The sequence below is a fragment of the Rhinatrema bivittatum genome, chromosome 19 (assembly GCF_901001135.1).
Source record: "Rhinatrema bivittatum chromosome 19, aRhiBiv1.1, whole genome shotgun sequence".
Taxonomy (NCBI): Eukaryota; Metazoa; Chordata; class Amphibia; order Gymnophiona; family Rhinatrematidae; genus Rhinatrema; species Rhinatrema bivittatum.
In genome coordinates, this window is record NC_042633.1 from 26,163,470 (window position 1) to 26,234,618 (window position 71,149).

General features: G+C 49.3%; 2 protein-coding genes across 3 annotated transcripts in view; one reads left to right on the plus strand and one right to left on the minus strand.

The window, feature by feature from the left end:
- The first annotated feature begins 13,975 nt into the window (after positions 1 to 13,975).
- On the plus strand, positions 13,976 to 30,164 carry SYT3 (synaptotagmin 3). The gene is made up of 7 exons (XM_029585391.1): positions 13,976 to 14,129; positions 17,193 to 17,562; positions 18,696 to 19,245; positions 27,603 to 27,723; positions 28,207 to 28,378; positions 28,936 to 29,065; positions 30,078 to 30,164. Exons 1-7 carry the CDS (start codon positions 13,976 to 13,978, stop codon positions 30,162 to 30,164), a joined length of 1,584 nt encoding a protein of 527 aa, XP_029441251.1.
- A 28,195-nt stretch (positions 30,165 to 58,359) lies between these two features.
- FAM71E1 (family with sequence similarity 71 member E1) overlaps positions 58,360 to 71,149 on the minus strand; it is a 22,702-nt gene continuing 9,912 nt past the window's right edge. For both annotated transcript variants that reach the window (XM_029585341.1, XM_029585342.1), the window contains 4 exons: positions 69,455 to 69,692; positions 62,831 to 62,931; positions 59,657 to 59,859; positions 58,360 to 58,616 (listed from right to left, as the gene is read on the minus strand). In XM_029585341.1, coding sequence (XP_029441201.1) covers positions 58,495 to 58,616; positions 59,657 to 59,859; positions 62,831 to 62,931; positions 69,455 to 69,692 — 664 coding nt within the window. In that variant the 3' untranslated portion in view covers positions 58,360 to 58,494. The remainder of the gene's footprint in view (positions 58,617 to 59,656; positions 59,860 to 62,830; positions 62,932 to 69,454; positions 69,693 to 71,149) is intronic.

The following is a 71,149-nucleotide window of genomic DNA, read 5'->3' on the forward strand; positions in this document are numbered from 1 at the left end:
TTTTTTTTATTTAGGAGTAAAAGACTTCAGATGCCAAATCTGTGAGATCTCACAGACTTAGTGACTAGGCAAACTCATGAGTCAGAAAATCCTCCTTTTTTATTTTTCTGTGATAGCCACTAACAAATTAATGTAATTTTTTTATTTTTACCAAAAATGTTTCTTAAAAATGAGTTAATGAACCCAGAAGCAATTGGAGTAATCCAAAAAATGCCATCACTAATATTTAATCATTTCAAAGTTCACAAATGTTATTGAAGCTCAAAATAATTAGCTCATGTACGATAAGAAGGCTTGTAAATATATAGATGTTTTTCTTAGTTTCGAACAGTTAATATTTTAAACCCTCCAGCCTGGCCAGTGTTTTGCCTCAAATGGCTGCATCAGGGAATTAACTTTCTGCTTCCATAGTTTCGATTTAACGATGTATAATAAAATGAGTGGCAGCTCTTACATATGAGGTGATCGTATGTAAGAGATTCCACTCATTTTATTAATGCACTTCAGGCCATACCGAAAGTTGACCCCCATGGTTGTTAGTGACTGCGGCTATACCATCGTTGTACATGAATATCCTGCAGGATGGCACTTTGGATATTATTCAACAATCCCTTCAAACTTTAGGTGTGCCGCATAAACAGGGAAATTTCATTATGCAGTTGGCTAATGTAACTATTACACAAAGCTATTTTACATTTCAGTCGGTATTTTACCATCAAGTAAAAGTTATTCCTATGGGGTCCCCTTTAGCACCTTCTGTAGCCTGCTTGTACGTAGCCTCTTTTGAGAGAAATGTTATCTATTCATTTGTGTTTTCTGGTGACATGTTTTGGAAGCGATATATCGATGACCTCTCTTTGTTTTGGTCTCAAGGGGTTGAGAGGTGGTCTGCATTCAAAGAATGGATTAACACATTGTATTTAAATTTAAGAGTTTACAATTCAGTATCATGAATCGTGTTTACCATTTTTGGACATCATGGTCTACCAGGTTGGCACATCCGGGTATAGAAAGCCCTCAGATAAAAACATTATTGCATTTTGATAGTTTATATCCCTGCAGGTTAAAAGAAAACCTCCCAAGCAGGCAATTTCTGCGATATCATCGTTTTATGTTCTTCTATGGCTGAATATAACTATAGAGCGGGTGAACTTGACGTCTAAATGTATTGATCGTGGTTATTCTAGGCGATGTGTGAAACATGCATGCAAGAGGGGGTTATAGACTAATAGGCAGAATTTATTAGTGAAAACAGATCGTGCACCCATCTCCCGTGTAATATGTACCATACCTTATTCAACCAGAATGATCCATATTGAGCAAGTTGTTCTGAAGCACTAGCGATTATGCTCGCCTTCCTTTTTCCGAGAATCCTATATTTGTGGTAAAGAGAGGTCGAAATGTAACGATGGGTTTGTCAGATAGGACTCCTCAATCTTTTAGAGGGGAGTAAGATTGATTGTGTCCAGGGCGTTCGGCCTGTGCCAATGCCATGTCATTACAGTGTTTTCCCCATACTCATTTGGATCGTCCCTATATCTTACTGGGATGTTACACCTGTAGAACAGCGCGTATTATTTATGCAATTGTGCGTCCATGTGATTGTATAGACATTGCTCAGATAAAGTGAGAAGTGCGATTGAGAATTACTGAACACAATAGCCGCTTACGCTTAGAAAAGACCAATACTCCATTAGTAGCACACAGGAAGGCACTGTCCCACACTATGGAGGATGTCAAAAATTTGGTTATTAAGCATTTTGCACATGGCCAAGGTGGTGCTTTATTGCACAAGTTACAACAATGTGAACAGAGGTTCATTTTTTCTTGGAATACGCTGACATCTAATGGTTTAAATAATGACTTGGAGTGGTCTGCGTTTTTATAATAGTGTTTGTGTTGTGGTTGGATGGGAGTGTTTTTCCATTGGTTAAGTGGTATTCTTTGCCTTTCTGATTGAGTGATTACATTGGGTATTTAAATTTGTGGTTTCAAAAGTACATACAACCGTTTGCGTCGACGTGCCATGAGTGCAGCGTGTGAGTTGTAGTGCATTGAATGTGTGCAGCAGCTTAGAAGGTCAGTAGAGCGTGTTTAAGCTTAGACTGGCATATCCGCCAATGTTAAAATGTTTGCATTAGGAATTTACTGAATAATGTAGTTAATAATTTGCGGGGTTAGCTTTTTGAATTACCGGTATGTTCATACATTTACAGAACTGCTGCAGCTGGAGGTAAAAGCAGGCTCATGGTTGCCGAAAGCATCCCGATCATTCTGTTTTGGAACTCTGTATAATGGGCATCCAACTAGTTAGATAGGTGGCTAAGGATATATGACTAATCTAGTGACCTTTATTTTTGGATGAGTATCGATGGTATTTTATCATTTGCAGGATTTGGCAAGTAATTCCCCCTAAAGAAGCCCATTTTGGGGGTGAAACGAGGGACCTTTTGTTGGAATATTCAATTGAAAAGTGCCACATTTTGGAGAGGTTTGGGGTATTTATCCAGATGGTGTGATAGTCTGGTGTCAAGTATTGAAGACATTGGGAAGTGTGAGGGTAAGCACAGACGTATACTTTGAATGGTTAAACAGTGCATACATTTGCTGCGTATCATACTGTATGTATAAGTCAAATAGAAGAGTGGTTTTAATAGTTTAAGTGGAGTGCAGTGGTATAAGAATGGTTAGCCTGTGAGAATGTGGTTTGTATGGAGTGACGTTTTAATTAATGGTGTTTAAGGGTATTTAAAAATGTCTGTGGGTATTAAACATATTTGTGTGCCAAAACAAGTTAGAGAAGAACTATATCTGTGAAAGTATAGAAAACTAAACTAAATACCCAACTTCTAGTTTTTCAAAACAGTTTAAAAAAAAAACAAAAACCAAAAAACTGAACACCGTATCAGAAGAAATGCGCAAAGGTTTAATCTACTGCCCTCCCACCACTGAATGGGCCCCAAGCAGTATCAGGCAGCAGCGCTGTTGCTCAATCATTTACCAGTTCAGTTATCTAATATTTTTCAATTGTATTTAATAATTTTATGCAAAAACAATTTTCACGAAAACCCACATCTTCCAAAGAAAATGTTTTACTTATCTTATTTGTACTGTAGTTCCTCTATAAACTACCTACTTTCTCCTATAGTGCTCCTAGCCTGAACGCCCCATGCAATACTTATAACTCATGCACCCCTGACAATGGCCAATGTTTTGGCGACCTCCTGTCACCTGTTTCACTGGTTGCACACTCTTAAAAAAAAATAATAAATAAATAATAAGAATAGGTACAAAGACCATGCAAACAGTGTAAAAACAATATAAAATCATAAAAAGAATCAGCTAGAAGGCTCCCGTCTCCAACAGACGTTAGCCTGGTCTCAGTATGGTGCAAACCCTCAAACAAGGACAAAACAAACATATGACAGAGTAGCGTTGCAGGGGTACATAATGGAGTGTGACAGATTAGGGTTGCAGTGTTTTATACTGGATAGTGACAGTGTAGGTTTGCAGTGGTATATACTCCAGGGTTGCAGGAGCTGCAGCAGTGTGTACTGGAGCATGACAGATTAGGGTTGCAGACATATATACAGGAGCATGACAGAGTGGTGTATACTGGAGCGTTACAGAGTAGGATTGCAGGAGCTGCAGCAGTGTATACTGGAGCATGACTGAGTAGGGTTGCACTGGTATATACTCGGGGGTTACAGTGTAGGGCTGCAGTGGTATATACTGGAGGGTGACCGTAGGATTCAGGAGGTGTGGTGGTGTGTACTGGAGTGTGACAGAGTAGGATGTCAATGGGATATGCTGGAGCGTGATATAGTAGGATTGCAGGAGGTGCAGCAGTGTGTACTTTGGGGGTTAAGTCAGGGGGATGAGCCCCCAGTGTGCTCCTGCTGGAATCAGGAACCAGAACTTGTTGCAGGAACTGGAGTCTGCTCTGGAACGTGGTGCTGAACTTGGAATAGGAGATGGAGTTTGAAGATGGTACACGGAGCGAGAACTGGAACTCAGAGCTGCAGTCAGAAGCTTGAATGTGAAGATGAATCTGGGATTTGGAGCCACAAGCATGGACTGGAACTGGGAGTTCAGAGGAGGCCTTGGGGACTTGGCACAGGAGCTGGACTCACTGGTACAGAAAACCGGAGCTGCAGCCTGGCACTTGACGGGCTGGAGCTTCAAGCATGAGGTAGAGTTTCGCTGTGAAGGTCTTGACCTTATTAGAGAGCTTGGGTAGCCGCCTGATTGCTGTGAACAGCTTCCTGTTCCCAGCAGCCTTCTTTAACCTGGGGTTGGTCAAGTTGGTTCCCCAGAGAGAGCAGAAATCTAGTCTCTTCTTGGCTTCTAGCCCTGCTTACTTCCAGTTCCTTGCTTGATTCTGTTGGTAGGGATCTGGACTTTCATCTCCCAGCTGCTGCTGTTTGCAACTCCACCGGTGTCATCCCCTGACAGACTGTCTGTGCCGGTGTGTGACAGAGTAGGGATCACAGAAGCTGCAGTGGTGTGTACCGGTGTGACAGAACAGGGTTGCAGGAGTTGCCATGCTCTGTGCCTGTGTGTGACAGAGTAGGGATCACAGAAGCTGCAGTGGTATGTACCGGTGTGACAGAACAGGGTTGCAGGAGTTGCCACGCTCTGTGCCTGTGTGTGACAGAGTAGGGATCACAGAAGCTGCAGTAGTGTGTACTGGTGTGACAGAATAGGGTTGCAGGAGTTGCCATGCTCTGTGCCTGTGTGTGATAGAGTAGGGATCAGAGAAATGGTGGCTGTATGATGCACATACCGTGCCCTAGAGCTCGGATTAACTTAACAGCTTGTTCTCCCTCCTGTTAGGGGGAATGGGGAGGGCTTTCAGGAGTTTACCCTTGCTTTTTTCCACACGTCATATATTTGTTTTATTTTAGCATCATTTTAGGTTATGGACTACATTTTCAGCAGGCCGCGCCTATGCTATGTCTGAATATCGAGCTGCTATACATCTCGCACGTCCCCTGGCATGTTTAAGTCCTCTGTGTTCACAGTGTGCTTGCCTCGCACGTATTTTGTTTTGAAACATTAAAAGGTGGATTTTCAAAGGCCGGTGCCTGCCAAAGCTGCGCAGTACACACAGATTTTAAAAGGCACCCACGTACACACGTACTTCCCAGTATGCCCACAAACCTTTGTTTTCCAAAAAAGGGGCGGGCATGGGCATGGTCTGTGTGGGGTATGGGCATTCCTGGATTTATGAATGAAACCAGCGTGTAAATATTTACGCGCACAAGAGCACGCCGGGGTCCCCAACCACGTAACTTTACTTCTGCAATGGATGGCGTGTAAATCCGAAAACAAAACAAGAAACCTAAAGAGGTGAGCGGGGTTTTAAGGGTCGGGGTTAACCGGGTAAAAGGAAGGCTAATTAATGGGGGAGGGGGGGTTAGGAAGTCTGAGCCCTTAATTGGGCGAACTGGGAAAATGGCCAATTGCATTGGCGTGCACATATTTTAAAATCCCCCCCCCCCCCCCTTATGCGGTGGAGGCGACATTTGGACGCGCACGTGCACGTCCACATAAAATTGTGCGCACGTAAACATGCATGCGGCCTATTTTATACCATGTGCACCTATACTTGCGTATGTTATATATTGGCTGCGTCTCTGGGCACGAGCCGACATAGGTGTGTACATGCGTTTCAAATTATCCTCTAAGTGCCCAGTTTCATAACAGCGGGGAAGTCCGCTTTGAAGTGGCAGACATGGGCGCACATTGGCATCTACTTGGGACCTCATACGCTTTCAAAAATCAAAACTACACTTGTAAATGATCTTGACTCCCCCCCCCCCATCACCCCAGGGGACTCATCTTTCAAGGCCACGCACAATCGTTTCCGCACGGCCCTCAAGATCATTTCTGCTTTCAAAAGGTCCACGTGTGGCTTCCAAAGGCCTCTCCTGAAATGCAGCCAACGGCAGCACGGGCGTCCTAGCAAAGTGCCCGCGCATGGCCGCCTACCGCTCTCTTCACGCACACGAAGGGCATCCTTCCAAAATGTCTGCATGCGAACCTTTTCGGGCTGGGCTGCCGCTATGCAGGAGAGAGTACAGGATTTTGCATGGATTAGCCGTCATTAGCACATCACGTCGCTAATTGCAAAACAGCCCCTTGCTGGTGAACTTCTAAGCAGAGAATTGGCAGAGCTACTGGATTCTTTGGATGAAGAGAAATTAAGTTTGCCTTTTGCTAATGAGGCTTTAGATGAAGGAGAAATTAAAGAAAAAAGAAAAACGCCGAGCAACGGCAGGCTGAAGGGGAGGGAGTCGATGGGAACAGCGAGCCCATGGGGTTCTCTTCAGGCGGGACCCGGGTGCTTCTTGATTTCTCTTCCTTGATGACTGTCAGATTCCAGGACAGTACAAGAAGGCAACCCGGGGATGCACGTGTTGAGGGAGCCTTCCCGTATCATGCTTGCGTAGACAGCTAGGGGTCGGAAATTCCAGTAAAAGTGGCTTTCTTGGAACTTGATGGGCATTTCTGTTCTTACAAGAGTGGCAAAGAGCCACTCTGTGTGTGTGTTCTGCAAGCGCAGAGTCCTGAGGCATGGCCAGGACAGAACCCCAGGTGTATTCTAACAGGCGGGAACTGCAAGACTGAATTCTAGAAGAGCAGACAGCTCTCAGAAGAAGGCAGGACCTGGCCACATGCAACAGGAAATGAGAAATAAGACAAAGGTGATCCAAAAAGTAGATCCATTCCAGAAGAGCCTGCGTTGTAGAGAGACAGCTAAGGAAGATGTCATATAGATGCAGTGCTTGAGACATTCTTGAACCCAAACATGGTGTATGTCGTAAGGACAAACAAATGACACATACAAACAAAGCCGGCAGGCATGCTGTAGAAGAAGGGCTGATGATCTATGCTTTTGATGTTAGGAACAACAGATGTTTAGCCTGCGTCCTAGGACCACACTGACAGATGTTTTCTGGAAGAGCCGATGAGCGGGATTTGGTCTGCAAGAGACACAGGAAGAGCATGCGTGATGTTCCGTGGGGATGCATGCGGCGTGGTCGACATGAAAAACAGCCACTCGGTTGCTGCTGGAGTTGATTTCTTGGCAACACACATGGCCTGAAAGCTTTCTGAAAGGAATATAACCGAACGAACAATTACCACTCCATTAGATTTCCAGTGATCAAACACGTTGAAACTAATGTGAAGGGCTGCCTTTTCACAGAAGGCTCAGGGGTCGATGAAAGAATTACACAGTAAAATCTGATTTTTAAGGGGTTTAAAATCCTCTCCACCTCCCTTCCCCCACTCTCAGACTAAATCTGTGTACACAATATTGCTGTGCATACAGATCTCACCTGGGGCAGGGTTTTTATATTTAGCCAATTAGCATGACATTCAGTGCAAACCGGTTAAATTTGTCCGCCTAAGGGCATCTGCACACATTTCATGCTGCCAGATTTATTCTGTTACACAAAAGTGGCTGTTTACGAGTGGCTGTATTTTAGCAGGTGTGGAAAACAAGTATGAATCGCAAGTCAAGTGATGTTAATTAAAATTGTTGTAAAACCGGTTATACTCCCATGGCTCCACAGCCTCGGACTCTTCTGTTTTCCACCCCTCACTAAACCTTAACCTGCCTAAACAAAGAAACAGGCTGACGTGGTGAATGACTGGATGGACATCCAGGCCCCGTCACCTCTTCTGTCCTCCCACGTCTTTTTACTGTATACTTTCTATTTACAGATGTAAAAATAAATGCTTCTGTGTCTCCATGTATCCTCCTTATCTTATTCTGCACCAGTCCAAAAGCTCCTCACAGATGTATTAACTTAGTCATCTAAAAACGTCTCACCTAAAGCTTCTCCACTGACCTTCATTTCCACCTGTCCACATGGACTAACGTGGCCTGCACGTGACTTTATTTAGTTACTTTAGGGAAAGTGATGCTCATGTAGCTGCGTGCTCCTCAGCTTAGTTGGGATGGTGCAGTGGGTGCTATCCAAAGAGGCCACAATCAGGAACCTGTGAGGTTGGATTAATGTGGGACCTTGGGGAGGGGCACTGAGTGCAATTTAGAAAGGGGGATCTTGCCTGCTCAGCTACCCAGGAGGGAGGAGCAGACCTGTTTGCATAAGGAGGGATATCTTACAGGTGATCACACCGTAGGGCTGGCAGCTGGAATATATTCTTGGCAGTGTAGATGCACTCACTGGAGAGACTGGATGAACAGCCACCTGGGCGTTTTCTGCCATCCTGTGCCGTGTTGCCATGTGACCTAGCATGGGTTGCACAGAGCGTCAGAGATAGAAGAGAGGCTGGCTTATGTCCCAAGACTCGGCTAAGAGAAGATCACACAGCCCTTGCTCTCGCTGTTCCGTTGGAGAGTCTGAGCTTAGTTGGTGGAACTGGAAGAGATACAGAATGTGAGTGTTTGTTGACTAGCTAAAAGCCTCATCCCGGTTCCGTCCACTGCGGTGATTATCGTACTGTTGCCAATTTGGCTAAGATCCTGGAAAGGATGGTGAGGATTCAATTAGCCTTATCTAGATGAATTTAATCTGCACAAGGGCCGGGGGCTCCAAGTGGGGAACAGAACTGAAGCAGCTATGCTGTCGGTGCAGATGAGCTCTTATGAGTGATGGATGGGGAGTGGCTTTCTTAGTGATTTTTATTGGATATGTCAGCCGTCTTCAATCTGGTAGATTACACCATTTGACTGAAAAGCCGCTAGTCTCTGTAGATAGGAGAACCGGCCTTGAGTTGGCTTGCTTCCGTTCTGTCAGGGAAACGAATGTTGGTGTATGTAAATGGGACAATGTCAGACTCCTGTGTTATGGGATGTGGGGGTTCCCGAGGGAGCTTCTCTCGCTTGTACTATTCAGCATCCTCGTGCACTCTCTTGGGGAAACTGGCACAGGATCATGGTTATTCATGTTTTTGATATATGCGGGTGATGTACAGTTGACGTTTCCATTGGGTACGGATTGGAGGGGATCTTTAATCATCTTCAATCCCTTAACATCTGCTAGTGGAGTGGCTTGAGGATAATTCATTAGTCCTGAATGGGAATAAAACGGAGGATTGTTGGGTGGGAGTGATTTCTGCTGGTGTACGGCTTCCAGGGATTTACCTTAATTTTGCTAATATTGTTCCATCTCGTCGGGTTAAATCCTTCGGGGGCAGGCTCGACTCTTGGTTATCTTTGGATGACCAGATTACCTCTCTGATCTAATCTGTTTCTTTTAGACTGCATCTGCTGGATAAGAAAGCTTTTCCAGTGGAAGCGCAAGCCGTGGATTATTCATCTTTGTGGCACTCGAGTGGTCAGTGGTGTGGTTACAGCCAGCGGACAGCACACAGAAACTCTGGCTGCGCTTAAAGGGCTTTTTTATTTACGGTAATCTTAAAGACACACAAGTGGCAGCAGACAGCAGAACAGACGCCTTGAACTCAGGCAGTCTCTGAGCTTTAAGTACAAGCAGTTTACCAACCTTACAGATAAGTCCTCAGTAGGCTGGGACTCCGTCAGCTCCCCGGGTCCCATCTAATCTGTCTAGGCCCTCAGGTTTTATGCTCAGGGGTTGGACTCCTCCCTCCTCCCAGGATACCTTGGGGAGCCCAAGCTTAAGGAGGACTGGGTGGGATATCTGAGCCCGGTTCTTTAAGGTAGATTGAGGGAGATGCCTATACACTCCCTCACATAACCCCCCTCCCCTCCTCAGCTCAGCCTTGCCAGGATGAGCGTCCTTCTGTACAAGGGAGACTTCCCTTACCAAAGAATCAGCTGCGGAGTACTGCCTCTCGCATGGCATTAGCTTCCGACCAATGTAGGCCAGTAGATGTCTTTGTCCAACTTTCTTATGGGCTATTACGGCCTTTTCCAGTTCTGAGATCTTCTCTGGCATCCTTTTCAGTCGTAGCCTTGTGAGCGGTTCGGTCTCCCTTTGCAGGAGCGGCACCTGGGTGATGATCTCATTCCTCCAGGCCTGTGGACGGACCTTACTCTTCCCCGAGGTTTTATTTGTCCTGATGGCATTGCCGCCGGGGCTTATGAGGTTTAGCGTCTTTATGAATGAGGTCCGGGTCCTCCCTTGGAAAGGGCTCTTGAACTGCTGGCTCTTCGGGGACATGGCTAGGTGAACTCGTTGTATGCTGATCCGAAAGGATTTTGAAACTTGGGCAATCCTGCCCAATAATCACGGGGTAGGGTAACCATGGAAGTACTCCGACCTCCATCATCGCTTGACTGACCAGGGTCTTCAGGTGTTACCCGGTTGGGGGGATATTGTTGATGGTCCCCATGAACGCATTCCAATGTCACTACTCTTCCAACTTCAAAATGGATCTGATTCAGCAAATCGCTCCGCACCAGCCTTCTTACACTACCAGAGTCCATTAGCACTTGGGTGGGGATCCCAGTCATCTCTACTGGTATCACACATGTAGAGGCTCCCTGGCTGGAGACATCTACTAAGTTGCAACAGTAAGACGTTATCACGTTAGTGTCCATTGCCTCCAGTTCCCTGCGGGAACAGTCTCTCACAAAGTGTCCTTGCTCCCCACAGTGGAAGCATGTCAACCCGACTGAAGGTTGCTGCTGGGGTGACTGGTTCAGTTGGGCCTGTCCCGGAGGCTCCGGGCTCCATCATTCCCTCTCCGTGTTACGGGTTTTCTCTCAACAGGATGGTGGTGCGGACATGGTCGGGCCTGGTGGTATGTCTCTGCTGCCTCCAGTGCTTTTCCCATCGCTAGGTCCGGATGCCGGTGAACCCACTGCCACACGGGCGGACTGAAACTGTTCTAGAGCTGCTTCAGCAAAATGGCTTTGGCGACCTCCTCCCCAGTTTTCACGTGCAGGCACAGCAACTTCCAGGGAGCATCTTTGAGGTGGTGGAGCAAGTTTCCTAGGATTCTTTCTAGCCCGCAAAACTCCCCCTCGAACCCGCTGCCGGTACGCTTCTGTGGCGATTCCTGCTCTTCGTAGGATTGTGGCCGTCCCCTCTAGATTGGCTGTTTTGTAAGTACATTTCCCAGGTGGATAAGCCCACTTATCTTCAGGCCAGCTCAAAGTTCTTCAAGAACCCCTCCGGATCCTCCGCCCGGGGTCATCTTGAGGAGGGTTTGCACCGCCTGGGCTATCTGTATAAGCGCGGCCTGTTGCTGCGTCACCTTCACTTGTAACACTTTCTGCTGGGTAGGGCACTCTGCAGCTGTTGTTGGCCAGTGGCAAGAATTCTGATTACTTGCTCCATTTTAAATGATTTTCTGGGTGTAGAAGAACAAACTAAACAAAAAAAAAACCTGCTGGCCTCTCCGGCCCTTACTTACTGCTTGACCCCTCTCTAACCAGGTGGGGATAGCCCCCTTGGCCTGCACACACACACTGGGTTAGAACCGGAAGGACCCCAGGAAAAGAGAGAGAGGAAAAAAACCTGCAAGTTATTTATTTATTTTTAGTGCTCAGCAGGGCCACACTCTCTTTGTTTAGCTGCCAAGAAGCAGCAGAAGAAACAAACCGCTCCTCCTCACTGTCCTCCCTACAGGCTGGTTTTTCCCTCTGTGCCCTGCTTAGAGGGATCCCACCGCTAACACCATCTGTGGCGCTCGAGTGGTCGGTGGCATGGTTACAGCCAGAGGAACGTGCACGGAAACTCTGGCGGTGCTTAAAGTGCTCTGTATGTTCTGCACGGCTGATTTGTGGGAACTCCATCTTCCCCCCAGTTCTCCCGCCTTTATGTTGGCTGCCATTTACAAATTTAGATTTTGCAATGTATTGCGTGGAACTGGGCTAGTGAGGGCGGGATGTTGTCTGTAGGCACCTGTGAGGCTGTCAGGAGGTGCAGGATCTTCTCTGTCACCACGCCAGTGCTCTGGAGAAACTTCCTGGGGACATCGGGTTGGAATCTAAGTGCCTGATGTTAACACCTGGTTCTGTTCATCTTTGGCTGGTGTGTGAAGAGGCAGTATCTTTGTATTCTCACGTAAATGCTGGTAGGAGTGCGTGGATGTGTGTTAGGATTCATTTGTATGGTTGGTGTTTTGGGGTTTTTTTGCATGTCACCTTGCATGGTCATTTTTCGGGATCAGGAAGGTGTGTAAAATGCTTTTAAATAAATAAAGCCAGGGATCCTACCTTATCCAGTTCATTGTCTGAGGACATATGGTGCAAAGGTTAAGGACCTGTGTTTGCAATGTTTTCTTCTGTTTTCCCCAGCAAATGAGATAAGCAGGACTCTCTCAGGCTCGCTGGATGTTTCTATTGTCGCTCTAATGGCTGAGAAATGGAGAATGTTGGGGTGAGCAGAGGGAGGGAGAGATGATTTAACAGAACAATCCTGACACTTTCCCCCCCTTCCTGACAGATCACTGAAGAGCGGGGAGCCTTGGAGCCAGTGGATGGGATCGGGGGCTTCCCCCGCACCGCCGGCAGCCAGGGCAGCTGAGAGACGTGCGCTGCAGCCGGCATCGCTTTCTGGCAAACGCCTGCTGGGGGAGAAGTGCAACGCGGAGCATGCAACGCAGCTACAGGTGAGGTGGGTGGGGGAGCAACGGGATGAAGCAGAGAGAGCGAGCAGACTGAGCCACAGCGAGGGGAGGGTGAGAGAGAGAGAGCGAGCTGGACCCTTAAATAATGAGCGCGAGCCCTGCGTGGCAGGTTAGTAGAGTGGGGACATAAGATCAGTGGCCAGTTAGGTAGCCACCCGGGCCGCCCGCCCACGGAGAGACCAGCTGGCGGTTCCTCCTGGGAAGCGAATCCCCCTCGTGGCCATTCACACCCGCTTCCTTCCTGCTCCTCACCGCCTAGCGGTTGTAGGCTGAAGGGAGATTCCCACGCGTCGGACTGGGCCTTGGTCCGCTTGTCTATGCAGTGAGGTCTTCACTCCTGCCAAAGGTGCAGCACTGTGTGTGTGTGTGTGAGTGAGTGTGTGTGTGTATGTGTATACAAACACATACACACACACACTCACTCACACACCCTCCTGTAGGGGCTAAACCCCGCTGTCTCAGACACAACATTATACCCTCTCTCTATCATACACACAGACACACCCCCTTCTCTGGCATACCTAGGACTCCATTGCACTATTGTTTGGGGAATGGGAGTGCACTGGATTTGCTGTGTTTGGGTTTGTTCTTATGTGTAAATCCCTTCCTCCTCTCACTCTTCTTCTAGGAAACCTTCCTAGCGAGCTGCCAGAGTGCTAGGGGACGGAAGCTGTAGCAGACTGGCTGTGCTGAGTAAGTAATGCAGAAATGATTCTCTCTCTCTCTCTCTCTCTCTCGTGGTTACTCTCTTTGCCTGGCAGTCTGAATGTGTGGGGCTGCATGCATGTGTAAGTTTCATCTGTGTTTCCTGGGTCGTTTGCTCTTTTCACTTGGTTTTGGGGGTCAAAAGCACTGAATATTTTCCCCATAGACACAAAATGGAAACAAAATTACTTGATGTGTTTTAGGCCCTATAGATATCTGTGCGCGCGTGTATGTGTGTGTGTGTATATGTGTGTGTGTGTGTGAGAGAGTGTGTGTGTGTGAGAGAGTGTGTGTGTGTGAGAGAGAGTAGTGTGTGTGTGTGTGTGTGTATGTGTGTGTGTGTGAGAGAGAGAGTGTGTGTGTGTGTATGTGTGTGTGTGTGTGTGTGTGTGTGTGTGAGAGAGTGTGTGTGTGTGTATGTGTGTGTGTGTGTGTGTGTGAGAGAGAGAGTGTGTGTGTGTGTGTGTGTGTGTGTGTGTGTGTGTGTGTGTGAGAGAGAGTGTGTGTGTGTATATGTATGTGAATGTTTGTAGTAATGCGCTGGCAGGGTGAGATTCTCTGTCCACATTCACAATCGGGATTTACCTGCTGCAAAGGTCAAATGGCCTGTGTCCTTTAGTGATAATGCTGTGGGATGACCCTGCACACGGGCAGCTGTGTCCCTGCCAGCTGCTGCAGTGCACTTATTGTGCGTCTTTCTCTTCTCGGGCCCTCTGAGAGATGGTTGTGAGCAATGTCCGGGGACTACGAGGACAGCATTTGCCAGAGCGCCCTCATCCTGATGAAGGAGATCTGCTTCCATGGGCACGGCTTCAAAGACCACAACAAGTGCCTGGAGTTCTCTGACCTGCTGCGCAAAGGAGGCCGGCCCCTGCCCACGGACTCAGGTAATGCCCTGTAAGCATGGCGCTCGTGGCAGGAGGGGCGGTGACCAGGTCTGGAGGGACCACACCATGCCCATGGTCTCAGGTAATGCCCTGTAAGCATGGCGACCGTAGTTGAAGGGGCTGTGACAAGCTTTCTGCCCTTGATCTAAACGCCTCTGCCTGGGGATATCTCTTTTTACCCCTCCCCCTCTCCACTGCTATGAGTGCTCACAGAGGAGGGCTACGTTCAGACCGGTCACATTATCTGGGTGAATGGCTGTGGTAATTGCTCTCTGAGTGGAGGGACGTCAACATCGGTTGCCGAACTGTTTTCAAACGACGAGGGGGGGGAGAGGTGCTGAGAAGAAGCTGAGAGCTGGTTAGGATGCAGAGGCTGGGGAGGGAGGGATTGGAAGGCTGTGGTGACGTCAGTCCAGCACAGATAAACTATCAATGGGCGGGCGCTGATCCTCTTGTAGGAAAGAAAGCAGGAGAAAGCCACTCAGACACACTCAGGTCTGGAGACGGGCACAGACAGACACGCAAATCAAAGCTAGACAGATGGATGGCACACACGTATATACGAAGAGAAAGAGAGACACGAGATACTGTGCTGGGGGTCCCAGATTTCACTACTTCTTCCTTCTCCCGACCGGAGCATCCTCGGGACTTCGGTGGGGGGGATGATGAAAAAGGAAGGCTTAGAATCTGCTTGGGCGAGGTGAACCTGCCAAGCTCTGGAGAAGCTCGAGATTTGGGCTGGAAAGGGCAGTGCAGTGGTTGCTGGACCCGGAGAAGGAAGCTGAGCATTCCTTTTGCTCTGCAGCCGTCATTGGGCCTTCAGGTCTCAAGGAGAGCTCAAGGACATTGGCCAGGCTGCTAGCCGGAAAGCTCAGCGAGCTCGGATCATGTAGAACAGACTCTGCAGGCGAGTGTAATTACACACACAGGCGCTGGGAATCCATACATTTCCTGGGGGGGCTGATATTTTTAGGGGCAGGATTGATTCTTCTTGGCTTGCTGCAGAAGGATCTCATGCTAAGGCTGCTCAGGGCAGAGGTTAGAGGTCAGTTAGGATGTCAAGATTGCCTCCTGTCCCTTTAGGTCACATTGTGTGGCTAACAATTCTCCTTATCGGTGAGGGCTCAGTTTCTGAGATCTCTTGGTCTTCCACGTTCCTCCGAGTCCTTTGGGCTTGCAGGCCCGGTCAGAACCGGCCTCTGTTGGGCTACAAATAACCCGGAGACCTTTTCCTACTTTCTATCCCCCTTCCAGCCCAGCCACTGCAGCCAGGGCCAAAAAATGCAGGTCCCTCAGGAGCCTGGCTAATGTGGACCCTTAAGTCTGGCCCCGAGCTTTGAAATTCCCTCCCATTCCACAGGGACTGTGAACACCATGACTTATGTCACCAGCAGAAAGCTTAGTCAGGTAGTATCTCAGGATTAAAATAAACTGGTACTAGGGGCTGGATTATATTTCCTGATTTCGTCCTTATAATAAAAGGTATTAAAATGGGATACAAGTCAAAATGCAAAATATACTTTGTAACTAGCAGAAATCCCACTTGAAATCATTAGGGGGCATGAAAACTATTTAAAACAATTATAATGGTACTGCCATCCTATGGGCACTTCTGGTATTGCAGCTTCTAATTGATCCATTACACTGCCACCTTGTGACCATGGCTGGTACTGCGGGCTCTTGCTAGAGAAGTACACACAAAAATCCTTTTGCCATGCTGAGCTCAGTATCATTTTGGAGAAAGTCTTCATGTTAGAAAACTAAAGCTGACTAGCTTTCCACTGTGGAATAACTTATTGAAATGGGATCAGAAATACAGAAGGAGCTGGCTGGAAGGACAGACAGAGATTAGGCAGGGTGATTAGTATAATGGTAGGATGAGGAGGGTGGTCCGAGTTCTCTGTTGTAACTGCGCTGTCGATTATGCTGCATTTTCTGACAGGGGATGAACCCTGTTTGTAGTCCAACCGCACGATGCTGTGCTTGAAAGAAGGGATTCCTAGGGAGATCCGCTTAGTGTCCACTCCCGTATGCACTTTTGAATCTGACGCCTGAGTCCTGGCATGCAACTTGCAAACAAGACCCTAGTTAGAGGAGAAAGCACAGACCGTGATCAGATAACGAGAGCAGCAGAAAAGTTGCCTCTTCTGGGAGGACTTGGGCATGGTCCTGTCCTTTGTGGCTGGAAGGGGTTTGACCCGGAAGCCTCAGGGTGGGGGTTGAGCTGGGACAGCATGAAGAAAGGGGGGGGGTGGGGGAATCCTGATGAGGCTTCCCCCGTTAGTCTGTGTGCCGGTGATTACCGAGGAGCAGCTGCTTTTCCTGCCTCTTGTTCTGCATTCCCTTCCTGTACTGGTGATGTCTTCCGTGCGCTGCTGTTCCAGAAGGCCACGATGAGTAATTGCATTGTTGCTGCTGATTCAGGGGGAATAGAGAGCCTCGCAGACATGTGGAGATTTATAATTTATCAGACACAAGAGCAGAAGCATTTATTATTTACTGTTTCGAGATCCTATGGCCACGGGAAGAAAGGGGCGAGAGTGCGGAGATGAATCAGGCCCCGAGGGTGGAAACCCGGTGGGGGGGGGGGCGGTGGACATCGCTTCCTTGTCTTACCCACCCCCCCCCCCTTGCATCCGACCCTACTCTCTGTGCTTGTGCGCCTGGCCCGGTGATGCCGCTCCAGGTAACCTCTCAAGGCAGGGCGACGCGCAGCGAGTCGCCTTCATCCCTGTCGTCTTGGCTGAAGCAAACTTAAATGTAGGCACCTGCAGTCCCTCCTCACTGGTGGACCGGGACACGCGGAGAGAGGCTGCCGGGCAGAAACCAAACCCGGGATTGCGAAGAATAGGAGGCGGGGGGGGGGGAGCTGAGAGGAGAGGAAGGACCCTGAGTGGGAAGGAGCCCCCAGTCTGTGTTGAAGGGTTACTGAGTCCTGTGAGAGTGAACCTCCAAACGAAATGATTTCTGGTGTTTATTCATGCACTGTTCTAACAGACAGGAAGTGCGAGCATTGGTGCCGATGGGCTCCCTCTCAGGCTCTCCTTGTGCTCTCTCTTGTAGATGTCTCTGTTAGCTTGCTCTCTGTTATCGTCACCTTCTGCGGCATCGTCCTGCTGGGGGTCTCGCTGTTTGTCTCCTGGAAGCTGTGCTGGATCCCCTGGAGAGACAAGGGCTCTTCCCAGAGCCAGCGTAAGGACCATGGCCACCTCCACCATTCGCACTATGGGGACCTCCTGGTGGAGCGGGTGGAGCTGGGCCCCGAGATGCCAGAGCGCTCCTATCTGGACATGGACTCCTACCCAGAGGCCAATATTAAACTGAGCCAGACGTCCCCGGACATCCCTGTGGAGAGCCAGCCGGTCCCCAAGGAGAGCCAGATGCCCAATGCGCATTCACACCAGCAAGTGTCGGCTATTCCACCAGCCCCCAGGTAATCCGTCCTCCTCCTCCTCATAAGGGGAACAGGGTGTGTGTTACAGGCAGGCTGGATTGAGAAGCAGTCACGGACTGAATAGACCTGTGCCGAGGTTTTCCACATGTAACAGATGTGCATAGGAACGCTGGGTGTGAGAGCAGAGCCTTCTGCTCTGATCCCGGCCGATCTCTGGCCTTCCCTAGTGATAATCCCAGGCTGCCCCAGGCCTTGTGTGAATTTTGAAACTGTTTGCCCCTGCCGAATCGGCTCTGTCTTACCATGAGCCCTTGTTTAAGTGCATCCGTACCGCTTGGGCGTTATTTGTAGCTTGCGAGGTATTTCAGCCTCTGTCTCTGATCTTTCTCTAATCCTTTCTATTTAAACCCCTCCCATCTGCACCATTCCCAAGCTCTCTCTAGGGATTAGCTGTACTCTGTGCCTTTTTGAGATGGGGAGGGAGGAGGGGGAGAACTGAACTGGCCCGTTTACCCCAAAGGGGACTTTTGGGGCTCACATAAAATGTGTAAGCCATGGGTCGCTGGTGCCTCCACCGTCTCTGGCGCAGATTCCGGTGGACTTGGATGAACGGCCCAAAGGTTATTGTGGGAAGGGGAGGGTAGACGGACAGACAGAAGCGATGAGGCGGGAAGGCGGTGAGAGCTGAAGAAATGGCGAGAAGATTACCGGCAGCACCACCACTGGTGGTGTATCTGCTGTTTCTGGGCCATTGGATGGCGCGCACAGCACGTCCCATTATCTCTCGTCATCACGGACGGGACTCCCCATCTGCCTTGGGCCCCCTCTCGCTTTGTCTTTCTCCCTCCGCTTCGCCATCATCTCACCAGAGACCGAACCTCTCTAAGAGGGGGCGAAGGGGGCAGGCAGATGGGCTTATTCGGCTCAGGACGCGATGCCATCTTAGAGGAATCTCATGTAGGATAAGCTGGTGAATTGCGGCTTCAGCGCCTCTGCTTTCTAACCTCTGAACTCAGAGGCTGATTTTAGGCGCCTAGCTTTGGGGCTTAGCCCTTCCAAATTTAGGAGTGTAAAAGGTGGGTGGCTTCAGGAGCAGAGAGGGGACGGGGAGAAAAGTTAGGAGCTGGGCGTTGTCTGAATCTTTATATCTTTGTGCCTGCTCTTTGGGACAGGTACAACACGCTGCCCCGGCCCGGCGCCCAGCAGCTGTCGAGCCCGGACTTGGCAGGCCAGGCGGACGAGAAGCCTGAGCAGGCGACGAGCATCGGACACATCAAGCCGGAGCTGTACAAGCAGCGCTCGGCGGACTCGGAGCTGAAGAAGCAGGAGGCCACGAGCTGCGGCCGCATCAGCTTCATTCTCCGCTACGCCTACAGCACCGAGCAGCTGGTGGTCAAGATCCTGAAGGCCCTGGACCTGCCGGCCAAGGACGCCAACGGCTTCTCCGACCCCTACGTCAAGATCTACCTGCTGCCAGATCGCAAGAAGAAGCTGCAGACCAAGGTGCACCGCAAGACCCTGAACCCCGTCTTCAACGAGACCTTTCATTTCAACGTCGCCTTCAACGAGCTGCAGAACCGGAAGCTGCACTTCAGCGTCTACGACTTTGACCGCTTCTCCCGCCACGACCTCATCGGGCAGGTGGTCCTGGACAACCTGCTGGAGTTCTCCGAGCTCACTGATGACAAGCCCATATGGCGAGACATCCTGGAGGCCAGTTCGGTAAGTCTTGACGCTTGCTTTTCTTGACCCTCCAGTCCTGTCCCACCTTGTGGCCAGTGCGTGGGAGAAAACCGTGTCTGTGACCGTGGGCATCGGGAACGTTAAGCCTCTTGTGCAGGACCAGACGGCGTCGGTCCCTGCTTGCCTTTGTAGTTTGGCGTATGTACCATTCAAGCCAGAGCTCGTTACCTGCCTACACCGGTCCAGGCTGCTGTGCACGGAGAGGGGGGCGTTCTAAAAACCATTCCCTCCTAGGGCAGTCGCACCGTCCAGTCACAATCGTGGGCTCTTAAATTAGTGGAAGGCATTGCTGGTTTGGTGGTAGGGAGAGAATACTTGTCTCTGCTTTTGTTGTTTTGAGGTTGGCGGGCACCGGATACCTCAAGCTGTTGTATTAACCCTGCGAGACGCAGACTTCCTTTCCTGGGCTGTGCTGGGATCTGCGGAGGGGTCCTGCTCTCCCTTTAAAAGTGACCTTTCCTGAGAGGCAGGCTTTCATATTTCTTTCTCATGGCTCATGATGAAAGAGTAAAGAGACCCGACTCATTTTAGATGACAGAAATCCGACCTGGGAGTAAGAATGAAAAGCTTGTTCTGTAGGAGACCGAACGATTTACCCCTGTAAAACTGCTTTTTGAATCTTGCCTCCACCCCTCAGGGCAGGTGCATGTGTGCTTAAAGGGACAGGTCAGCAGCGAGAAATTTCACCCAGAGATCTCAAATCCTTTCATTTACTGCACCCGGAATGTCCCTCGGCCGCTGGCATGCACCGCGTGTACCTGGAGAGGACGATTTTAGAACGGTCCACGGGTAGACAGAAATGCGCAGACTCCAGCCCAGAGTTGCCCAGCAGACTTGCCATGTGTGACTCTCTGCTCGGAAAGCAGCAGGTGCCCGTGGAAGCCAGCGTGGCATGCATGCCCGCCCACGTTTTTTGCCTGCTCGAGAGCGTGTAAATGTGCTGTCAAATATCAGGAGCACACGCGTGACTGGTTTCCCCGACCAGCTCCATCGCCTTAAGAACACCTCCCACACGAGTACGTAACGTATAAGTGAAATTCCTGTTCATTCCCCAGAGCAGCCCAACAAGTGGGTTTTCATCCATACTGGCAGATGAGGGCACTGCTACTTAACCGAGAACACCACCTGCAGGCTCTCAGTATTTCTCTGTCTCCAGCAGATGGTGGCGGTGTAAAACCTGCAGTCTGGAGTTTAAAAAAGTACTAAATAGAAAATAGAGAGAGGAATAAGACTTTGCTCCCTGAGGTGTTAGGTTCCTTCGTGGGGCCATCCCTCGGGTAGAGCAGGGCGAGCGGGGGGGGGGGGGGTTTGGTATCCCTGATCTGACTCGACCCAAAGCGTCCGGGAGGATGGAAAGCCTGGGGTCTTCGTTTCCTCTGTCCCTCCGAGGTCTCTCTTCTGTTACCTGCTGCTGGATTCTTATTGGACATAGGAAAGTATCCCTTTGGGAAACAAAAAATAAAACAGAAGTCAGTCACAAGGCAAGTCAGCGTTGGTGTCCGTGTGGCAGAGCCTGGGCAGGGATGAGAGGAGAAGGCGATGTGCAGTGGCAGCCCCAGGGTCTGGGGCAGCTTCACCAGGTGGTGATTTTGCGGCAGTGTGGCGGCACGTGCAGGAGCGGTCTGCAGCTTGGCTCCAGCTGTGGAGCACAGGAAATCTGTTGGGCCTGCGGGAAGAAGAGAGCGCGTCTCAATGTGGCAGCGCTATGTGCTGGGTGTGCCTCCGGAGGAGAAGGAAGCTCTGCGGAGACTGTAGAGAGAAGGCAGGTCACCCGATCGGCAGGGGGCCTGCGAGGAGGCCTCTTCTAGTGCCGAGGGAGCGGTGGCCATATTGCCCCCACGTGACAAGAAGCAAGCAGTTACAAAGGAGTACAGGGATTCCTCCCCCTATTATCGTCAATGGGCCGCGGCTCGACTGAGGACCTGAACTGTATTGTGGAACCTTCTACTGATTTAGTGGATGATGAGGCCTTTTCCATGGACTTTGTTCTGCTCTTCCATAAGGTGTATCTAGTCAAGAGGGGGGCAGGGGGTAAACTGCCGCAGGCCCAGAGTTCACAGCGTCCAGCTAAGGTGTGAAAAACAGGCCTGCCAGGGAAGTCTGGGGGGATTCTCCATCTCCTGGGTCTTAAAGCTCAGTCAGGAGATGACACAGGAACCTTGATGAATTCGAATGGATCAGGGGACCCTCAAGAGGTACCTAGAGACTACCCTGGAGATGACACTCCTGAAGCAGATAAGGATCAGTCAGATCTGGAGGAGGTTCCAGTGACTGAAGGGGATGACCCTAGGGTAGTCCTATTGTTCAGGAAGGAGGAATTATGACCTTTCATCCCACATGTTCTGGTGGAACTAGGGATTAAGGTCACGCAGGAAGAGTCTGACAATGAAAGGGTGGATCCTGTCCTGGACTGGCTCCGTAGTCCGCCAAAGCTTTTCCTTTACCTAAGAAGGTGAAGAAACTGGTGATCCAGGAGTGGGGGTACTCCAGAGGCTAGCCTTAAAGTAGGTAGGGCAGGGGCAAAACTATATCCCCTGCCAGAGGAGACCTTGGAGCTCCTGATGCTCTCAAAGGTAGATGCTTCAGTCTCAGTGATGACCAAGAAGACGACCATCCCTGTGGCAGGGTCAGTTGCATTAAAGGATACCAAGGTCTGAAAGTTAGAGATCCATTGAAGAGGATGTTGAGGTTTCGGCCTTGAGCCTTTGAGCAGCGATCTGTAATAGCCTTATGCAGCGAGCCTGTTTGCAGTGGGTGCAGAAGACACAGGAGAAAGGTTTGGTTTCCTCAGCCACCGCCAAGCAGGCAGCCCGTTTGGAAGCCAGAGTGGCCTATGTGGTGGCTGCGCTGTATGATTTGGCCAGCACGTCCTCCAGGATTATGGTCTCCGTGATGGCAGCAAGGAGGCTCCTGTGGTTGCGTAATTGGTCGGTGGATGTGTGTTCCAAGTCGCAGCTGTGCAGTCTCTCTTTTAAAGGAAAGCTGTTATTTGGGGAAGACCTGGAACAGTTAGTGAAGCATTTGGGAGAGTCAAAGGGGGAATAAGTTGCCAGAGGATAAGCTGAAGGGTGACAAGAAGAGTTTCCCACCTCGCTCTCGCTTTCGAGATGCGAGGAGATATCGGTCCAACAGGAGTTCTTCTGCTTCCTTACAAAAGCAAGGATCGGGAAGGCAGCAGTGCTTTCAGGGGACATGTAGACCTCGCCAGGATGGTTCTGGTCAAGGGGCTGGAGGAAGTAAGGCCTCGTGATGAGGCCAGGCTGGTTCACTGTTCCCTGGAAGCTGGTGTGGGGAGACTGGCCTTCTTTTATGAGGAGTGGACCAAGATCACTTCAGATAAGAGACAGCTACGCTTTAGAATTTGCTCAGCCAGTCAGAGAAGCCTACAAAGCGTCCCATTGTACATTCCGCATCAAGAGAGGCAGTGTGGGATATGTTGCCACAGCTAAGAAGCCTAGAGGCAATAGTGCCGGTTCCCCGCAGGAACAGGGCCAGGGAAGGTACTCTGTTTACTTTGTGATTCCAAAAAAGGAAGGTATCTTCCGGCCTATCCTGGATCTGAATAAGATCAATGTGGCACTTCGAGTGCCATGTTTTCGCATGGAAATGTTGCAAGTGGTGATAGCTGCAGTTCACAAGGGGGAGCTCCTGGCATCATTGGATTTAATAGAAACCTATCTGCACATCCCCAGCAACCAGACCATTAGAAGTTTCTGCGGTTTACAGTGCTGAGAGCATTTTTAATTTCGGGCTCTTCCATTCAGCTTGTTGATGGCGCCATGGACTTTCACCAAAGTGATGTTGGTGGTGGCCACAGCGCTGAGAAAAGAAGGGGTACTACTTCACCTGTACTTGGATAACTCTCATTCAAGCAAAGTCAGAATTGGAGTGTCGTTAGTCAGTTCTGCGCGTCATGAGGATGTTGCAGTCTCTGGGCTGGGTAGTAAACCGAGTGAAGAACAATCTGGTTCCGTCCCAATCTTTGGAGTACTTGGGGGCATGGTTCAATTCCCACATGGGCAAAGTGTTCCTTACCTTGGACAGGGTGATGAAGTTGCAGGCTCAGATTCTTTGGCTACTATAGCTTTCGGTACCCAGGGTCTGGTAATATTTGCAGGTCTTGGGTTCTATGGCATCTACGCTGAAATTGGTTCCATGGGTGTTTGCTCACATGCGGCCTCTCCAAAGAGCACTTTTGTCCTGTCGGAGGACTTTCATCTTCCTCTTCCACTTCAGATGATGCCTTTCTCGTCCTAGTTTGGAGGGAGGGGTGGAGTTGGAGATTCCGGACTGGTTGGTGGTGACCACAGATGCCAGCCCAAGGGTTGGGTGGCCATTTGTCAAGGACAGATGGCTCAAAGTCAGTAGTTGGCAATGGAAGCGTCCTGGTCTATCAATCGGTTGGAAACGAGAGTGGTTTGTAGGGTGTTACTTTCTTTCCTTCTGCAAGTGCAAAGGCGGACACTGCGAGTCTTCTTGGACAGTGCAACAACGGTGGCATATATCAATTGCCAGGACGAGACGTGACTCGTATTCTGAAGGGGGTGAAGCATTTGTGTCCTCCGGTCTGCAGAATGTTTCCATCGTGGAACCTTAATTTGATGTTTCAGGTGCTGTGTGGACCTCCATTTGAGCCTTTGAGACAGTCTTCTTTGAAGGATCTTACTTTCTAAACAGTTTTCTTGGTGGCAATTTGTTCGGCCAGATGAATTTCTGAACTTCAGGCATTGTCATGTAGGGATCCCTTCCTTCGGATTTCAGATGATGGGATCTTGTTGCGTACAGTACCTTCCTTTTTACTGAAGGTCGTCTCCCTCTTTCATTTTATCCAGACAGTGGAGCTTCCTGCATTTCGGCTTTTGACTGTGGTGATGCCAAATGTAAAGGAGCTTCACTTATTGGATGTTCGCCGGACTTTGTTGTGGTACCTTAAAGTCACTAACAGTTTTAGGAGATCAGATCATCTTTTCATCTTGTTTAGTGGTGCAAGGAAAGGAAGTAAGGCCTCTAAGGCCATGATTGTGAGATGGCTAAAAGAGACAATTGTTTCGGCTTATCTCTGTAAAGGATGAACCAATTCAGAGGGATTGTGTGCACACTGGGATGCAGGCAGCTTCCTGGGTGGAGTGTCAGCTGGTTTCTCTGCAGGAGATCTGTCCAGCAGTGACATGGTCTTCGCTTCACACTTGTACCAAACATTACCGATTGCATGTATGGGTGCCAGATAGAGTGTATTACACATTGGTCTTTCATGTTCCCACCCAGTGTAGGGAAGCTTGGGTGAATCCTACTTGTATGGACTGATCTGGGGTATGAACAGGAAAGGAAAATTGGTTCTTACCTGCTAATTTTCATTCTGGAATGCCCCAGATCAGTCCAGAAACGTGCCCTTTTTTGGTTTGGAAAGGCCATTATTACTTCTAGATGCATATAGTGCAGAATTTGTTGGTTTTCAGTTTCCTTCATTAGATGTGAGGGCTCAAGTTCAGAGGCTCCAACCTTTTCCCTGATTGTCCTGGAGTTAGGTTAGTTGTGGTTGTCGTTCTTCTTGGCTTGAGTACAGGTCAATACTGAGGGACTGCAAATAGCACTCTTGGATATGTAGCAGTGTCTGAAAAGTTTTATTCTCTGCCTCCATCTGCTGGTAGGGATGCAAAACCCACTTCTCTGGACTGATCTGTGGTATGAAAATTAGCCGGACTGAAAATTAGCAGAAAAGAACCAGTTTTCCTTCCCTGCCTCACGTTGTTTTATGTGCACTGTCCCTGGAGCAATTCTCTAAAAGCCCATTTGTAGGCATACAATCAGGTTTCCTGCATGTAAATGCTCAGTGTTAGGGTCAGCTTGCATGTTCCACCTTCCTCCCAAGCTCTGCTCTGTCTTCTGAAGCACCACCCGGCTCCCTGCCTTTTCTCTGACCTCATTTGTGAACTGCTGGCTTGTAAAAGAGAGCTGGAGATTGCAGCAGGAGCATTCATGCGATGCTGCATCCAGTAATGAATTTAACTGCGAGGGACAAAATGTACTCAGAAGAAGATAAAGTGGCACAGGGCCAGATGTTTAACCAGCTGTGAAAAATGAGAGACATCGAATTAGAGAGTCAGTGTGAGAGAGTGCAGGGGATGTTACGTGGAGTGATGACAGATATCCCATTAGAGAGTCAGTGTGAGAGAGTGCAGGGGATATTACGTGGAATGATGACAGATATCCCATTAGAGAGTCAGTGTGAGAGAGTGCAGGGGATGTTACGTGAAATGATGACAGATATCCCATTAGAGAGTCAGTGTGAGAGAGTGCAGGGGATGTTACGTGGAGTGATGACAGATATCCCATTAGAGAGTCAGTGTGAGAGAGTGCAGGGGATGTTACGTGGAGTGATGACAGATATCCCATTAGAGAGTCAGTGTGAGAGAGTGCAGGGGATGTTACGTGGAGTGATGACAGATATCCCATTAGAGAGTCAGTGTGAGAGAGTGCAGGGGATGTTACGTGAAATGATGACAGATATCCCATTAGAGAGTCAGTGTGAGAGAGTGCAGGGGATGTTACGTGAAATGATGACAGATATCCCATTAGAGAGTCAGTGTGAGAGAGTGCAGGGGATGTTACGTGGAGTGATGACAGATATCCCATTAGAGAGTCAGTGTGAGAGAGTGCAGGGGATGTTACGTGGAGTGATGACAGATATCCCATTAGAGAGTCAGTGTGAGAGAGTGCACGGGATTATAACTGGAATGATGACAGATATCCCATTAGAGAGTCAGTGTGAGAGAGTGCAGGGGATGTTACCTGGAGCGATGAGAAGTTTCCGCAGTCTATTCCAGGATTTACTGGGAGGCCATGTCTGAGCTTTCATTTGGGGGGATTCCTTATAGCTGTTCACACCAGAAGATTTGTTGAGGTGTTCCTGTTGTATCCGTAAGATACACTGGGCACCATGACTGCATGCTTTTCTGGAAGCAGATTCCAGGGAACCTTTTCGGGACTTCAGTCCTCATATCCCTCAAGTGAAATTTCTCGCTGGGCTTTTAAACATCGGTCGTTTGAAGTTGCATGTCCCACGCCATCTCCCTTTCCACTTGGCACGCTAGTTGTGTAGTAACAGTTTTTTCTTGGTGGTGCTTTGTTTGGCCCGACGAATTTCTGACCTTCAGGCATTGTCGTTCAGGGATCCTGTAGGGTTAGGGGAAGGGACATTTCTGGGAAGTCAGAGGCACCGTTTTTCCTGCTGTCCTCCTCACCCCTCTCTTAAATTGATGGTTACTGAGCATGTTAAAAGTAACCTAGCTAAGGACCCAGTGGCCCAGCCAGCCCATGTAGTGGTCTTCCTTTCCCAGCTTCTGGCAGCATGACCTTGACGTGAATATTACTGCAGTTGATCGGCTGTGGGCTCTGCTGTGCCTTTCAGAAAGTTCCCTGCCATGTTACTTTCTGCTTCATCTGCTCTCCCCCTCTTTCCCTCTCTCTCTCGCTCTCCTTCTTTGATCTTTCTGGAAAGCTGAGCTGTCTCATCTGGACATAGGACACTGGCAGTACACTACACTGTTACACACTGGCAGTGCACCGCACTGTCACATACTGGCAGTATTTCAGAATGCCACAGACTGGCAGTACACCACACCATCACACACTGGCAGTGCACTACACTGTCACACACTGGAGGTATACCACACTGTCACATACTGGCAGTATTTCAGAATGCCACAGACTGGCAGTACAGTACACCACACTGTCACACACTGGCAGTACACCACACTGTCACACACTGGCAGTACACTAAACTGTCACATACTGGCAGTATTTCAGAATGCCACAGACTGGCAGTACACCACACCATCACACACTGTCAGTGCACCACACAGTCACACGCTGGCTGTACCCCACACTGTCAAATGCTGGCAGTATATCACTCTGCCACACTCTGGCAGTATATCACACTGTCGCACACTGGAGGTACGTCACAATATTGTATGCTGGCAGTATAAAACGTTATCACATGCTGGAGGTACAATATACTCACACACTGGCAGTATATATTACACTGTCACACACTGGAGGTACATCACATGTCACTTGCTGGCTGTATACCCCACTGTCACACACTAGCAGTATATCACACAGTGACACACTGCAGTACACTACATTACAGTGTCACACACTGGAGGTACATCACACTGGCAGTACATCATGTTATCACACACTGCAGGACACTACACCATACTGTTTCACACTGGCAGTACGTCACATGTATATCACAGTATCACATGCTGGCTGTACACCTTGCTGTCACACGCTGGAGATACAAGTATTCAGTTCCTTACCTTTAACGTTTTCAGGAAAAAGCTGACCTGGGTGAAGTGAACTTCTCCCTTTGCTACCTCCCGACTGCAGGAAGGTTGACTCTCACGATCATCAAAGCCACCAACCTGAAGGCCATGGACCTTACCGGCTTCTCAGGTCAGTGCTGCCTGCCACGTCTCCAGCTGTGTGACTGCCACTTAGAGTTAGCACCGTGCATTTCAACAGAGACTTACACTTCCTGCAGTGTTCCCCCTTTAATCTTTGGGGTCCGGACATATTGCTGCAGTGTAGGAGGTTGGGGTCAAATCTCCCGGCTCCTGGGTGGGATTTAACGTAACTCAAACATTAGCATAGTTAATCGATGCTGTAACACCATTCGTTACCTCTGGTTTCCTGGTGCTTCTGAACATTGTACATCCTGTCTGTAGCATACAAAGCCGCCCTGCCAGCCAGCCAGTGCCTTTTATCTCACTACAGTATGAATACAGGGATAATTACTGCTCCCACAGTCATGCCACACTCCCTCTGAGGTGTTAGGTAGCGGCTCAGGACGGATCATGGAGCGTTACTCCCTCTTTAAGAAGTTAAATTTCCCTTTTTTTTCTCTCCTCTGGTCTCTTTCCTCCTCACGCTGCCCAGATCCGTACGTTAAAGCCTCGCTGATGTGCGAAGGCCGGCGGTTAAAGAAACGTAAAACATCCATTAAGAAGAACACGCTTAATCCGAGTTACAACGAGGCCCTGGTGTTTGACATTCCCAATGAAAACATGGACCACGTTAGCTTGACCATAGCCGTCATGGACTACGACTGGTGAGCACTCTCGTGATAGCCAGGGAAAGGGTGGGAGCAGTTCCATCGGTCTGGGTTGGGCACCGGCACTCGGGAGAGAGACAGGAAGACAGATTACCCAATCTTAAATTCCCAATTCAGAGCGCGGTGACTGCTTTCCAGGAATAGCAGACACTTTCTAGACCTGGTGCCTATAATTCAAGGGGGGTTCCGTCATTAAATCAGAACGACGGGAAGCGAGACCCTTGGAGAGGTTGGACCTTGATTTCTGGAAGGCCCGCAGAAGGGAACGGGGATCTATCCACTGCACTTTGGGTCTGGATGGTTGCCATAATGTCCACCACTGGCACACACAGCAATCTGTTTCCTTTACGTGAAGGGGCAATGGGCAGGGCATCAATGTTCCCCCTCTTATATATCCTGAAGGGACTTAAGATTTGCCTCATGGGATAAAGGCCTCAGTTCTCTGCTGTGATCATTCCCCAGGATGCAGGAACAGGCCGGTTTGTAGGAGGGTTGAACGCACCATGGGACGCCTGGGCGGCTCGCTGTCTCTCACGGTGTCTCTTCTTGTACAGTATAGGACACAATGAGGTGATTGGGATGTGCCGAGTTGGTGGCGATGCTGACATGGCTGGAAGAGAACACTGGAGCGAAATGTTGGCCAACCCAAGGAAACCGATCGAGCACTGGCACCAGCTCGTTGAGGTACAAGAACTCTCGCGTTCTTGGTAGCGGTCGTTAGAGAGGGGGGTTCTTTGGATTTTCTCACGGACGTCAAATTCAAGTGATTCCCCCCCCTCAATCTTCTTTTGCAGTAGATGGCGGTCCATCTCCTTCTTACCAAGTTCATTCCTTGGGTCTGTGCACAGTAGGGGTACTACTCAGTCACTGGCTGGCTTGCAAAGTTAGCCAGATACACTTACCCAGTGAAATTTGGCGGGATATTCAGCAGCGCAGCCTATACCCAACTATCTTAAACTTAGCCAGATTAGTTTCTCTGGGAACTTTAAGATTACTCTATGGCACAACCAGAGTTAGCCATATAACTTATCCAGCTAACTTAACCCTGCCCAGAATGCCCTTACGTGATGTGGCTACACATTTTAGTTGGATGAGTGGGGGGAAATACTGAAAAATTGGTATTTTGCCAAATAATTTGTCAGTTATCCGGCTTCATGATGCTGAATATCGACCCCCAGTCTTTTAAAGCCCAGGCACACACATTTTGTGTGTCATTTGGTTAAAGTTACTCGCGGGTGCCTGGTGGGAAAAATCCTTGTCCTGAAGTTGCCTGTTAAAGTTATGAGTGTAAGTTTATCTGGGAATACTCGGCGACCAACTCCTCCAGCTGGGGAAGGTCCCGCTGAGTATCCGGATAACATTGGGTGTGTAACTTTAGCCGGATAACTTACTCCCTCACCGGCTTTCTGACTATCGACCTCCCAGACAAGAGGACTGAGGTCCGTGCCGTGCTTTGGGAGTTCAGCTCATAAATTGGCCCCTTTGAATCTGCCTTTTTTTTTTTTTGCCCTCGTGCACCTCTGTGCCCAGTCTGAAAGTTACTTGGGCTGCCGTCTCAGCCCCGGCTCTCTTCCAGGGCTGTCCTGGGACTAACCGCGGTGCGGCGCCCGGGGAGGGGTCGGTGCTGTAACGCCGCGTAACCTGCCTCAGCAGACTGCCAACTCCCCCTTCCCCCCCCCCCTCTTCTGTATTGCAGGAGAAAACGCTGAACAGCTTCATGGCAAAGGGCCCTGTGTCGCGGGAGAAGCCCTGCATTGTGGTGGAGAGCGGGCAGTCCGACTAACCGCTGCCACCGCTGAGGAAGGGAGACGTGTGCCCAGAGACCTGTGAGTGGGACGTTTCACGTCGGGGAGTTGGGAATGAGTCATTATAGAGGGACAGAAGGGGGGCCAGGTGACCCTCTCCAGGACCCAGGCCCATCCTGTGGCCCCGCTGTTGAGGGGGGATGGACAGACTGACAGACAGATGAAGACTCTGCCCCTCTCTCCTTGGTGTGAGCTCCCTGCTCTTTTCCTCGCACCCGCATTTCCTGCTTATCTCACGACTTCCTCCCACACACTCACCGCAGACTCTCTGCCCATCCCCTGCCTTCTGTATTCGCACACGTCCCTGTGTGTCTCTCCGAGCCCTTTCAACGGGAGGATCAGCAGCCCTCTGAATCCGAGCAGTGGCACAGGCCCCTCCTAGGGACTGAGCAGAGCTAGGAAAAGGGGAGGAGGTCTGGCCCTCCTCGTCTTGAGGGACCCTTGTGGTAAGTAACAGGGCGGGCAGGGTGTGGCCATGGTGTCTCTGTGTTCAGAACGTGGGCATTTTTCTAACTGCTGGCCTTGGGGTAACCTAAATGGGATCGTTTAACCTGCCAAACCCTCCCCAGATCTCACAGGGGACAGTGTGCGCGACCTTCCCTTTCAGAATTGCGATGGCTGCCACATGCCAAAAGACTTCTGCCCTTGCTTCCTTCTCATGTCAGCCAGGTTTTGCCAGGCAATAACGCACGTAAACTGGAAGCTGCAATCTGCATGTGTTACTGTCCAAACCTGCCCAGTCCCTGTCTCTCCAGTCCGGACGACTGGTCCGTGTGCTGTGGAAGCCCTCACACACCGTTAACTAGATTGAGGAAGCACAGCTTTTAAGGAGCCGGCTTACAGCAGGAAATTCCCGTTTATCCAGTATAGTGCCTCGCGTGTAGCCCTCCATGTATCGGTGTGTGTGTCTGTATCAGCAGGTGTCTTTGAGTGACTATATATGTGTGTGACTGTGTGTGGCTCTATCCATGTGTATCTGTATCAGTGTGTCTGTGTGTGGCTATATCTGTGTGTATCGGTGTGAGGCTGTATCAGCGAGTGTCTTTGTGTGGCTATGTCTCTGTGTGTGGCTGTGTCAGCAAGTGCCTTTAGGCTGCCGTATCTATGTGTAACTCTATCAGCGTGTCTCTCTTTGTGGCAATATCTGTGTGTGGCCGTTCTGTTTATCAGCAGAGTCCTGAACCATGCTGTGTATGAGCACAGCTGGAGTCTCTGGTGAGCTAGTGCAGGAGCGGAGAGAGGAGCAGGTGTGGTGGAGAATGAATATAGGATGAGTGCCACGCTGTGTCAGACCAAGGTCCATTGAGCTGAGCATCCTGTCTCTGACAATAGCCAGAGTGAGTCACAGTAGCCTGAATGACTCTGTCGCTTGCTGTCAGTGTAGCCGTGTGTTGAAAGTGTGTGAAAGGTTTGCAGTGCTGGAATGTATGTGTGATGGTGCCCAGCTGAGGAGGAGCCATGTCCTGTCCACACTAATCACCCTCTCGTGCCTCCTAGCTAATGAATTCTCTCTCTCCTCCCCTTTCCTCTCTCTCTCTCTCTCCCTTTCCCCCTCTCTTTCTCCTTGGTGTACAGGTTTTGGAGGGCTGTCCTCCTCTCTCTTCCCTGTGCGCTGTTTCTTTACTTCGTGGGTCATGGACAAAGCTCATATGAGCCCAAGGACACAGATGAAGAGATGCAGGAATCTGTCCGTCATCAGAGGAGCATTTCGACTTTTTTTGTTTTCTCAAAGCCATACAGTCCTGAGTTCTTGCAGCAAGAGGACCCCCCCACCTCCCTTGTGAAGCTGCCCAGTATGGTTAAAGGTCCCAGTGTCCTGGGGCCCAAGGAGCTCCAGCCACACTCTTGGTAGCAGGGAGCAGGACTGAATCTGTGTGCTTGGTGAGGGAAGCGGGACTGAAGCCACGTTTAGTGTGCCAAGCAGAGTTGAAGCCACATTCGCTGTGGCGAGCAAGACTGAAGCCACGTTTGGCTGGCCAGCAGGACTGAAGCCACATTCAGTGTGGTGAGCAGGAATGAATCCACATTTGGCGTGGCAAGCAGGACTGCATCCACGTTTAGTGTGGCCAGCAAGACTGAAGCCATGTTTGATGTGGAGACTAGGACTGAATCTTTGTGCTCAGTGTGGCGAGCAAGACTGCATCCACGTTTAGTGTGGCGAGCTGGACTGCATCCACGTTTGGTGTGGCCACATTAGGCGTAAAGAGCAGGACTGAAGCCATGTTTGGTATAAGGAGCAGGACTGAAGCCACGTTCGGCGTGAGGAGCAGGACTTATTCCACCGTGGAATCGACTCCGTGACTGAAATGCTCAACGTCTTGCATGTTGTGGATATAATTCCCTTTCCTTCCCATGCCCTTGCCGGGGAGCAGCGCTCGACTCCGGCTCAGTGCGAAGTCTCTTCCTCCCCATCCTTGATCCATGCTCCGTCTTTCACAGCAGCAGTTTCAGAGATGAGACCTTCAGCTACATCCCTGAATCCAGCCCCTTTTCCTTCACTCCCAGACATGTGTCATACATGCACACGCACACAGTGCCATGGCCTGTGACAGTCCCGCTGTTTAATTTTCTGGGGTGGGAGGCTGACCTGAGATTGTAGAGAAGCCATCAAACTGCTAGGAGGAGGGTAGGACCTGAGCATCCCCCTTCCAAAGAAACTTTCCAACTGGCGCTGCCTCCAAGTGTGTGTGTGTGTGTGTGTTAGAGGCTGGGTTTGGGGACGGGATGTGTGAGACACCTCATCAACGTGCTTCTGGCGGACTTTTTCAAAGCCATTACCTTGGATAAAAGGCTAAATCTTGCCCTCCTGAGGCTGGCTGGAAGCATGCGTGGTTTTCCTTAGCCTGGGTACTCTGAGCCAGGCTGCCAGGAGGCACATTTTAGGTCAGGGAGGGTCGTGAACTTTGTGTGAATTATCCCGGGTGCTTTGACAGTTGCCCCTGTCTATGAGGTTAAATAGTCTTTGTAGGGGTGAGCTGAGCCCTGTCTAGCCTGTATCCTCTACATGCACCCCTCATCCTCATGCTTTCTAGGTACTGAGTCAGGGAACCAGAAACTGACAGCAACAAACTGCCTTTGGGGGCTTGGAGAAGAGACGGAAGGGCAGCTTCGGATCAGCTCATCCTCCTCAAGCATTCAGGCAGGCGCAGAATTCCTTGGACGTGGGGGAGGCATACACAGAAGGAAACAGAGATTTCCATTGCGGAGGGCTCAGGCCTTCTCAATAAGCGACGGGGAGGCCCGAATGTTTCCAGCGGGGCAGCTCAGATCTGCTCTAAGCATTTCCAGCTTCTCTCTCCCTCTCCCCTTGTCATCTAGAAAAGGACAAGCAGAGTCGGCCTTATTAAACAGTGAGAACGTATCCTGAAGCCAGCGGGGGGGGGGGGAGGTGTGCCGGCCTGCTGCAGATAGGGTGGGTGGATGAGATCTCACTCCTGTGCCCACTGCCTGCCCACCAGAATGTTTGAGCGTGCGGGCACTGCTACCAGAGACGTATATAATCCCCTCCAGTTGGAGCTGTAAGAGGGCTGCAGGAGGCTGAAGCTGGTAGAATCATTTATACCTCTTTGCCAAATGGGAAATGCCCGTTGCCATGTTCATGAGCAGGTGCCAGGTCTGGAGCCATCAGTCTGTGAAGAAAGCCCAGACCCTGTTCTGTTTCTCATTTACGGTGATGCTGGGCAGTGGTTCCTCGCTGAAATCTCCATAGAAGCCCCTCGGGGGGGCATTTCCTTGTTTAAATGTTTCTTCCCTGGGCATCAGCGCCCTCAAGAAGGTGGCCCCATTGATTCTGGATAAAACGATCCAACTCTTGTAAAAGAGAAAGCTGGAGCGATTGCACTCCGCGTTCTGGATGACAGGAAGGGGGACCCCACTGATCAAACTTGCAGGCCTGAGCCAGAGAAAGCTGTGGGTATTCCCATGCAGGAACAGGGACCAGTGGGGAGACGCACAGATTTCGATGCCTGCAGCAGGCCATGAAAGCGGCTCTGATACCAGATGCTTAGCTGTTAGGGCAGACATTGTCATGCTGCAGGCACGCTACGTGTTCCAGCTTCTAGAGTATCATGAGCCTGATTTCTGTCTCTGCCCACCCAGCAGGAGCCGCAGTTGTATTCTAGCAAGCCACAGGCTTCACATGACTTGCTCGGCAATCAAGTTTGTCATTTGGCAAGCGTAGCCCCTCCGACCTCTTTGAATGCTGACTGAAAGCTTTCAGGCACCCTAGGGTGCCTGCCATGCCCTAGAAATTTAAGGATTGAATTTCAAAAGAATCCCTTGAGCTGAAAATACCCTTCCGCAGATCGACTGAATCTAGCTGCCTAGTTTTGCTGAGTGACTAGATTTTAGCTGTTCAATTTGTCAGAGGTCCTGGGGTCAGGGAAGGAAATTAGCAGACTAGTGCAGGGATAACAAGCTTCAATCTAGGCAACTGCTTTCTGGCCGCTCAGGTTATGGCTGAGAATTCGCCAGAACCTTATCCAGTCAAGACAAGCAGGACGATACAGAACTGTGCACTTGGCCGAGTGCACCATTTAGCCCCCGTTTGACCGTGCGTTTTACACGCGCTATTATTACCCCTTATTACTGTAAGGGGTAATAGCGCGTGGAAAATGCACAGCCAACTCCCCCCCGAAACTAATAGCACTCATCACATGCAAATGCATGTTGATGAGCCTATGAGTTAGCCGCCTGGAATACTGAAAGTAAAATGTGCGGCCAAGAAATTAACGCCTGCCCACCCTCCGACTCAGTATCATAGCGATATTAAGTTGGAGGCACCAAAAATGTAAAAAATAAATAAATAAAAAAATCTGCCCGCCGGCGGGTTCGAAAACGGACACTCAATTTTGCCAGCGTCCGTTTTCCGAACCCATGGCTGTCAGCAGGTTCGAAAACCGACGCCAGTAAAATTAAGCGTCGGCTGTCGGACTCGCTGACAGCCGCTGCTTCCAATAATGAGGCGCTAGGGACGCGCTAAATGCAGGTTTTGCCCTAGACACATAATGGGAAAAACCATCTGACAGCCAGGGAAAGGAAACTCCTGTCATAAGATGACTTGGTAAGTCTGGAGGTAGACCACAAGATTTCAAATGGTTTGTCTTGACTCTGAAATAGCACCCAAAATGTTGATATATATAAATACAGATAGACCAGGTAATATGTAATTGTTAAGGTGCTCAATAAACAGACCAGAAGAGCACTCCAAATGGAATGGTAAAAGAGCGCTTGTGTGAATGAATGTAATGCCAATTAAAGAAATCTTTATTAATATAATTCAAAACAAATAAAATGAAAGAACACCTTAGTACTGCTAAACATAACACGTCTACCAACCACATACCTGTCCCTATGTGTATACATGAGTTTGACAACCTAAAACGAATATCTCCCTGTCTGTATACAACGTCTACACAAGTTACCACATCGCTCATGTAATATATAGTAATAGCTCACATTCCAGAATCATGTCTATTACAGTGTTGTTAGAATATGGTTAACTCAAAAATGCATGCAGGCATAACAGATGTTCATGGAACAAACAGGCAATAACTATCTATTATCAAGGCCAACCCAAAACAGTAATTCAAGAATATATAGAACAAAAAACAGATTCCGCTATGGAGGTAAACAATTTGCATTTATTCCACAACCAGCTAGAAGATTGGGTATGATGTCGTCAATAGATGTCTCCTTGCAGAGTAGAGCCCACCCGACCCTGTCAGTGTTTCGGCGCTGCGCGCCTGCTTCAGCAACCAGAGTTGTGTAACATAACTTGCTTCACGATGCCGCCTTGTTAGTCAGACCTTCGTTAAGTCAGTCTTTGGACAGTATAAGATAAGTTGGAAGGAACGCAGAAATTGATTAAAGAAACATTGACTTGTTCCTTTAGGAGAGCTGCCTTGGACCACTAAACTTTAGCTAGTGCTTTGTCAGAATCACGAGCACTATACCACAAAAACGTAGCCCCAAATTTAAAGTAAAAACGGTACCTGCCTATGTTGGAATCCCAACCGTTACCTTGGCGAGATTTCCTCGCAGTGATACCGGACACCAGAGTTTATGTAGTAATACATTAAATCCCTGTAGTTTGTATATTCTTAGTCTAAAAGGGGTTTTTCAGAGGCACTAGTTCATTTTGGATGACATTGATTCATACAAGTGCTCTTTTACCATTCCGTTTGGAGTGCGCCGCATCCTTAAACTTGACTCTTCGTTTCCATCTCTAATTCGTTTCATTAGATAAGGCACAGCAGGCATCCCTGTCCAGCAGCATCATTTCTGATACAGGACCATCCGGATTACTATAAATGGCAGGAAGCAACTTTAAGAAACCCCGGAACCCAAAGTTAAATATTTCTCAACATTTTGAAGATAAATCTCCATTCAACCTGGGCAAAGGACTTCTCAACATCTAAAAAAAGCAATAAGGCAGAAGATACGTTCTCTTCAGCCGTGCAAATAATAGCCACAGCCCTTGGAGTGTTATCTGTAACCTGCCCATTTGGTCTAAACCTGGCAGAAGCTGCTCTGTCCGCTTAGCCATAATCCTTGCCAGACGTTTAGCATCAGCGTTAATAAGTGAAATAAGCTTTATGGGACGAGCGTAAGCCTGGGATCCTTTTCTTTCTTATGGCTTGTGGGAATGCTAGCATCAGCAATAGTGTTGGAACCAGGGAGAGTAAGTCTTTACATTTAATATAAAAAATATATAGAAGGCGGCCGTCAGGTCCTGTGACTTTGCTCCATGCAAACCCCTTCATTGCAGCACCAGCCTCCTCTGCAGATTTAGTGCATCCTAGTCCTTGCCACTTAAACTAGCTAAGTTAATACCCCTCAAATACTCTTCAGGCTGTTCAGATGCACGTTCCTGATCTAAAGAGATCGCCTCCTAACTGCTGACCAACACCCCTTCTTCATTTCTAATATTAACTAAAAATTTGGCAATGTCTTAAGTCCTGCTCTGGGCTGAATATCGGATTTTCACAGCCCACTGGGCACCTGACACACTCTGGCGTAGCCAAGTCGGCATGAAATCTGGAGTCACACCACTCGCAGACCTCTCCCGCAAGCCCGCCATGACCCTTGCTCCAATTGTTTGATACCATTCGGCTATTTCTTGTTGCACGGTGCGCCTTTTGCTGGATTATGCTCCTCTTCAGCATCATCGTGCAGCTCAGAGCTGCCAAGACCAGCTCACCTTTCATTTACTTGGCTACCAAATGCAGACTTCTGACAGGATCGGCCTAAGCCGTGCCTCTCCACCCGCCTCTTCCGCCGGTCAGCGACTGATCTGGGCTGGGATGCAATGGGGGAAAAGAATTGGGCCTTGCCAACGGCCTCCAGAACCACCAGGTTGCCCGGCCGCACTCTGCCACCTTCGTGGCTCGTACAGCCCGTTGGGTTTCTGGTTTTGGTGGCCCTTGTCACTGTCTCTCCTCCGGATCCTCCTCTTCTCTGCCTCCACCCGCAACCCAAAAATTGGCCTCCTGGGAGCTTGCAAAGGGCAAATCAAATTGGAGCTGATTCTAGCGCTGCTGCACTACCGTTCTGCCATAGCCAGAAGCCTCCTCGCCCTCTCTTTGTAGGGATTTATTCATTTTTGTGTGTTGGGGATGCAGGGAGGGAGAATGTATATGGTCACAACTTTTTATTTAAAGACCTTGACAATTCCCAGAGCATGGAAAGTCTGCCACTTTGTTTCTGTGTGAAGCCAACTTGAACCCGGGGCCTCCTGGGTGGGGGGGACAGGCGGTCTCCTCTCCTCCCTCCTGAAAAGCAGAGCCCTCTCTCCGCAGCCTGCAAGGGAGGGGGGGTGGTGGTGGGGATCCCTGAAGGATTTCACCGCATGCATCCCTGCCCAGGGGACCGGGCATCTGTCTGCCGTCTTCAGACCCAAATCACCAACCCAAGCGCACGTTTGTAACCTGTTGGAACATTGTCTGTTCTTAGTGTGTGAGAAAATGCTCATTCCAATCCACCACCGTAAGCCATAAAAAAAAAAAGAAAAAAGACAAAAAGAGAATTGAAAATCCGTGTTTGAATGTTTCTCCGTAACAGTTTGCAATACATTGGAATAAACATGCTGCTACGATTACTTTAATAAAACACTACTTATGAGACCAGCTCTCCTTTTCATTACAGACTTAATTAATGCTGAAGTCGTTAATGGAACAATAACAATAAAAGAAAGGAGAGAGAGAGAGAGAGAGAGTCGGGGGGGGGGGGGGGGGGGGGGGGGGGATGGGAGTGCCGGACGCTTTCTTAATCAAATCGCAGAAGACCTGGAGGCCCTGCTGAGAGGGCATTGGGATGGGACTGTCCCAGTCTAGAATCCCCTTCACAGGAAACACAAGGGAGGGGGAGAGGAGGAGCAGGGAGAAGGGCAACCCAGGAGGTGGTGGACGGGAGACTCTTACCTGCTGCAGGCATTGGCTGGGAGTGGAGAAGGCCTGGGTGGTGACTAAAAGGCGGACGGGCTCTTCCTGGCTAAGACTGAGACCCTGTACAATGTTGGGGGGGGGTTGACGCTTTATTAATGAGCATTGCTTCTGCTAAAATAACTGGAGGCATGTCTCCCCATCGCCGGACACATGTGGCAGAGGTTTCCAGGGTCTTGTCACCATGAGAAGTGCATGTGTTGCACTTTTCTTACCTTGGCAAGAGTCGTCGGGGACCCTGGCAGGTTGTGGCTTGAGTAGAAGTGATTTGGCAGGAATAGCCAGCAGGCAAATGACTCGTTTACATCTACTAGCTTTATCTAGCGGGGCTTTAACTCCTGCCTTGGGCCCACTGGCTCTTAATATACCCAGACTTGGTGCCAGATACCAGCAGGAGGGACTTCCCTGAATGTTCCTGCCCGTCCTTATGGTAAGCATTACGCTGGCACTGGACTCCCCTTCATTCCCAGCACTGAAAATAATATTATGACAAGCCTTTGAGGAACAGGCAAATGAGAACCCGGATAAGCTGCTGAATGGTAGAGAGAGTCAATATGAAAGAACGCCACCCAGGCCCTGGCTGTCCAAAGCAGCTGTGACACTCCAGTAGAGCGGGCGAGCTTTCTGGCTGTTCATGGGTCCTGACTGCAGGGTGGAGGAGGCTCATTACAGAACAGAGGAAGCTATGCCAAGGGAGCCGGGCACCAGTCGTGGCTTCTCTAGAGCAGCCCGAGGTGAAGGCCTCCACAGCCAGAAAGAAGGAGCTGCGAGTGCGGAGGTATTGTTTACAGGGATGGCAAAATCGGAGCCCAGAGAGAAGACGCATCTGGAGCAAAGGGGTGGCCGGTGTTAGGCTGCGCGCTGCCGAGCAGCTCATCTTCTTACAAGGAGGACTCGGTCGCTGGCGCACAGCTGGACACAGAGACCGAGGACCTCTCCTAGAGTTCATGGACAGGAGAGAGCTGCTCTCTCGCTGTCACCAGATCCCCGGCCAGGAAGCGCGCCTTCACTTTGGGTGCAATTTTTTTTAAAACCACTTGCAAAGTCCACAGGTCCGTTTTGACCACAAAGTTTGCACAAATTCCCTTCCTGCCCTGTGCACCTGCTGACGTGCCCTGCATATGCCCCAGGTGTCCCTGCCGACACCCCATGTGTGCTCCTGTAGGACCTTCCTATGCCTTTACAGATCCCCCCGTGCCTCTGCATGCGTTTCTCTGTACACCCCCTGCCACTTGCCCTACAGAGCCCCTCCCCCTGTGCCCCTACAGATCTCCCTCCCCTAATTATCCCCTGCAGATAGCCCGCTCCCCCCCCATCCATGTGCCCCTACAAAAACCCCCTCTTGTCATGGCAGGCCAAGTGGCTAATAACATCCCCAGCAGATTGAAAATAAGAGACGAGCCGATTCCCCGTGCCCTGCAGAAGGGGACGGCAGTGCCCAGGGAGCGGAGGCCATTGTGGGTCCCAGCATGGAGCCCAGTTGCACTGTCATAGTGCTACTCACAGAAACCCTTTCTGTGCCGAGATGTGTGATAGAAAGAGAGAGCTCTCCGTGTTCCCCAGTGCTCTCTAGTAAACGACAGCCAGAATAATAAGAGAGACCATCCCAGCCAGATCCCTTCTCTACCCCATCGGGTGGAGCATATACATTCCCATTCTTAAACCAACAGCAGGCCCCCTCCCCCATGCCCCCTCCACAGCTGCCTCCATCTCTGTCCCATTACTAGTACCCTGCGATATACTCCTCGTGCCCTGTGTTATACCGCTGGCAACCTGTGATTTACCCCTACTGCCCTGTGATATAGCCCTGGTAGATCCAAAGAGAAGATGAGGAGAAAATGCATGATGACCAGGAGCGGGGGGGGGGGGGGGGAGAAGAGGACCAGGAGCAGGGGGGGGGGGATGCAGGACCAGAAGCAGAGGGGGAGGAGCAGGGCGAGAGAAGGAGGAGGAGGAGCAGGGCGAGAGAAGGAGGAGGGGGAGCAGAGGGGGGAGGACCTGTTCCCAACTCTCGCTCTCTCACTCTCTGGCTCTGCACCTGTGAAAGGTTTTTGGCTTTTGCCCTTGTTTATTTCTTCTGTGGAAGAAAACCATTTCCAATGAATTTGTTTAATGACTTTTTAAGCTCGTATGCCCTCCTGCCGTCTGGAAGGAACTTGGCTGAGCCCCAGAGGCCTCGGCAGGTGGAGGCTGTGCCAGCCCAGGGACCCGGGCCTGACACGGCCCCCACGCACAAGGGCTCTGAGCTCTGCCTCGGCCCTTAGCCGTCCCCGCTCCCTGCCTGCCACAGCGTCCTCATCAATCTTGAACAGGACCAGAGCGGTCTCTGGAGGCTCCCTAGCACGTGAACGCCGCCACCTCTGGGATGGGAGATCTGAGCAGGTTGGGCTTAGCAGGCCCAAGCAGCCTTTAGCAGAGGGCAGTGAGAGGGATGAACCTCAATGAATCAATCCTGGGGTTTCATATTGTGGAAATTCCTCGGCAGAAGTTTGTTTTGGACTAGGTGCAGAGGCTAGCTGTGAAGGTAAGTGCGCCCCTCTCATGACTGACGGTGTGAGTCAGGACTCTGTCCTGCTATCGAGTGCTCTCCCTTGCTGAGGGGAGGGAGCTATAGTTGGGTGGACAGAGCTGGAGGCATCTGCTGTCTGAGGTTACCGGCTCTTCCCCTCCATCCAAGCAATTGGATTTCTGCGCAGGCTGTCCCGTGACAGCACGGTTAACTCTGCCCTCTCAGTTCTAGCAAACGGCAAAGAAAGAGACCTTCCCTACCAGGCTGGTCCTATGGCTGTTTTTTATATTCCACTTTTTTTTCAGCACTTCAAAGCGGATTACATTCAGGTACCCTAAGTGGACCCCTATCCCCAGAGGTCTCTCGATCTAAGCTTGTGCCGGAGGGTGAAGGGACTTACCCAAGGTCACAAGGAGCCAGCAGTAGGATCTGCACGCCCAGTGCTCGAAGCACTCGGTCACTCCTCTCCTCTGCCAGCGGAGGATCATTCCTAGAGCTGGATATTCCTGCCCCCTTCCAATGCCAGGCCCCAAACCGATGGCTGACGAATCTCCGGGGAGCCACAGTTCAGCAGGCTGCCATGAGATGCTTTTCGGTGAGGGATGCTGGGCAGTGCCAGCCGGGTCCAGAGATCGGGGGTGGTTCGGTGATGCTGCCTGGCTGAGACGTCACAGGGCAGTGGAGCTCCCTGGAGTCCCCTCTATATTTGTTTACATTTCTCATTCCCAGTTTGACGTTGGTTTTTTTTTTTCTCTGTTTGTCACCCATGAATGAGAAGAGCTTGCAGGGTGAACGTTTGGCCTTCCCATGAAACCAAGGCCCATGTTTGTGGAGCAGGCTCATTGCTTGTTGTCTACCCACAACCGGTAACCACCTATGTATTAAGTTATGCGGTCAAGGTACAGCTGATGATGGCAGATAAGAAAAAGAAATCTTTGAGTGTGAAGGTAACATTATTTTGCTATTGGAGATTACTCAGTCAAGGTCTCGGCTATCTGTGAAGCGTTGGCTTCCCTACGCCCAGAAGTACACAATAGGGGAATTAAGGTTTCTATGGTTTTTCCTGCCAAGTTAAACGTTTCATAATGAGAAAGCCATTATATTGCAAGCCAAGAAGCAAACAGATCACTTTCTGGACACATTGCGTGCTTGATAAACTTCTGCTTGCAGGCGCGATTGGATTTTGTGAGAATTTGGGGTCTGATCGCTGCAGGTTTCTGTTTGCAAAAGTGCTTTATAAAGCAAGAGCCAATATATCGCAAAGTAAGGGCGCAAGAGCATCGCTTTCTGGAACGGCTGTGCGCGTGACAAACTGCGGCTTGCGACGGGGAATTTCGGAGAACTTTGGGGGGAGGGAATTTTAAAAGCCCGGCGCGCTCCACGCGTATTTGAAAAGGTGCCCGCATGGGCGCGTATCTCCCGGGTCGCGCACGAACGTTTTTAGCCGGGAAGGGGCGCGCCAGGATTGATGAACGAAGCCAGCTCGTAAATATTTACATCCCCTACCGAGTAACTTTCCTTCTGCTATGGAGGGCGTGTAAGTCCTAAAACAAAACAAACAAGGCTGGTCGGCGGGGTTTTAACAGGGTAAAAGGGAGACTTGTTAACCAGGGCGGTTAGGAAGTCCTATCCTTTACCTGGGCGAACTGGGGAAACTGGTAATTGCGTCGGCACGTGTGTCTACTAAAAATCCCCCCACATACGCGGTAGAGGCGTCCATGTAAGATTGTGCGCACACGTACACGCGTACGGCCGATTTGATTGCTTTTTCTCTGTTTGGCGTTCTTGGATCGTGCACATCTGGATGGAAACAAGGAGACCCGTTTTCTTTGTTTGCCCCTTGCACGCCTTTCTAAGCTGAACATGGATTGTATTTTGTTTTTTGGACTCTTCTGCCGCAGAAGACCTGGTCGCTTTTCTGCCTTCCTTTCCCATTCTGACTGCGCCGCTTATGATGGCTGTTGCCATTTCTGCCTTTCCAGTCGAGCAGGATGGCTCACGGATGTGTGGTTCCTAATTCACGTTCTGGCAGTTGAGATGTTCAGTCTTTCCCTATGAATAAGAGCCAGTTTTGAAGGACAGGAAGATTCAGGGCCTTGCAGCAACTGGACAGTTGGTGCTGTTGTCTGGTATGGTTGCTTAGATGTCTCAGAGTTTAGTTGTCTCTGCTTTTCTCTACGATCTACGCCAACAGGTTATTCTTCTTCTAGGGAGGTATGATGACCGATATTAGATGTGGGATGGTGTTCATTCCCCTATGAGACATAAGAAGCCCTTTATAAAAAAAAAAAGGCTAAAGTTCAAACAGTGCGTTTCATCTTATTGAGAAGCAGTGCAGGAAATTCAAATCAGACTGGGCGACACAAGTAGCTTTCTCTTCCTTCTTCAGTAGACAATGTGGAGTGATTATTTTACTGCCGAAGGATCTCCCTTTCACTATTGAGAGGACAGATGGATGTTTAGCTGGATTAGTTGCACACTCTTTCATAAGAAAGATCTGTTTTGTAATGCATATGCACCAAATGTATATTCTCACTCATTCTTTCTCATCCGGCAACACTGCTAAGTCAATTTACAGAAGATTTCATAATTCTGGGCAGCGATTTCAATGTGTTGGCAGGCCCCTAATTGAGACTTTCTAGGACGCCTACTCTACGTCAGCGGTGGACTTTCTTATAAAAAGTGATGGATATTTGGAAGGTCCGGCAGAACTCAATCGGTCCTGGATAGTCTGTGGTTCACAATAGTTATTCTTGTATTGACTATTTGTTTATCTCTACCTACTTATTCTGACAGGGTGAGCAAGCTGGTACTGGTACCATTTCCCTTTCGGAAATGTCAATGGTATCAGTGTCAATGGTAACACGTTTGGGATTAGCAGTGTCAAGTCTTTAAGTGGCGTCTTGACCCTTTCTTATATTCTGCTATTAAATTCAAGGTGTATAACAATTTTTCTCCTGGCATGTCGCCAGATTTAATTTGGGAAGCTGGCAAAGCAGTGATGCAAGGTGAAAGGTGATTGATCCCGTGTAATAACATACATAATATTGATAGCCTACCTAGCTTGAAAAAAAGAGCTCATGTTACTTAAATTCTGTGATTACACAAGCAATTGGTGTCGCTTAAGTCTTCTCATGTCCAGGATATGGCTGGGCATATTAAGGCTCATTTGGATGGCACTAAAAACCTATTTATTACATCAGCGGTTGCTTAGATCTATACTGAGTTTTCGAAGTAAATAATTTTGTTATGGTAACAAAACAAGCGCCTAGCAAAGTTGGTTCCGAATTCCAGGCCTAACCATTGCAGATTGGATTTAAAAGATAAGCAGGTGTTGCTCAGCTGCTACGCTGAACTATATTCTGATAACTTGGGGTCTTGAGGCAACTTATTTTGAATTTTGAAGGCCTCAAGTTGCAACAGCCCAGCGACAGGCTCTTAATGCACCTATTGCTGCATTTGAAATAGAGGATGTTATCAAAACCCTAAAATTGGGCAAAGCACCAGGTTTGGATGGCATGGGATCGGAATTCTGTTGAGTCCTGCAAGAACTGATTAATGCAAATGTATAGTTGTCGTTAGAACCAAGGGGAATGGTTCCAGGGAGTGAATCATTCCTAAAAAGGTGAAAAATTAATTGTCTACAATCCTACAGATCTATTTCATTAATTAATGTGGCTGCAAAGATCTGGGCTGCTGTCATGGCAAAGAGGTTAAGTACCGTTCTGCTGGCTTTAATGTCCCAAGATCGGCCTGGGTTTTGTGGAAGGCAGGCATGGTGTGCGTCAATCAATGGATGCATTGTACCCTTCCTATGCAGGTAATGAAAAAGGACTGATAGCTAGTTGAGTTGCTGAAAAAGCTTCTGATAAAGTTCAAAGGAAATATTTGGGAATTTATATTCCATATAATAGATCCTTGCTTTCTAAATGCAATATGCATGAACATCTTATTGTCTGGTCAGACTTAGTGCGCTGTTTTTGGAAGAAGCACTTTCTTTAAGAATCTATTACTCTCCAAATTATTATGCCCAATGCAAATGCTTCCTTGTTGGCGACTCGCTGACAGGCCGATGCAGAAAGATGAGTTCTGGCCCACGCACAGCTGTGCCTGCATTTGAGGGCTCATTTTGCGAGGTTAAACTTTACTGGCGGTGGGAGCTCACAAAAGGCGCGGTCCTAAACAGGAGCACTGCTTAGCGCCCTCGCATGGAAATCCCATGCAAATGAGGGCATTAAGCATTGCCCCCTGATGCAGAGAGGTTTCTTAGGGCTAGAAACCAAATTCCAGGATCAGAGCTGGATTTCTGGTTCCAGCGCTACGGCACTGGCATTTAAAATTGGCAAAAAAGCAAAATATTAATAAAAAAAAAGAAAATGTCCAATACACTTCGCGGATAAGTAATGACTTATCTAGATAAGTAGCAGCGACCCTGCGCCAGATAGCTGGAAAAGTCAGTACTTATCCGGCTAAGTGGCAGTGACAAATTTTGAAAGATAGCAGGATAAGTTACTACCTCTCCAGATAAGTGACAGCGGCTGCCACTGTACGATCTGCTTTCCTGTGTTAAAATATGTGCTGGGCCTGTGCCGAATGCACATTTTAAAGGCAAGCAGCTTTTTTTTTTGTTAACTCCCAATGCATTAGCATATCCTTAGCTCGCTGCATCAGGAATTAAAAAAAAAAAATTAATCGGAGCATTAAAACTGTGCACTAAAATCCAGCACACAGTGTTTTAACACCCAGATTGCTGCATCGGATATAAAGACATTATGTGCAGTGGTTACTCAGTTTATTTTGAAAGCTAAAGGTGTCTGAATTAGTTATCAGATGCTGATGAGGCCTAAAAAGTATGTTGGTGGGAATTTGCCACATTTTAGATTTTATATTAGTGCTTATCAGTTTTGATTTTTTTGGGGAATGGTTCACCGATATTTATAAATTCTATACCCCAGGTCCGGTTGACTCCGAAGTGACTCCTCCTCAGTTAAAAGGTGTTGCACATGTATTGGGGCCGGATATGCCAGGCATGCGTCCCCTTTCTGACCCTGGCGATCTAGATTGCAGGTGGTGGCCTTCAAAGTCCGACACGCAAAGGGGATTAGAGAGCTTTCGGCATTGCGTTGTACAGCCCGTGACACTAGTTATCTTTCCGAACAATCGCTGGCCCAGTGTGAGCCACCACTGAAGCATTGCCACGCAGGTCTGCAGGCGCGGCATTAGAGCAGGCGCTCTCTGGCTCAGTTCAGCCCGACCCTCCCCCTTTCCTGTCCTCTCTGGCCTTCCTTAACAAGTTATAGCCCGGTATTGCTGTATCCCAGTCATGAGATTCTATGACCCACATCTCCATGACAGCAACAGCGTCCAAGTCCGTCTCCACCATTAGGGCCTGCAGATCTGGGATTTTTTTGCCCAAACTACGAGCATTTGTGCTCAGAGCTTTCCAGCTTTTCTTGTTCATGTTACTGCTGTTCCTGGACTCCTTTTGTGACTTCTTTAGTTGCGTTTTGTTATCCACTTCACCCTTTTCCTTTGCATTTGTGTTTGGGGGGTGACTTTCTAATTTCTTTCTGCCACCCCTGGCCTCTAGTTTAAATGCCTTATGACATAGGATTTGAATGTATCTCATAGGATCCTTTTTCCTGCCACAGAGCGATGTAAGCCATCTTTGACATAGAGCCTTTTACTGTTCCATACATGGCCCCAGCCCCCAATAAATCCAAAACTTTGTTCCTTACACCAGGATTTGAGCCATGCACTGACGTTATCTATGTGGCTTAGCCTCTCCTTCCCCTTTCCCTGAACAGGTAACACTTCTGAAAAGTCGATGGTTGTGGCCATGTGACTAATCTGCTTCGCCAGAGACTGGAAATCTCTCTGTACCACTTGGATGTTCTTTCTAGCAAGGTCATCGGTTCCCAGATGGATGATAATATCAGCTTCAGAGTCTTTGCTTTCTTCTCGGATCGTTCTGACTATCTGGGAGGCTTTTAACTGTAGTGTTTCCCTCCAGAAGAGTTCCCAAATTAGTGCCTCTGATGACAGTCACCCAGCACAATGAGCTTTCTTCTTTGGTTATTGATTGTTTTTTGGAATTTCCTTATGCATTGGGTTTCTTCTTTCTTTTCAGATACCACGCCAGTCTCTTTCACCAGAGCTTTATCCTTATGTGATACAGATAAGGCATTTTGTACTTGTCACTTGAGAGAGTGTGTGTTTCCGCATCACTGGTTTCACTCTACCAGAGCCCACCGTAATCCTGTTGATTTTAAAGTTTTGGATTAAAGAAGCAACGCCTATGAAGGTGTGGTGTCCGTCTATGACCGACGGAATGCAATTGGAAAGGCTGCGTTTACCCCTCTTTTATCCCCGTCCACATGCTAAGGATTACGTTAAAGCATTGGGAACATCTCTCCACTTTTATTAGCAAATTCAGTTCAGAAACCGCTGCAGGCTTTGCATGACTCTGATCTGAAGAACCGCCTGCCTGGTCCGGGAATGTGCGTGGGGGGAGGCGCGAGTGAATGGATGTCCTGGGTTTGTGTGACTGCATCAGCATTTTTGGTATTATTTGTTTAAATTACGATGCGATACAGTTGGGGGTATTCATAGAATGGGGGTCCTCTTTTACTTGTTCATCCTCAATGTGCTCTGTGTCACTTCTCTATCCCTTTTCTCTTTCTCGGGATCATGCAGAAAACAAAGCGCTGGTGGCAGGCTGCCCTGGGAAGGCCGAGCTTGGCCATTGCTCTGGAAATGCTTCAGTGACATGGAGTGAAAGCCCCAGCACCAAGTAATCCTGCAAGGATATTCTCCTCAATATCTGCTTCCCACCAGCTCCTGAGACGTTTTTAGTGAGGGGGAGTGATGTGCTTCGCCGTGAGCGTGGGAGGGTTTTGGTTAGGGGGAGTGATGCAGTTCCCGTGGTGTGCAGCCTGCTTGTTCCACCGTGAGTGTGGGTTTCAGTTAGGGGGAGAGATGCATGTCTCACGGTGTACGGCCTGCGTGCTTCGCCATGAGCGCGGGAGGGTTTCGGTTAGAGGGAGTGATGCAGTTCCCGGTGTGTGTGGCCTGTGTGCTCTGCCGAGACATTGGGAGAGGGAAGGATGCGTTTTTCTGACCCAATAGATCAATGAGAGCCAATGCTGGGAGCCTTCATTCAGAACCGCCTGGGAATTTTTCCCCTATCATTAACAGATCCACCATCTCCCACTGTTTCTAGTCTGGTCTTGAGGCCCACAGGCGTACACCAGAAATCACTGGCTGAAAACCCCGGCCGCCAGGCATCTTCCTCGACAACCACGAGTCCCTCTCCTGCAGTGAGCCATGAACTCTGTCTGCCTCCACAGGTTGATCTGGGCTGCAAAAGATCAGACTCGGGGAATCTGCATGGCCAACTCCAGTTTGCTTGGCTTTGGATGGGAGTTATCAGAGGTTTCCTCACTGACAGCCATGAGCATCAGAAGCTCCAGAAATGCTTATGGTTTTATCCGCGCCAGGTGCTCTGTGTACCTTAGGCAGTGTAAACTGAAGGAACGGGAGGTCTCCCTATCTGCAATCTGGTCCGGGCAGTGGTTGTAAGGGAGCTCTGACTGAGGCCGCGAACCTGCAGTCGCTTGCTCGCTGGAATGGTGGCAGCGGCTCTTTCTTAATAGCACTATTGTGCTCTGAAATTACGAAAACTAGTTCCAGCTCTTGCATCGGTAATTTTGAAATGAACGATGGCTGACGCTTGGCTCTGGCTCTGTTCTTCCTCATCAGTTATGACTTTTCCAGAACTTGGCATGAGCTTGAGAAGCCAGTTATGCACGTCAGCCTTGCAGGCACTTAGACAAATGAAAAAAGACTGCAGTCTCCTGGAAGCATCTGTGTCTTCTCTGCAGTGAGAGGAAATGGACTTTTGTACCTGGCCTGAGGACCAAGTCGTATTCTGCAAGGCCTCCCTTCCCTCTCACACAAGTTTACTTTCTCTGTGCTTATCCCAGGCTTTACCCCTCACACCTAAGCATCCTCTGTGCTTATCCCAGGCTTTACCCCTCACACCTAAGCGTCCTCTGTGCTTATCCCGGGCTTTACCCCTCACACCTAAGCATCCTCTGTGCTTATCCCGGGCTTTACCCTCACACCTAAGCATCCTCTGTGCTTATCCCAGGCTTTACCCCTCACACCTAAGCATCCTCTGTGCTTATCCCGGGCTTTACCCCTCACACCTAAGCATCCTCTGTGCTTATCCTGGGCTTTACCCTCACACCTAAGCATCCTCTGTGCTTCTCCCAGGCTTTACCCCTCACACCTAAGCATCCTCTGTGCTTATCCCAGGCTATACCCCTCACACCTAAGCATCCTCTGTGCTTATCCCGGGCTTTACCCCTCACACCTAAGCATCCTCTGTGCTTATCCCAGGCTTTACCCCTCACACCTAAGCATCCTCTGTGCTTATCCCAGGCTTTACCCCTCACACCTAAGCATAATCTGTGCTTATCCCAGGCTTTACCCCTCACACCTAAGCATCCTCTGTGCTTATCCCAGGCTTTACCCCTCACACCTAAGCATCCTCTGTGCACGTCCCAGGCTTTACCCTCACACCTAAGCATCCTCTGTGCACGTCCCAGGCTTTACCCTCACACCTAAGCATCCTCTGTGCTTATCCCAGGCTTTATCCTCACACCTAAGCATCCTCTGTGCTTATCCCAGGCTTTACCCTCACATCTGTGCTTATCCCGGGCTTTACCCTCAAACATAAGGATCCTCTGTGAATTCTCGTTCTCTCTGCACTGTTTACAAGAATGTGGTTGCCCTAGAAAATGGAGATCCTCCTTTCCCCACCCCCAGTAAAATTATGGTTATTCAGTAACTGGGAGTGGGGATCCTACTCTCGGGCCCATGAACTATGTGGGTGAGTCACTGCAGGTCTTCAGAGAAGAATGATGATGGGGGCGGGAGACGTCCCTCCATCTCTTCCCACCCCTGTTAACAACTGTGGCCATCCAGTGCCACATGCTGTCCCACACCCCCAGTAGAAACGTGGCCAATCTGGCAAGAGGACTGGAATCCTCCCTGCCTCACCACTGGCCAATTAGTGCTGAATGGTTGAAGAGACTCCTCCTCCTCTGCCCCATCCCCTGCAGTAGTCTAATCAGTTCCTCAGAGGGCAGTCCTTCTCCCAGCCCATGGAAGAATGTGGCCAATTGGTGCTCTTGATGGCAGGGTCATTTTCTTCCATGTCTCTCTGAAAAATGTAGCCAAACAGTGCACAGCCATTGAGGTTATTAACTCTATTTGATGGGGCAATTGAGGATATGTCCCAGCCCCCTGGAAAAGTGTGTCCAATCAGTGCCAGGGAAGAGTGTTATACCCTTCCTTTGCCCACCCCGAGGTAGAATGCAGCCACTCAGTGCTAAAAAGGGCTGTGACCCACACTGCTACCCCTGCAGCTACCCCCTTCCTGCATAACCCCTGCAGCTACCCCCTTCCTGTATAACCCCTGCAGCTGCCCTTTCCCTGTATAACCCCTGCAGCTGCTCCCTCCCTGTATAATCCCTGCAGCTGCTCCCTCCCTGTATAATCTCTGTTGCTTTCCCCTCCCTGTATAACCCCTGCAGCTGCTCCCTCCCTGTATAATCTCTGTTGCTGCCTCCTCCCTGTATAACCCCTGCAGCTGCCCCCTGTGAGCCACACTGCTACCCCTTCTCTGTATAACCCCTGCAGCTGCTCCCTGTGAGCCACACTGCTACCCCTTCTCTGTATAACCCCTGCAGCTGCTCCCTCCCTGTATAATCTCTGTTGCTTCCCCTTCCCTGTATAACCCCTGCAGCTGCTCCCTCCCTGTATAAACTCTGTTGCTGTCCCTTCCCTGTATAACCCCTGCAGCTGCTCCCTCCCTGTATAATCTCTGTTACTTCCCCTTCCCTGTATAACCCCTGCAGCTGCTCCCTCCCTGTATAATCTCTGTTGCTTCCCCTTCCCTGTATAGCCCCTGCAGCTGCTCCCTCCCTATATAACCTCTGTTGCTGCCCCTTCCCTGTATAACCCCTGCAGCTGCTCCCTCCCTGTATAACCTCTGTTGCTGCCCCTTCCCTGTATAACCCCTGCAGCTGCTTAAGAACATAAGAAATTGCCATGCTGGGTCAGACCAAGGGTCCATCAAGCCCAGCATCCTGTTTCCAACAGTGGCCAATCCAGGCTTCCTCCCTGTATAATCTCTGTTGCTGCCACCTCCCTGTATAACCCCTGCAGCTGCCCCCTTCCCTTCCACCTGAGGGCTGCCAAAGAGTAAGACCCAGGCAAAGGATGAAAGAAAGCGAGCAGCAGACAGGCAGAGACAGCAAAGGCTGGCCCTGTTTTATTCCCTGAACTTGAATGGCAATGAGCTTCTCTGTAATCTGCTTAGCACTGTATAGGCGGAATGTAAGAATGTGTAGGTTATAATGTGGGGACTCAGGTCTCTGCGCCTGGCCTTCATGGAGGATTTGTTTGTTCATCTATTAACTTTTCCTATTCTGCTTTTTTTTTCCCTAAGGAAGTCTTCCCCAGCTCCCTCCCTGCATTGACTACTTATGCCGTGAGAACAATGTCCCTGATTTGGCCACCAAAATCTGGTAATGTACCTTTCGGGTATTTGGATGTTTCTATCCTATCTCTCCTCTCCTCTGGGGGTTCACATTGAGGTCCTTATCTCAAAGGGCTTTTGGCGCACGCCCAGCACCGTTTCGGTTGCCGTTCTCTGGCCTGCCGACCGGCTTATGCCTTTTCCGGGATGCGTCCTCCAGGGGAGATCTCAGCATACCTCTTTGACTCTGTTTAAAGCAAATTTCTCCTCCCGTCTGGCAGGGAGAGAGAGAGACACCTGGGCACTTGCCTCCATCAGACTCCCGCTGCAATCCTGCCGACGTTAATGCAGGCCTGCTCCCGAGTCTCTCATGGCTTCTGTGATGCTGAGAGCGGTGTTGGCACGTGGCTGTTGTGTACAAGCGTGCTCAGATGGACCGTGGACTTTCTCCTTTGCGCGATGTTACCTAGTTCTGGGATCACTGCTGGACCGAGGCTCTGTATATGGACCGGTGGTGTTCCTCCAGCCACTCTTGGGGGTGTGCCCTGGCCCGTCGGGTTCTCAGGGTATGCATGAGCGAGATCGCAGGCGCTGCCTCCTTGTTTGGTGGTGGATAGCCTGAAGATCTGCCGGACCAGGGCGTATATCAAGAGCGGCTGGAGGAATGCTACATTAGGGGGACATCCTCTTGGGTTTTGCTATCATGCTGTGGTTTGGGGACTGCTGGAGTGTGAGAGAGAAACAGGTTGCATCGGCCTTCAGGCCTCACTGTGAGGTGTTGTCCTAGTTGGGAATGGATCAGATATCTGGCCAGCTGGTCCCCCTCCCCCCCCCCCTTCTAGTGCTGTCCTGTTGAAACATCTGGCTTTAGGACCCCTCTGTGTATGGGAGGCAGACAGGTTCTCTTTTCACTTCCTCCTGGTCCCTGGCTGTACAGGAGTGTCATTCAGCAAAATCCTCCAGGCCCGCAAACCAACTGGTTTTCCGGGGTGCATTTGCATGCACTGCCTCACCACATGGATTTGCATAATCCCGGGACAGTTTAAATTCCAGATGAGATGCCTTGGAAGTTTCAGAGGTTCCAGGGCGCCTGCTTTATTTCTCAGAGAGAGATTCCGTGCTAAGGGAACGGGAAGCACCCCCCCTACTCCTATAATGCACCCCCCTTGGGTTTCTCAGCACTGTGAGATCAGACTCCCATCTGCATGAATCAGATTGTGGCTACACATGCCTCTCCCATCCCCTCGCAGCCAAATGTTGCCCCTCTCCGACAATCCTGACAAAAACACGCACGCCTCGCACACACACACACAGCTCTGCCAGTGCACCTCACTCCTGCCCTGCACGGGGCAGTGGTGTCCTTAGTGCTCTCCCTCGGCCCACCCTCACAAGAAAAAATGATGACTTTATAAGAGATTTTCCATCAAAAGAGACTTTATTTTAGGGACTAGTCTAGGTATGGTTTCATTTGATATTACATTTTATTTTATTTTTAAATTGACCTCATATGTATTCACTTTTTCATTCAAGAGCTGATTAATGTAGCAGTTAGTTGGTAATTAGAGGTGGCTATAAATCAGAGGTGTACCCATACATTTTATACAGCAACTGCTTGGTAACGAGAGCTGTTTTATTGAAAGCTCGATGCAGTTAATTGGTAATTTGCCATGTACTTTTTTTTTTTTTTTTTTTTTTTTTTTATGGAGTTTATTTGTATTTATGATTTTATCATATGTTTTAAATATATTTCTTGTGACTTTTAGTGTAAACCACTTAGTAATTAAGTGGTGTATGTCTCCTACAAGTCTACTAAGTATAAAGTAAGCGTGTAAATATAATATCCATATTATAATATAATATCCAGAAAACCCTGCCAAAAGGCAAAAAAGGCACCTGAAATCTGTATAGTATTCAGCCTATTGTAACACACATGTTAGGTGTAGGCTTGGCAGGCACTCAAAGCCATGTGTAACGTGAAGTAGAATTATAATATAGTAAACCTCCCGTACCATAACAGCCCTAATTGTCAGCACTCAAATAGTAACAACCTACCTATGGAAAAAACAACACTGCAAATAGTTCACTAGGCCCTAAAACACCAATACTCCTCCTATTAGGGAAAGAGAACAAGCCAGGTGGCTATAGATCCCTAGCAAAATCTCACCTCAGCCGCACAGACAAACTCTCACCAAATACAGAATGAAGAGACCATAAAGTGAAACTTAAAACTGTGCAGAGAAAAACTGAACTGGAAACCCCAGACACTCGACTCTGGATGCAGCACAATGGGAAAACAGAAACACTGCCATTCTTCAGAAAATATCAATGGTAGTAAAACCATACTACTGAAAAGAATACTTCAAAATAGCTGACAAACAGAATAACATCCAATAATCAAAGCTCCTAAAAATCTAAAAAAAAAAAACATTGAAAACCAACAGGCACCTGAAATAACAAGGATCTAAAATCAAACACTCTCCATACCTGGGAACCTTTGATTTCCAGATGCCCTGAGATTGTCATGGATTAAGCTGATGGGCTGTGGAATGGCTGTGCCACATAAACTTTCTCCTTTCTCTGTCATATATATATATACATACACACCTACGCCCTTCCAATCTTCACTCACTCGGCTCACAGATTCATTCAGGGGTTTCGCCCCCAGCTCTCCCTGGCCTCTCTTTCTTTGTATTCTGCCGCGGATGGGAGAAACTCCATCTGCGGCCCTGTCTTTTTTTTTAATCTTCCACCTCCAGCGAGCAAGCAGCTCTCCCAGGCCTCTCAGTCTTATGCTGTGGGCGAGATGAGCTCCGCCTGCAGTCCTGCCGGGCCATCTTTGGGCTGTGAGTGGGATGGGCTCCGCTTGCAGCCCCATGCAGCTGCTCGTTGCCAACCCTAAGGGTAACCGTCTAGTTCACTTAGTGGAAGTGCCAGGCTTGCCTGCAGCATCTCCTGTTATTCCAGTACTGAGACCCTCACACACAGCTCTGCCAATGCACCTCACTCCTGCCCTGCAGCACCCTCCTGCTATTCCAGTACTGAGACCCTCACACACAGCTCTGCCAATGCACCTCACTCCTGCCCTGCAGCACCTCCTGCTATTCCAGCACTGAGACCCTCACACACAGCTCTGCCAATGCACCTCACTCCTGCCCTGCAGCCCCTCCTGCTATTCCAGTACTGAGACCCTCACACACACAGCTCTGCCAATGCACCTCACTCCTGCCCTGCAGCACCCCCTGCTATTCCAGTACTGAGACCCTCACACACACAGCTCTGCCAATGCACCTCACTCCTGCCCTGCAGCACCTCCTGCTATTCCAGTACTGAGACCCTCACACACAGCTCTGCCAATGCACCTCACTCCTGCCCTGCAGCCCCTCCTGCTATTCCAGTACTGAGACCCTCACACACAGCTCTGCCAATGCACCTCACTCCTGCCCTGCAGCACCCCCTGCTATTCCAGTACTGAGACCCTCACACACAGCTCTGCCAATGCTCCTCACTCCTGCCCTGCAGCACCCCCTGCTATTCCAGTACTGAGACCCTCACACACACAGCTCTGCCAATGCACCTCACTCCTGTCCTGCAGCACCCCCTGCTATTCCAAAACTGAGACCCTCACACACAGCTCTGCCAATGCACCTCACTCCTGCCCTGCAGCACCCCCTGCTATTCCAGTACTGAGACCCTCACACACAGCTCTGCCAATGCTCCTCACTCCTGCCCTGCAGCACCTCCTGCTATTCCAGTACTGAGACCCTCACACACAGCTCTGCCAATGCACCTCACTCCTGCTCTGCAGCACCCCCTGCTATTCCAGCACTGAGACCCTCACACACACAGCTCTGCCAATGCTCCTCACTCCTGCCCTGCAGCACCTCCTGCTATTCCAGTACTGAGACCCTCACATACAGCTCTGCCAATGCACCTCACTCCTGCCCTGCAGCACCCCCTGCTATTCCAAAACTGAGCCCCTCACACACAGCTCTGCCAATGCACCTCACTCCTGTCCTGCAGCACCCCCTGCTATTCCAGGATTGACATCCCTGGCACTCGGACAAACACAGTCTGCCAATGCACCTTACTCCTGCCCTGCAGCACCTGCTAATGCCAGCTGCTTCCTTTCAGATAAACCTCCTTGATTTCTGATCTGAGGGCATATGTGATTATTGTTAGCAGTCACTGGAATGCTCTTTTGTTGTTTTCGCTAGGAATATATTTTCTGCTCATTCCTGACAGAGCTGATGCCTCTCTGTTTGCCAGTGCTGGAAGTAATTTCCAATTGGCCTGGATTTATCCTTCCATTACCTCAGACTCAGCTGCTCTGCACAATGTATTTGCTGCCCCCTGCTGATGAAAATGGAAAAGGCAGAAGGCTAATAGGGAGCCTGGGTGGAGTCACTTTATCTCCCTGTGTCTCAGCTCTAATCCCCGGCTCTGTCACTGACTCTCTGTGTGTGACCTTGGGGAGAGTCACTTTATCTCCCTGTGCCTCAGCTCTAATCCCCGGCTCTGCCACTGACTCTCTGTGTGGGACCCTGGGGGGAGTCACTTTATCTCCCTGTGTCTCAGCTCTAATCCCCGGCTCTGTCACTGATTCTCTGTGTATGTGACCCTGGGGGGAGTCACTTTATCTCCCTGTGCCTCAGCTCTAATCCCCGGCTCTGTCACTGACTCTCTGTGTGTGACCCTGGGGGGAGTCACTTTATCTCCCTGTGTCTCAGCTCTAATCCCCGGCTCTGTCACTGATTCTCTGTGTATGTGACCCTGGGGGGAGTCACTTTATCTCCCTGTACCTCAGCTCTAATCCCCGGCTCTGTCACTGACTCTCTGTGTGTGACCCTGGGGGGAGTCACTTTATCTCCCTGTGCCTCAGCTCTAATCCACGGCTCTGTCACTGACTCTCTGTGTGTGACCCTGGGGGAGTCACTTTATCTCCCTGAGCCTCAGCTCTAATCCCCGGCTCTGTCACTGACTCTCTGTGTGTGACCTTGGGGGGAGTCACTTTATCTCCCTGTACCTCAGCTCTAATCCCCGGCTCTGTCACTGACTCTCTGTGTGTGACCCTGGGGGGAGTCACTTTATCTCCCTGTGCCTCAGCTCTAATCCACGGCTCTGTCACTGACTCTCTGTGTGTGACCCTGGGGGAGTCACTTTATCTCCCTGAGCCTCAGCTCTAATCCCCGGCTCTGTCACTGACTCTCTGTGTGTGACCCTGGGGGGAGTCACTTTATCTCCCTGTACCTCAGCTCTAATCCCCGGCTCTGTCACTGACTCTCTGTGTGTGACCTTGGGGGGAGTCACTTTATCTCCCTGAGCCTCAGCTCTAATCCCCGGCTCTGTCACTGACTCTCTGTGTGTGACCCTGGGTGGAGTCACTTTATCTCCCTGTGTCTCAGCTCTAATCCCCGGCTCTGTCACTGACTCTCTGTGTGTGACCTTGGGGGGAGTCACTTTATCTCCCTGTGCCTCAGCTCTAATGCCCGGCTCTGTCACTGATTCTCTGTGTATGTGACCCTGGGGGGAGTCACTTTATCTCCCTGTACCTCAGCTCTAATCCCCGGCTCTGTCACTGACTCTCTGTGTGTGACCCTGGGGGGAGTCACTTTATCTCCCTGTACCTCAGCTCTAATCCCCAGCTCTGTCACTGACTCTCTGTGTGTAACCCTGGGGGGAGTCACTTTATCTCCCTGTGCCTCAGCTCTAATCCCCGGCTCTGTCCCTGACTCTCTGTGTGTGATCCTGGGGGAGTCACTTTATCTCCCTTTCCCTCATCTCTAAGCCCCGGCTCTGTCACTGATTCTCTGTGTATGTGACCCTGGGGGGAGTCACTTTATCTCCCTGTACCTCAGCTCTAATCCCCGGCTCTGTCACTGACTCTCTGTGTGTGACCCTGGGGGGAGTCACTTTATCTCCCTGTACCTCAGCTCTAATCCACGGCTCTGTCACTGACTCTCTGTGTGTGACCCTGGGGGGAGTCACTTTATCTCCCTGTGCCTCAGCTCTAATCCCCGGCTCTGTCACTGACTCTCTGTGTGTGACCCTGGGGGGAGTCACTTTATCTCCCTGTACCTCAGCTCTAATACCCGGCTCTGTCACTGACTCTCTGTGTGTGACCCTGGGGGGAGTCACTTTATCTCCCTGTGCCTCAGCTCTAATCCCCGGCTCTGTCACTGACTCTCTGTGTGTGACCCTGGGGGAGTCACTTTATCTCCCTGTGCCTCAGCTCTAATCCCCGGCTCTGTCACTGACTCTCTGTGTGTGACCCTGGGGGGAGTCACTTTATCTCCCTGTGCCTCAGCTCTAATCCCCGGCTCTGTCCCTGACTCTCTGTGTGTGACCCTGGGGGAGTCACTTTATCTCCCTGTGCCTCAGCTCTAATCCCCGGCTCTGCCACTGACTCTCTGTGTGTAACCCTGGGGGGAGTCACTTTATCTCCCTGTGCCTCAGCTCTAATCCCCGGCTCTGTCCCTGACTCTGTGTGTGACCTTGGGAGGATTGGCTCTATCTTTTGTCCCATGGGCTAATTCCTGTCTCTGCCCGTGTCTCGCTGTCTATCTGGCAGTACCTTCTCTAATATTTGCTTTCTCTGTGTCCCTTGGCTCTCTTTATTTCTTGTTACCCTATGCAAAATCTCTTGGCCCATTTGGAATGTGATAATTTATTCATATTTGGTGATTTTGTAGTTGCTAAGCTCTTGTCCCTCTCTCCCCTTTCTGAAGTGCACTGGGGTGGGAGCTGAAAGCCTCGCTCACTGCTCCCTCCCTGTGCGTCCCAGCTTCTCTCAGTCACTTTGCTGCTGGGGGTTATTTCTTTTTCTTTTTTAGCGAGTCCTTTTCTTTCTTTTCCACGGGTTTGCTCAGCTCGGAGCTGCTCTGTTTGGAAAGGGTCCTGAGGAGGTTCGATAATTTGCTTTCTTTCTGCGCTGCTACAAATAGAGAAATGAGCAAATGTTTTACCAGGAGAAGAACAGAGAATTCGAGTGAACCAAGACACACAAATTAACCGAGAGACGTCGAAATGTACCGGACGCTGGGTGTGGAGGAGTCACAGCTCCTGCAGTCTCAGGCTCTCCCAGCAGGAGGCGCTGTAGGGAATGCTGCAGGCGCGCTGGGTGTGGGGGAGTCACAGCTCCTGCAGTCCCAGTCTCTCCCAGCAGGAGGTGCTGTAGGGAATGGTGCAGGAGCGCTGGGTGTGGGGGAGTCACAGGTCCTGCAGTCCCAGCCTCTCCCAGCAGGAGGTGCTGTAGGGAATGGTGCAGGAGCGCTGGGTGTGGGGGGAGTCACAGCTCCTGCAGTCCCAGCCTCTCCCAGCAGGAGGTGCTGTAGGGAATGGTGCAGGAGCGCTGGGTGTGGGGGAAGTCTCAGCTCCTGCAGTCCCAGTCTCTCCCAGCAGGAGGTACTGTAGGGAATGGTGCAGGAGCGCTGGGTGTGGGGGGAGTCGCAGCTCCTGCAGTCCCAGTCTCTCCCAGCAGGAGGCGCTGTAGGGAATGGTGCAGGAGCGCTGGGTGAGGAGGAGTCACAGGTCCTGCAGTCCCAGCCTCTCCCAGCAGGAGGCGCTGTAGGGAATGGTGCAGGAGCGCTGGGTGAGGGGAGTCACAGCTCCTGCAGTCCCAGTCTCTCTCAGCAGGAGGCGCTGTAGGGAATGGTGCAGGAGCGCTGGGTGTGGGGGAGTCACAGCTCCTGCAGTCCCAGCCTCTCCCAGCAGGAGGCGCTGTAGGGAATGGTGCAGGAGCGCTGGGTGTGGAGGGGGAGTCACAGCTCCTGCAGTCCCAGCCTCTCCCAGCAGGAGGTGCTGTAGGGAATGGTGCAGGAGCGCTGGGTGTGGAGGAGTCACAGCTCCTGCAGTCTCAGCCTCTCCCAGCAGGAGGTGCTGTAGGGAATGGTGCAGGAGCCCTGGGTGCTGAGAGCAGGGGGTGCTGTAAGAAATGGTGCGTATAATTAGAATTTGCATTTCTGACTATTTTACCTTCTGTGCCTTCAGTGTCTGCTCTTATCCTTGATGATTTTTTTTTGCTGTCTCTATTCTTGGTACCTTTTTTTGCTGCTAGCTTTCTAGTATCTGATCTTTCTGAGCCTGATTTTACTGTGCTTCTTTTTTTAACGTGCTCTTCTGGTTTCTTTTCATTCTCTGGTAACTCATCTGATTTCGGACTGTCCTCTGACTCTTCCCTGCCAGAGAAGAGTGAAATATTTGTTTTCTCCATGCAGGCACATTCAATCTATGACAAAAGCCAGCATTCCCTTACACTTTAATGGGTCACTATTGTCCAGCCAGGGGAGGGGGGGGGGGGGGTCAGTCACATTGGGAACAAAACAAAACACACCCCCAGCAAGAACAACATTCAGCTACCTCTTAGCTCTGTTCCTGTACGTGCACACTACCTGAAACCAGGTTTAATATGTGCACACTCCCTGCTCCCACGTTTTCTATGTGCACACTCCCTGAACCAGGTTTAATATGTGCACACTCCCTGCTCCCACGTTTACTATGTGCACACTCCCTGAACCAGGTTTACTATGTCCACACTCCCTGAACCCAGGTTTAATATGTGCACACTCCCTGCTCCCACGTTTACTATGTGCACACTCCCTGAACCAGGTTTAATATGTGCACACTCCCTGCTCCCACGTTTACTATGTGCACACTCCCTGAACCAGGTTTAATATGTGCACACTCCCTGAACCCAGGTTTCATTTGTCCACACTCCCTGCTCCCACATTTACTATGTGCACACTCCCTGAACCCAGGTTTACTATGTGCACACTCCCTGCTCCCACATTTACTATGTGCACACTCCCTGAACCAGGTTTAATATGTGCACACTCCCTGCTCCCACGTTTACTATGTGCACACTCCCTGAACCAGGTTTAATATGTGCACACTCCCTGCTCCCACGTTTACTATGTGCACACTCCCTGAACCAGGTTTAATATGTGAACACTCCCTGCTCCCACGTTTACTATGTGCACACTCCCTGAACCAGGTTTAATATGTGCACACTCCCTGCTCCCACATTTACTATGTGCACACTCCCTGAACCAGGTTTAATATGTGAACACTCCCTGCTCCCACATTTACTATGTGCACACTCCCTGAACCAGGTTTAATTTGTGAACACTCCCTGCTCCCACATTTACTATGTGCACACTCCCTGAACCCAGGTTTACTATGTGCACACTCCTTGCTCCCACATTTACTATGTGCACACTCCCTGAACCAGGTTTAATATGTGAACACTCCCTGCTCCCACATTTACTATGTGCACACTCCCTGAACCAGGTTTAATTTGTGAACACTCCCTGCTCCCATGTTTAGTATGTACACATTCCCTGCTCCCACATTTAGTACGTGCGCATGCCATGCTCCCATGTTTAGTACGTGCACACTCGTTGCTCCCACGTTTAGTACGTGCGCATGCCATGCTCCCACGTTTAGTACGTGCACACTCGTTGCTCCCACGTTTAGTACGTGCGCATGCCATGCTCCCACGTTTAGTACGTGCGCACTCGTTGCTCCCACGTTTAGTACGTGCACACTCGTTGCTCCCACGTTTAGTACGTGCGCACGCCCTGCTCCCACGTTTAGTACGTGCGCACGCCCTGCTCCCTCGTTTAGTACGTGCGCACGCCCTGCTCCCTCGTTTAGTACGTGCGCACTCGTTGCTCCCACGTTTAGTACGTGCGCACGCCCTGCTCCCACGTTTAGTACGTGCGCATGCCATGCTCCCACGTTTAGTACGTGCACACTCGTTGCTCCCACGTTTAGTACGTGCGCATGCCATGCTCCCACGTTTAGTACGTGCACACTCGTTGCTCCCACGTTTAGTACGTGCGCACGCCATGCTCCCACGTTTAGTACGTGCACACTCGTTGCTCCCACGTTTAGTACGTGCGCATGCCATGCTCCCACGTTTAGTACGTGCACACTTGTTGCTCCCACGTTTAGTACGTGCGCACGCCCTGCTCCCACGTTTAGTACGTGCGCACGCCATGCTCCCACGTTTAGTACGTGCACACTCGTTGCTCCCACGTTTAGTACGTGCGCACGCCCTGCTCCCACATTTAGTACGTGCGCATTCCCTGTTCTCACGTTTAGTATGTGCGCACGCCCTGCTCCCACGTTTAGTACGTGTGCATTCCCTGTTCTCACGTTTAGTACGTGCACACTCGTTGCTCCCACGTTTAGTACGTGCGCACGCCCTGCTCCCACGTTTAGTACGTGCGCACGCCATGCTCCCACGTTTAGTACGTGCACACTCGTTGCTCCCACGTTTAGTACGTGCGCACGCCCTGCTCCCACGTTTAGTACGTGCGCACGCCCTGCTCCCACGTTTAGTACGTGTGCATTCCCTGTTCTCACGTTTAGTACGTGCGCACTCGTTGCTCCCACGTTTAGTACGTGCGCACGCCCTGCTCCCACGTTTAGTACGTGCGCACGCCCTGCTCCCACGTTTAGTACGTGCGCACGCCATGCTCCCACGTTTAGTACGTGCACACTCGTTGCTCCCACGTTTAGTACGTGCGCATGCCATGCTCCCACGTTTAGTACGTGCACACTCGTTGCTCCCACGTTTAGTACGTGCGCATGCCATGCTCCCACGTTTAGTACGTGCACACTCGTTGCTCCCACGTTTAGTACGTGCGCACGCCCTGCTCCCACGTTTAGTACGTGCGCACGCCCTGCTCCCACGTTTAGTACGTGCGCATTCCCTGTTCTCACGTTTAGTACGTGCGCACTCGTTGCTCCCACGTTTAGTACGTGCGCACGCCCTGCTCCCACGTTTAGTACGTGCGCATTCCCTGTTCTCACGTTTAGTACGTGCACACTCGTTGCTCCCACGTTTAGTACGTGCGCACGCCCTGCTCCCACGTTTAGTACGTGCGCACGCCCTGCTCCCACGTTTAGTACGTGCGCACTCGTTGCTCCCACGTTTAGTACGTGCGCACGCCCTGCTCCCACGTTTAGTACGTGCGCACGCCCTGCTCCCTCGTTTAGTACGTGCGCATTCCCTGTTCTCACGTTTAGTACGTGCACACTCGTTGCTCCCATGTTTAATGTGCACACTTCCTGCTCCCTCTCTTAATAAGTGTAATTTATCTTGCCCTAGATAATTCGGACTTAAGACCACTTCTGACATACTTGATTTCTGCCTTCTCTTGGGAGACCTCCTCCTCTTTGATTGAGCTCAATTCTCCTGACTCCAGCTTTTCTGGGCCTGCTCCCATCTTGATCTGATGACCCTGTAGGAAAGCAACCATGGATACAGAATCCGTGCAGAGAGCGTGAGAGATTACATTCCCCTCTGTCCCACCAGCTCAGCGCCTTCACAGGTTTGTCTATCCCTCCCTCCCGGGTGGGGTCAGAAACCCACCCAGCTTGCTGAGACTACCTCTTCCTACGGATAGAGACCGTCCTTGCCATCAGAAAACCCTCAGCGTCTCCTTCACCCTGCAAGGTGAGACCTATTCCTTATTTATTTACTGAATAAAATGCTTTACAATTCCACATGAAAAACAACAGTAAAATGGGTACAATCTGTACAAAACTCAAAAATATGTTTGACCAAGAGAAACACCAACTAGAGATTGCATGCAGTCGAAGCCTCGATGCAGAGATGAGCTCCGCGTTCACAAAGCAGATACTCGATACAGTAACTTATCCGTAGCCCAATTAACCCACTGCTAGTAACGGAGGAGTTATTTTGGAATGAAATGGCTCCCATAACTTTGGGTACATTAGGATATAGATCCCATAGCTGAAATTCCCCTGCGGCACCCCCCCAAGAATATAACCAAAGGATTTAATGGTAAGATAATTCCCAAGAAGTGAATCTCAGACTGATATATTTGTATTTTAGGGCTCGTCCACCAACTATGAAAAAAAGTCCCCTTACTTCCACAATCATGCCAACACCTATCCATTCTCTGGGGTGCAGACGCTTACGTCATGACACATACGGAATTTCCTTCTTAAATTCAAACAAATTCCCCAACTAGAATCGGCTAACCTTCCTTCCCATTACACCCTGCCATTTGGTCTTTATTTTTCTTAATTGCATCTTTTTCCTGTGATAGCAGGAGACCATAGAGCAAAACAATTAGGTTCTTAGGGACTTAGAGCAAACTCTTCCAATGTTGTCAGTTCTCTACTATAGATTTTCAATGGGCCCTTTTTGCAGAAAACCTTTCAGTTGCAAATACTGGAACACCGATAGTCTATCAGTTTCCCCTAACTATTGCAGCTGATGACATCGTCTGGCAATGAATTCCATGCTTAATTATGCATTGCGTGAAAAAGAATTGTACTCAATTTGTTTTAAATGTGCTTTTTGCTAACTTCTTGGTTTGCCCCCTAGTCTATTACCTGAAAGTGTAAATAACTGATTCACATTTACCCGTTCTAGACCTCTCATGATTTTAAACATCTCTATCCTATCCCCCCTCAGCCGTCTCTTCTCCAAGCTGAACAGCCCTAACCTCTTCAGCCTTTCCTCATAGGGGAGCTGTTCCATCCCCTTTATCATTTTGGTTGCCCTTCTCTGTACCTTCTCCATCACAACTATATCTTTTTTGAGATGCGGCGACCAGAATTGTACACAGTATTCAAGGTGCGGTCTCACCATGGAGCGATACAGAGGCATTATGACATTTTCCGTTTTATTCCCTTCCTAATAATTCTTAAAATTCTGTTTTGCTTTTTTGACTGCCGCAGCACACTGAGCCGACGATTTCAATGTATTATCAACTATGACTCCCAGATCTTTTTCCTGGGTGGTAGCTCCTAATATGGAACCTAACATCGTGTAACTACAGCAAGGGTTATTTTTCCCTATATGCAACACCTTGCACTTGTCCACATTAAATTTCATCTGCCATTTGGAAGCCCAATCTTCCAGTCTCTCAAGGTCCTCCTGCAATTCATCACAATCCGCTTGTGATTTAACTACACTGAATAATTTTGTGTCATCCGCAAATCTGATCACCTCACTCATCGTATCCCTTTCCAGATCATTTATAAATATATTAAAAAGCACAGGTCCTAGTACAGATCCTTGAGGCACTCCACTGTTTACCTCTCTCCACTGAGAAAATTGACCATTTAATCCTACTCTCTGTTTCCTGTCTTTTAACCAGCTTGCAATCCACGAAAGGACATCGCCTCCTATCCTGTGACTTTTTAGTTTTCTTAGAATCCTCTCATGTTGATCGCCTTCTGAAAATCCAAATACACCACATCTATCGGCTCATCTTTATCCATGTTTATTCACCCCTTCAAAAAAATGTAGGAGATTTGTGAGGCAAGACTTCCCTTGCGTAAATCCATGCTGTTGTGTCCCATTAAACCATGTCTATATGTTCTGTGATTTTATTCTTTAGAATAGTTTCCACAATTTTTCCCAGCAGTGAAGTCAGGCTCACCGGTCTATAGCTTCCCAGATCACCCCTGGATCCCTTTTTTAAGTATCGGGGTTACATTGGCCAGTCTTCAGGTACAATGGATGATTTTAATGAAGGGTCATAAATTTCATTTTTTAGTTCTTTCAGATCCCTAGGGTGTATATCATTTGGTCTGGGTGATTTACTACTCTTCATTTTGTCAATCTGACCTACTACATCTTTCAGGTTCACCATGATGTGGTTCAATTCATCTGAATCATCACCCTTGAAAATCATCTCTGAAATGGGTATCTCCCCAACAACTTCATTTGTAAACACCAAAGCAAAGAATTTAATTTAGTCTTTCCGCGATGGTCTTATCTTCCCTAAGTGACCCTTTAACTCCTCGATCATCTTAATGGTCCAATCGACTTCCTCACAGGCTTTCTACTTCAGATATATTTTTAAAAGTTTTTATTATGAGTTTTTGCCTCTATGGCCAACTTCTTTTCAAATTCTCTCTTCGCCTGCCTTATCAATGTTCTACAGTTAACTTGCCAATGCTTATGCTTTATCCTATTTTCTTCAGATGGATCCTTCTTCCAATTTTTGAAGGAAGATCTTTTGGCTAAAATAACCTATTTCACTTCACCTTTTAACCATGCCGGTAATTGTTTTGCCTTCCTTCCACTTTTCTTAATGTGCAGAATTCATCTGGACTGTGCTTCTAAGATTGTATTTTTAAACAATGTCCACGTCTGTTGTACATGCGTAACCTTTGTAGTTGCTTCTTTCAGTTTTTTTCTTTTGAAAGTTGAACGCTAGAGCCATGGATTTACTTACTGTCCCCCTTCCAGTCATTAATTACTAAAAGAATTAAGACCACGTCTCCATCCCTATGACTTTCGCATGGTCCTCCAGGCCTTACTTTTCACCAAAATTGACTACTGTAACACCCTCCTCCTAGGCCTCCCCACTACAACGATCAAGCCGCTCCAAAACGCGGCGGCCAGAATCCTCTCTATTTCCTGCAGAAGACACCTCATAACCCCCATACTCAGGGATCTCCACTGGCTCCCAATACACTGTAGAATCCTTCACAAGACTCTTACGATTATCCACAAAACCCTGCATACCCAAAACATCCAATGGCTGGATAACGCCCTACACTATCACACTTCGAACAGACCCACGAGAATCGCTTGTAATGGAACCCTCTACATCTCTCCCCCCAAACTCGCCCATCACATAGCCACGAAAGAACGGGGCCTGTCCATCGCTGGACCAACCATATGGAATTCTATGCCCTCACACCTGCGCCAAGAACATTGTACCCAAACCTTTAAAAAAAACCCTAAAAACTTGGCTTTTCACACAAGCCTTCACTTAACCCCGCCACCTCCAATTCACAGTACCTCCCACAGCCTCCTATTCCTCACCCCCCTCCTTTCTACCCCTTAACTACCTAACCTCGTTACGAATTCATTCACGTCATTGCCCTACGAACTTTATTTTGTACATATTGTAAATCTGTCATATATCATCATATATCGTTAAACAATTGTTAATACTCTTTGTTGTAACCATACCTCTTCTGGTTCCTGACTCTGCTACTCTATCCCTTTCTCCCCAGTTTAGCTTCCTTACGTTATATGTAATTTCTATTTTCCAAAGTTAATGGTTACCCCTGTTTAATGTAAACCGATGTGATATTCCCATGAATGTCGGTATAGAAAAGTTTTAAATAAAATAAATTAATTAATTAAAATTTGATCATATTATGATCACTATTGCCAAGCGGCCCCATCACCAAATCCTGTGCTCCACTGAGAATTAGATCTAAAATTGCTCCCTCTCTCGTCTGTTCCTGAACCAATTGCTCCATAAAGCTATCATTTATTCCATCCAGGAACGTTATCTCTCTAGCGTGTCCCGATGATACATTTACCCAGTCAATATTGGGGTAATTGAAGTCTCCCATTATTACTGCATTACCAATTTGGTTAGCTTCCCTAATTTCTCTTAGCATTTCACTGTCCATCTCACCATCTTGACCAGGTATATAGTCTTCCCCGACACACAAGGGATTTCTACCCATAAAGATTCAATTTTGTATTTAGTCTCATGCAGGATGTTTATCCTGTTGGATTCTATGCCATCCCGGACATAAAGCACCACACCGCCTCCCGGGTGCTCCTCTCTGTCATTGCGATATAATTTGTACCCCGGTATAGCACTGTCCCATTGGTTGTCCTCCTTCCACAAGGTCTCTGAGATGCCAATTAAGTCTGTGTCATCATTCACTGCTATACATTCTAATTCTCCCATCTTACTTCTTAGACTTCTGGCATTAGCATACAAACATTTCAAAGTTTGTTTTTTGTTTGTATTTTCATTCTGCTTTTTAATTGATAGGGATAAGTTAGAATTTTTTAGCTCAGGTGAGTTTTTAGTTACAGGCACTTGGACTACTTTTCTTATTATTGGACCCTCACTGTCGGGATGCCCTAATTCTAATGCATCATTAGTATCCTTTGAAGATACCTCTCTCCGAACCATGCGCTGCTGAGCGACTGTCGGCTTTCCCCTTTGTTCTAGTTTAAAAGCTGCTCTATCTCCTTTTTAAAGGTTAGCGCCAGCAGTCTGGTTCCACCCTGGTTAAGGTGGAGCCCATCCCTTCGGAAGAGACTCCCCCTTCCCCAAAAGGTTCCCCAGTTCCTAACAAAACTGAATCCCTCTTCCTTGCACCATCGTCTCATCCACGCATTGAGACTCCGGAGCTCTGCCTGCCTCTGGGGACCTGCGCGTGGAACAGGGAGCATTTCAGAGAATGCTACCCTGGAGGTTCTGGATTTAAGCTTCCTACCTAAGAGCCTAAATTTGGCTTCCAGAACCTCCCTCCCACATTTTCCTATGTCGTTGGTGCCCACATGTACCACGACAGCCGGCTCCTCCCCAGCACTGTCTAAAATCCTATCTAGGTGACGCGTGAGGTCCGCCACCTTCGCACCAGGTAGGCAAGTTACCAGGCGATCCTCACGCCCACCAGCCACCCAGCTATCTACATTCCTAATAATCGAATCACCAACTATAATGGCCGACCTAACCCTTCCCTCCTGGGCAGTAGCCCTGGGAGACTCATCCTTAGTGTGAGAAGACAAAGCATCACCTGGAGAGCAGGTCCTTGCTACAGGATCACTTCCTGCTGCACCAGGATAATGCTTTCCGACCAGGAGACCTTCCTGATCCAAGGCAGCACCAGGGGCTGCCAGACTGGTTACTATGTCCCTGAAGGTCTCCTCTATATACCTCTCTGTCTGCCTCAGCTCCTCCAGGTCTGCCACGCTATCCTCCAGAGATCGGACTCATTCTCGTTCACCCCCTTGAAGTGAATATTCAGTGGGTTACAGCATCTTACTATGTTACTATGAGCTGGAAGTGCAGAGGATGAGGAAGGGGGGAACTGCTGGTTTAAAACAAATACAGGTTGACAGAGGATGCTCTTCCTTCCCGTAAAGCTTCATCTCTGCGATGGATGCAGCTCCGAATCAAATTTCATTCCAGGATTACTTTCTAACATTAATGTGTGGCTCTCCGCATTGTGCGTCTCTTTCCGCTCTTCCTCGCTGTCGGTCCCTTGCGGGGGAGGTGCTGGGGTGGAGGGGTTGTCTCTCTTTTCTACGGGGGCGGGTGGGGGGGGGGGAGGGATCCTTTGCTGGAGCCTGCTGCCTTCCGCTCTCCTGTACAGCCTTTCATTTTCCCGCTGTTGGATTACCGTAATGCCCTATGTCACGGTTTTCCTGACTATGCCTTGAAATCAATACAAAGATTGCAGAAGCTGCTGCTTGCTTACTTTCTTTCAGGGACAAACATTTGCGATCACATTGCTCTGGTGTTGGCTTCCAAGTTTCTTATCATATAAAATGCAAAAGAGCCAAGCTGGTGCATAGGTTGATGTCTTTGGATTCCTTCCGTGGGCAAATGCCGTGTTACACCTGCTTTGCGATCAGATGTACCAACTGCACGTGCTGCTCGCTTGCTTGAAACGCGAGAATCAGCTTTCTCACTTTCTGGCAGACACTACCAGCTGATCTGCATTTCACCGCTTGTACAAAGGCGTTCAAAGCAATGGTAAAAACTCAGTTATTCTGGCAGGCATTTCCCTAGTTGTCAGTTTTTATTATGCTGCTTGTTCCAAACTGTTGTTTTGTCTGCTTTGTTGTTAAATTGTCATGTTTGTGAGTCAATTTTAGTTTTGGTATAATATTACTTTATTTTGTCATTTTTATATGTTCATTTGATTTTAAAGGTTTTCTTATTTTAAGTGATGTTTGATGCCATTTTGGAATTATGTATGTACTCTTGAAAATCGCCTGGCCTCACTCACCTGGTCCATGGTGCTGGCCGAGGTGGGCCTTGATTCGTAGCTGATCTCCGCTCCGCCCTCCTGCGACGGTGGGCGCAGCAGGTAAATGAGCTTGACCCATCTCTCGAAGAGGTTGTCGATCCTGTCGGGCGGGGCGTAGAGCTGCAAGTAGAAGGCGCGCCCATTGGCCAGTTTGAGTTTCAGCTGCCGCTGGTCCATGTCATTGATGGTGATCTTGACAAACTTCAGGGGGAAGAGTCTATGGAAGGAAAGGCATCGTGAATGCTGAAAGCAGCAAAGGTCTCCCAGAACTCGGGCGTAGAAGGCTGTAAAGGTCCCCTAACGGCAATAGCAGGCCCAGACACTTGGCCTATTTCAAACGCAAGGTCCTTGCGTACACTGTATGGATCTGGTGTTCAGCTGGGTAAGTGCGGCTAGAGCTAAGAGGGGAAGTATCTACAGTACCAAATGTAATCCCCTTGGAAGTGCTGAAAAGTGAATATAAATCAATAAAAGAAAAATGTACTTAACCACACTTACCCGGCTAATACTCCACCAAATCTGACCATGCTAAATTGGTCGGACCAGATCTAGGATTGCCTTTTCAGTGCTCCACTTACTTGTCTAAATTTGGAAAGCCTACCCTGGAAACGTGCACCACCCCTTTTTTTTTTTTACCTTCCTAACTTTGTACGGGTCGTGATTTTTAGCTGCACAGGGTAGGTGGAAAAGTGAATAAAAGGAAGAGGCTGCTATAGTTTGCTAAAGAAGTAGCTGAAAAGGTTTGCGTTCATAAACTACAAGAGATCGCAGAAAGAGGAAGACAGGCGACAATGTCTGGGAAAGCGAAGAGAAGCTGGGAAAGGATTCAGGAATGTGAAAATTCAAACAGAAGGAAATTTGAAACTGCTGTAAAATGGGGATAAGACCTTTTTTTTTTTTTAGATCTGTTAGTGAGAGAAGGAAGTGCAAAAGTGGCATTGTGAGACTCAGAGGAGAAGGGGTGGAATATGTAGAAGACGATGAGGGGAAAAAGCAAAATTGCATAACAAATATTTCTGTTCAGTGTTCACTGTGGAAGGGCCTGGAGCAGGATCAGATAAAGCAAACACAAATAAGATTGGAAGTGAGGTAAACCTCAATCGATTTTCAGATCAGTGTGTCCGTGAGGAGGTAACTAAACTTAAAGTAGATAAGGCGATGGGGCCGGATGGGAAACACCCGAGGGTACTAAGGGAACTTAGAGATGTCCTGGCAGCTCCGTGCTGACCTGTTCAATGCCTCCTTACAGTCAGGAGGACTGGAAAAGGGCGGATGTGCTTCCTGTTCATAAACGTGGAAGTAAGGAGGAGGCTGGGAACCACAGGCCGGTCAGTCTGACCTCTGGGGTGAGCAAACTAATGGAATCGCTGCTAAATCAGAGGAGAGCGCGATGTTTGGAATCCAATGGATTGCAAGATCCGAGGCAGCAGGGAGTTAGCAGAGGTGAATCTTGTCAGATGAATCTGACAAGAGTTGGATCAGGGGAGAGCGCTATACATAGTGCACTTGGATTTCATCAAAGCCTTTGACACGGTTCTGCATAGATGACCTAAATAAACTGAGTGCCCTTGGTATGGGTCCTAGAGTGACCGACCAGGTTAGAAACCGGCTGAGGAGTGGTAAATGAACTGAGTTCGCTCTGAGAGGTGATGCATTTCTGGTCCTGTGCCCAGG

Bases quoted from the DNA above. Each gene is read 5' to 3' on its own strand.
- SYT3 (XM_029585391.1), top strand. From the start codon at position 13,976: ATGTCCGGGGACTACGAGGACAGCATTTGCCAGAGCGCCCTCATCCTG. The intron at 19,246-27,602 runs GTAAGTCTTGAC...TAACGTTTTCAG, and splicing joins ACATCCTGGAGGCCAGTTCG to GAAAAAGCTGACCTGGGTGA. The intron at 27,724-28,206 runs GTCAGTGCTGCC...CACGCTGCCCAG, and splicing joins GGACCTTACCGGCTTCTCAG to ATCCGTACGTTAAAGCCTCG.